Raw genomic sequence first — 72,089 nt, 5'->3', positions numbered from 1 at the left:
TTGTATATACACGTTGTGTGTGTGGGAGGAGATAGGGGATGTACTCCACGGTTTAGGGAAAGATAGGTGATAGACCTCTAAACCGGATGTTGTTTGGGAAGAGATAGGGGATGGACTCCACCGATATAGCTCATATGCTTGTCAGATAATGTGTTGATACGGCTCATATGCTTATCTTTGGAAGTGTTGATACGGCTCATATGCTTATCATTGGAAGTGTTGATATAGCTAATATGCATATCTGTTGAAATGTAGATACAGTTTGTATGCTTATTTGTTGAGATGTTGATACAACTAGTATGTTTATCTATTGTAAAATGGGAAATGTTTAATATGAGTCACTGTCTCATATAAGTGGTTGGCCAGGTTCTGAGCCGTTGATGTAAATTGTGAAATTGATAAGAAATGGAAATTGAAATGAAACATGAACATAGTGGTCATGAAATGGAAATGGGTTATGAATTGGTTTATGGAAATTGAACATTTATCAATTGCTAATGTCTTAGTCAGTGCTCATACTGTGTTTAGCATATCTCTACTGGACGTTGGCTCACCCTTTATGGGATATTATTTTCAGGTATAGGTAGTATGCCACCTCCAAGGACATAGCTTGGATAATGATGAGAGTTGAAGACTCTTTTTTTGTTTATTTTGTTTGTATTACATGTATATCAAGCCAAGGGCTATTTTGTATAGAGTTAGTACTCTTCTTTTGTGTAACCAGGTGTTGACTTGGAAAGCTGTAAGCCCTTTAGGCATTTGCTTTTGTTGTTAACATGTAATACAGTTGTAAGAATTACTCTGATGAATAGAAATGGTTGGTTTCTTTTATATCAATGCATGTCTAAAGTGATGGGTTTTATGTATTATTTTGAGGGCGTTACATCAGCTGTCCTTATGGATGCTGGGGGTGGCATAGAAACGACTGGGATGGGTGAGCCCAGAGTCTGGCATATGAAACGCTCACCCAAGAACTAGGCCCAGCAAAATGGGCCCTTCAATAAAATCCAGTACCGAGACGTGGCCCAAGCTCCAGCATTCTAGTCCCTCACTCCGACTGACATTATCGCCCAAAGCTGCCACGTGATCTGCAAATAGAGAATGTACAGAATGTTAGTTGCTGTCAGTTGTTGGAGTGTGAATTAGAACAGTAGCAATAGGAGTCAAGCAAAAATGACCATAAATTTCAGGTTACCTTGCCGGCTGCAACTATGTCAAAGTATTGGCGAAAGAAGGTGAAGGTAATATCATCACGGCTTCGATGCCGGCACCGGCCGTTATATCGTCATGAGTAAGGCACGGTTGGAGGGATCTCATTCACTGGCTCTGGAGCCAGAGCCGAGAAATAAGCATAAACCCATAACTGCAAGAAAAGGTCAGCAGTGTTATCAATAATGTGTCAACAGATATAAAATAGAAAATGCAAAGTAGAAAGCACAATGTGTCAACAGATATCAAATAGAAAGTGCCAAGCATAAAGCACAATGTGTCAACAGAAAGTGAAAAGTAGAAAGGTGTTGTGTATATCTCACAGGCTCTCCAGCAGCCTTCGACCCGCTCTCTCTTTATGCGAGAAGTGGAACTCATATAGCCGTAGAGTGTGGCGAGGTCAACTCCACCCCAGTTGTAAAACCAGGCCCGGGGTAGGGTCACAAGGGCGCTCAGTAAGTACAAACCCATGGTGTTCCACCTGCTCATGAACAAGGTGATACCAAGGAGGAACATCAAGAAGCCCCAGACGTACTGCTCTACCTCCTTCTGTGTCTCGGGCTGGCTCCCACGGAAGTGCTCAGAGAACCAGCTGTATCTAACCATCGCTGGCCTGTATAGAGGTGGGCTCACTCCAAGCAAGTAGATCCAAGCTGCCTCCCACCCACCCACATCCATATCAAAGGGGATCAGATCACCCCTACTCCTAAACCTGTGACCATCGAGAAGTTGTAGAGGGTCATTATCATCTCCCCAGCAGAAGAGAAGTGGAAAGAGTTGGTGGTATCCCACCACCTCTCCACCAATGCTCCGAGTAGGGCCTGGCTAGCCATATGTCGTGAGAGCCCGGTGCAAAATAAGCCAAAGCCAGCCTCATCAACAAGGTCGCAGACCTCGGGCGGGAGCTCATGATACCAATCTCTAGTCGTCACTGCCCCGTTACCCCTACAAGAACAGGAGTCCCTCTGTGGCAGAGAAAAAGTGAATCAGATGAAAGACAATGATAAAAGAGCAGTCAGATGAAAGGCAGTGCAAAAAATACAGTCAAATGAAAGGCAAGAAAGCATGAACCTAAAGTCCTTACCTCAGTAACGCTGTAAGAAAGGTGGGAGTCCGGCTCTCTCAGCAAGATATCCTCTGATACGCTATCAGCAAAATCGTCAAAGCGCATCATGCCTCTAGGCGCCATCATGTGCGTGCAAGGGTGATAAGTGACTAGATCAAAGGGACTTATCCTCAATGGTAGTGGCTCAGGCTCGAGCCCTGGAGCGAACTCTGCCTCGAAGTCAGCGGCAATGTCCTCTGCCGCCTCGCCGGTCTCAACGATCGCCGGCTCCTCGACCTCTATGGGTGAAAGTGTAGGTGGAACCTTGGGAGGACCATCATCATGAGGAATGTCCTCTGCCATTTGAAAAGTGGGTGAAGACTAGTGAAGAAAATGAAGAAAACGAGGGAAAACTTGGAAAAAGTCAATCCTATGAGAGAGAAAATGGGAGAAAAAGTCAAAACTCAGGAAAGTCCACAAAACCCAAGAGAAACTCTAGAGGAACAAGCCCAAAGTGTTGAAAACTTGAGAAAATTAACGAAAACAAAATCTGATCGATTCAAAGTGTAGAGGATCAAAGAGGGTTTACGAATAAAGTTTGCATGGGGCGTTGGAAAACGCGTACAAAGCACAAATCTAGAGAGAGAGGGAGAGTGATTTCAGCCTTGGGTGTGTGAGGAAATGAGGTGTGGTGATGTGTTTAAAAAGACCAGTGTCGAAATGACAAATCTATCCCCAAAATTGCATTAGTGGCCGGTCGCCCACTATTAGTGGTCGGCAGCCCTCTTTTGTGGCCTAGTACTGGTTTTGTTCCTCTTTTGTCCTAACCGTGTATGGGAAGCTTTCTTTTGGGTCTAGATTGATTTTTGAGGAGCTCGAAACTGTGTTCCGATTGCGCCGTTCCCAATACTCGTTGTGTTCTAGCACGCGAATGTGCTCCACTTGCCAATATGAACAAGGTGTATCCTTTTTGAGCATTTTGCAAAGTCCGTAAGTCAAAGGTTGTTGCCGAACATTATTTTTGTTCTTTTTGTCAAGTTACATATTTGTTACTTTCTTTTGCATAAAACATGTACTTCCGCATGCTTTTTCATCTTGCTTTCGAATCTTGCAAAGAGCATGCTTTCGTTTTGAACATGCTTTTGATTCATGTATAGAACATGCTTGCAATCTTGTAAAGAACATGCTTTCGATTCTTGCATGGAACATGCTTTTAATTAACGTCATATGTCGGTTGTCTATCTTGCATTAAACATGCGTTGTCACTGTATTGATTTTCAATTTTGTTTACTTTGTGCATCTATCGCACCCACTCACTTTTTGCATCTATAGAGTTATCTCAGGATGTGTGAAATGTGACCTTGAGCCATTTTTCTCCTCTTCTCACGATTTCAGTGTGATTAGAGTATCTCAGGATGCGTGAAATGCGATCCTGAGTGGTTTTTCTCCTCTTCTCACGATTTCAACGTGATTAAAGTATCTCAGGACGCATGAAACACGACCTTGAGCAGTTTTTATCTCAGGACACGTGAAACGCGACCCTGAGCGATTTTTATCTCAGGACACTGACCTTGAGCGGTTTCTCTCCTCTTCTCACGATTTCAACGTGGGTAGAGGTATCTCACGATGCGTGAAATGCGACCTTGAGTGGTTTCTCCCCTCTTCGCATGATTTCGGCGTGGTTAGAGTTTGTTTTTAGTTCTTTCCACGTGAAATGTGGTTGGACTTCTTGTTTTTGTTTAGTGCATTATTTTGTTATTGCTTATTGCATCTGTTATTACTTAGTGCATCATCTTGCATGATCATGAATTTTCAAAATAGCCGGCTTCGCGAAGCGTGTGAGTCCAGCTTTCAAAGTATATTTTTCGTGCATATCATTTGCATCATGCCCCTAAACTACGCTACTTTGATTCCTTGCAAAGGGATACGTAGGCAACTTGCGAGCTCAACCAATTTAATTTATGTCTTAATTGTTTGTCCAAATCTTATAGCCTTGTCAAAATAGGTCATCTTCGGGCTTTGACATTCACTCATATCATGTCATGACTCCGAGCTCTATCAAAGAGGGGCAACTGTAGACACCCCATCTTTTATCGCCCTTAAGACTTAGGGGCCACTAATTGACCACTCAATGATGAGTGTATAAACTTGTCAAATGCTTGATTTGCTCAGCAGAAAACCTCAGTTTTGAACCTACAAAACATGTGCCTTGTTTTGGACCAAAACAGTAGTTTTTCAGGCCTGTGCATCCAAGGATCTGCAGACCCACTATTGATGGCTTGTTGGCCACTTGTATAAATTTTTAAATCTTTTTGTCGACTGTGCCAACTGTCTCCACAAATGTATGCACTATACCAGCTGTGTTTGTATAGATATTTTTGAGGTGGTCTCATATATTTCTATATATAGATGACTCCTTCTCATTTTTTTAGGGTTAGAAAATTTTGGAGAGCAAAAGTTTTGGAAAATATTTCTCTCTCTACATTTATCTCTCTAACTTGCAACTTACATAACCTTTGCCTAGACAATCTAAACCAAACCTTGAAGGATCTTTGCTGAGGTGCTTAAGCTTGCATTTTAGCACTTGAGAGTGTGAAATTAGTGGTTTGGGAATTCAATGGATCATTTCTTTTCAAGAGATACACATTCTAGTTCTTTTGTACCATCTCTTTCTCATCTTTTCTTGCTGTTTTTAAGTTGTTTATCACCTGTATTTTTGGGCTGAAACTTGTAGTTTAAAGCCATTAAAGGTAGAGGGGTGGATCACCTTTCTTTGAACCTTGTTTCATAGGCTTTTACCCTTGTGTTTCCCACCTTTTTATTAACTTTTTTTGAACTTTTTACCACTAGTTTTCAGAGTTTTCTAAAGGCTAAAAATCATTTTTTGAAGTCCCAAAAATGAAGGGGGTAGCCTCCCCTCTTTGTGCTTGTTTATTAGCTTAATTACTCCATGTTTTTAGCTTACTCTTTTAGTTGTTTGTACTTTAATTCCAGGATTGTTTTGAGCTAATTTAGGACTGTTTTTATGTGTTAGTTTCATTTATACTTTTTATTGCATGCTTATAGTGTAATGGTCCCCATAGACTTGGTCGTTTAGGCCTTAGCCACCAGCCTATTTGAGTTGATAGCATTTATTTCTTACTTTCTATACTTGTGTTCACCTCTAAGCATCTCTACAATCTCCCTCCTTTCTTGGCCTTTTCTCTTTGTTTTGAGAGTTGCTCCAAAAGGAGTGTTGTTTAAGCTTTAAGGGTGATATTGTGCTTAATGGTTTAATCCCTTTGGGGGTTCATTACAAATGGCATGATCTCCCTCTCATGCCTAAAACAATATTTGGTTTGACACTTCTCACTAATAGTGGACTTAAAGCTCATTATTGGACCTAATTGACTAATGAATGGGATAATTAAAATAGAGTAATAAAATTGGAATTAAAATGAAGCAAGATAATAAAGTGGTTTGGGTTCAATCGGACGTCAATTGAATCTATTGAGTCTTGAGTCGTTTCATACTTGTTAATGATGAAAACATTTCAAGAGTCAATGTCAACCCCTTCCCTTGATCAATCCATGATAGGGAGGAGGTTTTGTTGGTCTTTCCTTACCATTTATTCAAATTGTATCCCTTGGTTTATAAGTCATCACGCAATCAAATTGCGTCGATTGATGGCTTATGAATCAAGCCTACCCCTCCTTTGAGCTGTTTGATAATAAGGAGAGACAAGGTAGACAAACATCTCCTGAGAATGCTCTGTTTGTTTTCTGTTGCAGTAGGAGAAATTCAACATTAGTGGCCGGTCGGCCACTACTTCTGGCCTGTCGGCCACTTTTTCTAACAAGACAGTGTACTGTTTCCTGCAGAACAAAGCAAAAACTGAGGTGAAAAGTCAATACAATCTCCTGACTGTGCAACAGAAGCATTCTGGTAGCAAAATGGAGAGCATTTTCAGGTGGAAATCCACATCCATGCATGAACCATCCCTCGATTCTCGGGATCCATTAAAATAATGTTGTAATAGTAATATGATGTACTTAAAGTAGCAGACTTGTAACTAATTAGTTAGTTTAGTTAGAATAACTAGTTAGTTTTGTTTTGTATTTAATTAATTAGATAAAGTAGTTAGTTAATTTGTGGTGTTGTAATAATTAGCTAGCATAGTTAATTTATTTCATTTGGGTTGTAATAGATTAGTTAATTCGTAGTAATTAGCTAGGGCGTTCATTCAGACCCTCTTGCGCGAGGGCAAAAATGTAATAATGTCTATGTCTTCCGACCCCACGTCTTTTTCCCTTTTATTTACTCACTTATGATGGGTAGCTTAGAACATCATGTTTCTTTTAACATTTCCCAAGTTTGCATCCATTTGTTTTGCATGCATAAGGTTTGGCTTATCATTCTAACTAAGCATCGTACTTTACATACTTCGTTGAAAACGTGTTGAAAACTACATGCTATCAAGTATTTCAAATGTCATACTAGTAGCCAAGCCTATTAATTACATCTTGTATGTGTTGCATTAGCCATATTTTGCATTAGTTAAGACCATGCATTTTTCTAACTAGTTTCTCTTTTGGCTCGCCTCGGGAATTGGGGTAAGCATGTATTGCTTTAGCATATTGCATGCGTGTGATTGTCGCCGTGATAAACATGAATACCATGAGACTAAGTACTTAAATGTTATATCTGCTTGAATGACTGTGGATGTAGGCTAATTGCTTGAATTGGAATAATTTGAGTAATGTGCATATGAGATCACTTTTTCAAGTGGTACATATTCGAAACAATTTTCAAAAAACAAACTTGAAATCAAATGTTATAATTTTTGCAAAATAGTCTATACTTGTGTGCAACACATAGTAAAGTTAGTCTAATAATCAGAACAAGAGTATATAATGTAAATAAGAATCACACCATGATTAGTAGATGCTGATCTTTGATCGGGCGAGTGGGGTGCTCAATTCATGACCTTCCCCTCTCGTACCTAAGTTCCCGAGCCGAGACACTTTGGTGATGACAGATAAGTGGCCTTTGGTAGGAGTCTCGGGTTTCCTAAATTTCCCAAAAACATTTAGGTGCAACTCTGCATCTGGCAAAGTAGTCCATTTTTGGCATTTTGATTCAAAATTGATTTTCCAAAAAGAATTACCAGATTTGGACTCATTTGTGTTTATCTATTTCACATTCACTTGTGAAATTAGATTCAGAACCACGAGAGTCCGAACTGTAGGGCTAGTCATATCTAAAAGGAACACGAAAAGTCAAGCTACACTGAGATCATGACTCGTCGATTTCATATAACCAGGACCCAGCTGTCCACTTTCCTGAGGATCAAGAACCAAGAATCCAGTTCTTTAAGCACCTCAGCCAAAATCACTCCTCTAGCCGAGGTTATGGCCTCGTTATTTCAAGAATTTCAAGAGTTCAACTGTGCATGAGCTGTCACACACACTCCACCGTTTTCTCCATGTGTCCCTTCTTCGTTGGTTCATACCTGACACGCGCTATCAGGTCGCGTCACTTCTGCCCACTGTGGACGCGCCCTCGAGGGCTTACTTTTCCACAGTTCGAACTCAAAATGTCACGGTTCTGAATCTAATCTCACAATGTGCGATGTGAGATTGATAAATCACCAAAGAGTCTAAATCCGGCAAATCGTTTTGAAAAATAGATTTTTAAGAAAGAAGTACCAAACATGGACTGCTTTGCCAGATATAGAGTCGCCACCTAAATATTTATTTTGGGGGAATTTAGAAAACCCTGACTCGTTGCCTAAGGCCACGTGTCCGTCATCACCAAAGTTACCTCGGCTCGGGAACTTGGGTACGATCGGGGAAGGTCATCTATGAGCACCCTCGCTCGCCCGATCCGAAGATCGGCCTGTACTAAGCATGATATCGAGTTTTGAAAACATATGTGTTCTTATTCTAGTTAATTAGCTAGAATTTACTATGTGATACGCACAACACACAAGTATAGACTAGATCGCCTAATTTGGAACAAAGCATCGCATATCCGTTTGTTTGGAAATGGTTTGAAGTTTACTACTCGCAAGTAGGCTAAAACACGAATTTCAATGAATTATTCCAATTCAAGCAACCCAACCTTCACCCACAGGTATTCAGGCAGTTATATCACATAAGCAAATAGCCTCATGGTAAGCATGCTGTCGTGTTAACACTCACATACATGCAAGATGCTAAAGCATAAATACTCACAGTGTACTCCGAGCCAAAACAAGGAATATGTTAGTAATCAAATGTATGATCCAAATCCATGTTAAGATGGCTAATCAATCGCAGGCAAAATGCAACTAGAATAGGCTCGGCTAATTTAAAATGGCATATGAGATGTGACAATTCAACACATGTATTCAAATTGGAATTAAAATACTATGCAGTTAGTATGATACGCCGAGTCCGGTGCATGCAATACTGATGAATGATGCATAAGGATGCTAATTGAAACGTGCCCTAGAACTAACCATTGTAAGCGGTTAAGTAAAATTGAGAAAGAATTAAATGTTGGAAGACATGCATCACACACACGCACGCTTATTACACAATTGTGCCCTCTCGATTGAGGGACCGAAAGAATAATACAAATTAATTAACTAACAAGCTAATTAAATATTACACAACGCTTAACTAATTAAACAGATTAATTAAGCTAAGAAAGCAGTAAAACAGCCTAGGGAAGAGGGACAGATGCATGAGTACTCGGCTTCGCTCGAAAATCCGTCGCCATGCTCATGCTGCCTCTGTTTACACTGATCTGTACTTCTGAAAACTTCACAAGTCCCAAGGAAGCTTCAGAATCACTCCCTGAGCACAGTGGGATGTCACCGACCAAGAGAAAACAACACTGGCCATGGATTTATGATCATCGACCAAAAATGGGATCACCGGCATTATTTTGGTAGTCGGCCGGCACTGAAAGTTGCCGACCGACTATTTCCTCCTACAGAACACTGGTTTGCTACAATAGAGGACAGACAGAACATGGCGATGCATTTTCAAAGCAATTTATGCACTACCACCCTTCTCAGCATGTTTGATCAAGAGGCAAGACTATAGCGATCCCGGTATTCCCTGTTGTTGTTTAACTGTAATCCGGACTCGGTTCCGTAGATTCGTTGTTGTCTTATCCTCATTTCTATCCCTTACTCTTTGTGTTAGAGTTTTGGGTTGTGTTGGGCAAGTTGGGAATAAGTTGGTTGTGTTTTAAAGCTTAGAAATTTTGCCCAGGCTTTGGTCTCTCCGCTCGAGCGGCGATTTGATGCTCGAGCGGGCTTTTGTTGTTGCCTCTCCGCTCGAGCGGCAGTTTTGACGCTCGAGCATGAATTTCCTTCTCTCAGCATTTTGGACGTCTGCAGAAAATTCTGGGAGAGTGCATCCGGCGCTCGAGCGGATCTTTGGACGCTCGAGCGTGAACCTGTGTCTGACGCTCGAGTGGGGTGTTGTACGCTCGAGCGGACCTGTTTTTATATCAGTCCGTGAAATCACTTTTTTTGTTCACTTTTTGATTTCCTTTCTCTCTCTTACTTTTTCAAAACCTCCATTGGAGAGCACCTCACTCTAAAACCTAACTTCTCTCTTAGGATTGATCTAGTTAGAGTATCTTCCTACCCTTTTGACTTTGTAAAAGTTGTGTTGATCATCGAGGGCTTCGTTTTGATCCAAGAAATTTGGGATTTGGAGCACTTCCGAGTTTTGCTCTTCTTCTCCTTGAGTTCTACATTTGAGGTAGGGATTTCCTTGTTCTTTTTCAATACTTCGTCTATAGATAGACATGTGGTAGTTTTGTATTGCATGAAAACCATACCTATGTTGGGTTTGTTTGAAAATCATGAGGAAACCTAGAGTTGGTTGATTAAAAATGGATTTATTGTCTTTGGTTGTTCATTTGACTATTTGTGGCATAAAATAGCATGTTGTTGTTGTTGAAATATAGAAAAGCCCTAATTTATATGTGTCATGATAAATTTAAAAGAGGGGTTTTGTTCTTTGGGCAAATACTTGTGTATTTTGTGTCTCAAATGAGGTCTTTGTTGTTTATTGTTGATGATCGAACCTTTTGGTCAATGTTGAGGAAGAGGGAGAAAAACCCTAACTTAATAATTATGACTTAATTTGCATAATTAATTTGGAAGGTTATGAAAGGAACGGAATTGATTTTGGGGAAATGAGAAAAGTGTTTTTGGAATAAGTGGTGGAACATGTTGCTTTTGAAAGTGAAGAATGAAACTTTAACTCTATGTGAGTCTTAGAAAATAAATATGGGAATTGGATTGTTGTATCATGCATGTCGAGTACGTATAGTTGGGGAAATTAATTTGTAGCTACTATGCTTGGGTTGTTGATGGGTTTGGGATCTCATGATAATTGAGTCTGTTAATAGATGTACAATATACATGCATCTAGAGGTTTTGTCCTTGGTCATCGGTGGAGGATGACGTGGTTGTGTTGAATTGTCGTGTATGCATTATCCCATTATTGATTGAATGTCGCATGTGATAAAGTGTTGAGATACATTATATGTGTATGCTTGCTCAGGAGGAGGTAGTTATGTGTTCATACATTTTAACACATTACTTGCATCATGATGGTTTGTGTATATGTGTTACACATGTTGGTTATGCCCTGTTGCACTTCGATTGGTGGTGTTATACCTTGCGCTAAGAATCAGAGGTACCGTGACCTTCCAACTAGCGCCTGGAGAACTGACTGCGCTGAGAATATAAGGCACCATACCCTTCCAGCTAGCGCCTGGTAAACTGGCATGTTGTTGTGAGAGGTGTATCTTTGGCTTACTACGCACATAGCTAGTAGGGCAAAGTTCTGTTGTTGATGTTCCAGTGTGTTTGGGAATATCATAGATTGTGTTGATTACGGTTTTGGAGGGCCGAGTTGCCTCATTGGTTTGTCTTATGCATGTTTGTGAGTTGTTATCTCCCCTTTTATAACGATGCATGTATAGGTTTGATTGTATCAGGAGGAAGCCAAAATGTCTTTTTTTTGTCTTTTGGAAAGTATGAAGGAGAATGGATATTTTTAAGAAATATATATATGTTTTGAAAAGGATATGTCTGTGTATGTTTGGAAAATGGAAGAGAGTAGTGGGCTTAGTGAATTTATTTCCTAAGGTATTGTTAACGTTATGAAAGTTTGGGAACGAGGATTAATGAGAAGATAAGAAAGTTGAATCGCCTATGGCGTTGATTGAAATGGTTGTTTTCAAGAAAAGTTCATACATATATATATTTTGTATAAACTATCACATTACTATTCTAGTATGAGAACGAGCATTCATGATCATAGCTATCTGTAAGTTGTTATTGTTGAAGGCCATGTTGAGATCCCTACTGGACTATATGTTCATCCCACGTTGTTGAATCTTTTTCAGGTGTTTAGCAGGATGAACTACAAGATTTGGGTCTTCTTGTTTGTTGGCCACGGGGCCTCTTTGTTGTAGGCGGAATACCCTATATGTAAAAGGGTTGTACCCTTCATTTGATTATTTAAATGTTGTAAGCCTGAGGGCAACTTATTCAGAATACTCATGTTGTATTTAATTAGCATTCGAAAGAGAGAGTTGCTGTTCACTCCTTTTAGTTGAACATTTGAGTTTATTTCCGCATGTTGCCTTTGAAATTGAATTAAGTTAATGAACTTGGTAATTGTGTGGGTGAAAATCTGACCACACTGCCTACTTAGTAACCAGCTGGAGAGCACAGGCAGAATAGATGGCTTCAGTAACCTGTAACAGAAAGAAAAGGCTCTGGCGGTGGTTCTTCCACCCGGGGGCACTCCGACGATCAAGTCAGTATATCTCTCAAAGATAATCAAGTGCAAAACTTAATACTCAAAACATAAATTGCATACCTTAGACCCACGGGGGTGCCTCTCTTTTATAATATACTCAATCCAAGTCCCACTAGAAGTATGACTTCTATGCACTCCAATTCTGTGCTTACTTTGGACTCCTCAAGAGATAAAGATAAACTCCCTAAGAGCTTTATCCTTATCTTGGTTAAGTCCCCTCTTCGTCTTAGGACTCTTGTCCCTTATTCGTTTATCTCGGATTCCGATATCTTCGGAGATAACCTCGGCAACACCGAGATCACCTCGGCCTAACTACCACGACACGTGGCACCTCGGCTGACACGTCGGCGTCACCATGCCACGTGTTGGTATTCAGAAAATATATCCCCACAGTAATGATTTCGAGTAATAAAAAGTGGGGCGTGACAAAGACAACGCACACACAATGCTATGCAACCTAAGCATGGAAACAAGCATGCAAACCACTCAAGCATGTGAACAAGCATGCAAACATGCAAGCATGTAATCAACATATCGAATACATGACAAGATGCAAGCTAACAAGGATGCAAAATGCAACTTAAGCATGCAACGACATGCGATGAGCAAAGTATTCAACAACATGCAAAGGATGGACTTACACTAAGAAGGACAGCTCTCTAATAGGTCCAAAACAGTGGCCAAAATGCTGAGAAATGGTGGACAAATATACGTACAAACATGCATGCTAAATGATCCAATACTTAAGCACAAAAGGACAACTTTTAAGAACACTTAAAAGAAGAGAAACATGGACAAATGGCATACATTGTAAGCTCTAAAATCATATTAGAAATGGTGCCAAACCAACTAAACAAATCAAGCAAAGCATGCAACCAAGCCCAAAATTTGGAAACTAGCTACGGGACTCGAACCAAGACTATATGAAGCAAACCCCAAAGGGCCATGGGGACCTAAAACAGTCCCAAGGCAGGTCTAATCAAGACCAAAAACCCACTTAGATAGCATCTAAATAGCCTACACATGATGGCATACACAATGGTCCAAACATGGAGCATAAAACAACAACTCTTTCAAGCATTAAAGGGGCATCAAATGTAAGTAAACAAGCATGCCATATGGACTGAAATGAAATGGTAAGTGACTCCAAATCACTTAAATAAGCCAAGTAATGCATGCTATGGGGTTCAAAATTCAAAGCCTTCAAGCTAGATTGCATGGTAGCTACACAAAGCAAGTCATGGATGACTCAAACAACCAAAATCAGACCTTAAGCATACCAAAACATGGATAAAAACTCATTGAAGCCAGGCCAAAATCATGCTAAAAACACATGTTACAACATGACGCATGTTTAAGGCCAAAACATAGGATTACAAGACAAGTGTATGGAGCATACATGGCATGTCTAAACCAACTTAAAACAGTGCTATATCATGGCAAAACAAAGCCTAATGTATACTGAAATGGAGCTAAAACAAGCTAGGTAAACATGCTATAACACAAGCCATTTATGCAAGCATCAAAGACAACATGGAGAGGGGATAACCCTCTCCTATTTGGGACCTCAAAACTACCTCTCCACCACTGAAAATCCTCTAGATTTCAGTGGTAGAGAGGTCATGCAAAGACCAAAACAATGGCCAAAATTGATGGCCTAAAACAAGGCCTAAAAAGGCCTTGGAGGGGGGAAACAATCCCAAACCTCAAAGTGACCTTAAACAAAGTTCTAAAGCACACAAAATCAGAACTTTTATTAGTTTATAGCTAAGCTTAAAAACAGATGCAAGATAGGTTAAAATCTTGTGCAAAAATGGGGAATAAAAGAGATAGTTCTCACCCTTGAAGAACATCTTCAAGAACAGCAACTCCAGCAGGTTCCTTGGATCAAAACCAGCCCAAGAACCCTAACAACAACTCCTTAGAGCCTCAGCAACCAAGGATGGTGTAACACTAGGTGTCTTAGTGTAAAACTAAGAACAAAAACACCTTTAGGGCACAAAACACACACACAAATATAAAAAGAGGGAACTATAGAGATAGATAGATACAAAATCTTCTAACCTAAATTCCAGAACCTGGAGGAAGGAGGAGGGGCTCCCTCTTTATAGAGGTTCAAATCCTCAAGCTTCCAAGAGAAGCTAAACAAGAGGCAAATCCCTCCATACACGTGTATGGAAGGGGGCTAAAGTGGATGCCAGTTGTGACAGCTGGCATAAAATATCTGCCAAAAGCAGATGGAAAGGGGTCGGCTGAAAAATATGGTCGATTGACCAACAAAAATGGCCGGCCGACCAAAAACATTGCCGACCGACCAAAATATTTGTTCGGTAGCAAGAAAACAGAGCCGGTGGCCTCAAGCCAAGGCCAGTGAGGTGTGGGGATGGCCAACAAGCCATTCCTTGTCCTCAGAAGCAAAAACGAAAGTGTTTGGTGTACAACCAAGCACAAAATAAACAAGTCAAGAGGTCTTGAGGCAAGGCACGCGACCGAAACCTCCGAGAACTCAAGACGAACACAAACATGGATGATCATCTAATGTTCAAACGGTGACGTCCAAGTCTTGAGGACGGTCAAAAATGGGGTGTCTACACCCACGCCGCCTGACAAGCACGTCGTCCAAGGCATCTCATTATGTTTTGCCGCCTTCTCGTATTTTTGACAAAACTCCTCTTCTTCCTCTCTCAATCTCTTCACTTTTCAATCACAAAACCCTTCTTGTGCCTCAAATTTTCTCTCCAACGTTTCTCTCCCAAACCTCCATTTTCATGTTTTCAAGTTCCTGCCAGTGCTCCGTCCACCGCTTCCGGCGAAACATTCATTGCTTTGCTTTCACGATTGTCACTGTCTGACTCCGACAGCATCGCTCTGGCGTTGTTTCCTCGACCTTACTTGGTAAGTTCTCTAATTTGTTCTTTCAATTTTTCACTGTTCTTGAACATGATACTGTTATGAATCTATTTGTATCTCTCTCACTGCTCAAATTCCTTATTCATTCTCTGATTCCGATTGCCATACTTAAACATTGCACCTCAATTCTTGTTCTTGAATCTGCTTTACTGTTCTTCGTCATACTGGCCGTATACTATATCTATTAAATGCTCATGTGTTGCCATTAAATCTGTACTCCATTTTCTTTCATTATTTTCTAAACATTGCTTTGGATTTATCTGTCAAATGTCGTGAATTGATGCTTAACAGTTTGCCATTGCTCTTGATTATTGCACATTTGCACACACCTACTCAATGTTCATGAATTTGTAACTTTCCACATTTCTTGAATGTTGCTTTCTTGATTCTGAATCATGTTCCTTTCTGTTTTCTTGGCCTATTTTCCAGATTTTTGCCTTTGCACGTTTGTTTGCGTGCTTAGTTTTAGGCTTGGGATTTGCCTAGAAACCATATGTTTCAGGAAAAACTGAAACAAATTTCCCCTCAAATCTTCAAAATCTTTTCCCTAGTGTCTGTTTAGGGTCTAGCCGAGGTTCTCAAACCCATACCAGTGTCTTTTTTCTGAAATCTAGCACAAAGCACTTTAAGCCGACCTCAGGGGAATATTCAGGTAGAGGGTAGATACCCCGACCAAACTAGAGTACTTCCGTCAAGAGTTCTCCATCGCAGCTGACGTTCAAATTAGGTTGGCTAGGAAAGAGGACTCTATCATGCGTGATGGAGACTCCATGCCCTTCCTAGTAGTTACGTTCATTGAATGTGGACTTCGATTTCCCTTAGACATTCTTTTCTGAGAAGTCCTCCACTACTGCAAACTTAACCCCATGCAATTAGCTATCAACTCATATAAGGTTATCAATGGCATAATCGAACTGGCACGCCGAGAAAAAACTAGGATTATCCTAGCCAATATCCAGTTTTATTACACCATGTATGGCCTTAAGTCTTACAAAGGTTACACATATTACCTCAAGCCCAGATCTACTACCTTCAAACTTATAGCCGACCTCCCAGACTCCAACAAGGGCGCTAGAGATGACTACTTGATCATCTCGAGCAACTTGGAGCTTGCGCCTGATGAGAATCTTCACCTCTTTCCTCTACGCCGAGCAGAGTTTAGAGAGGATAAGGGTAAGAATTGCATCCAAGTGAAAATCTTATGTTTCTATCAAGACTTGTCAATTTATTTCTTTAGTTTGCGCTAATGTTTGCTATTCACTTTTACAATTCTTCCTCTACCAGCAAAGGAATTTCGGCAATCCTACGTCTCAAGCCAAGATCTAAAGAAGCTCCTGGATCTCCCAGCTCAAAAACGCAAAGCCCCCCTCCTACTGAATTACATCCCCGCATACAAGTCTCCCTTGCTAGATGTCCCCAAACGAAACAAGACTCCTCCATCCGCATCAACTCCACTAACTACCTCTTCCCCGAGACAAGACTAGGCCTCCTCATTTGATCCCGTTGAGCAGCTCTCAACTTCTGCAGCTACCTAACTCATTCCACCAGCTCAGCGCCAATGCCGACATCGCGTTTCAAGCGCCCCACTAGTCATACCCGAAGTTGCAAGTGCTGAGATTCAAACGCATCAATCGGCTTATGACCCAACTAATCCGCCCACAGCCCTTCCTGCAATCCACATTTGGTACCAGAGTTACCATCGCTGCAACCGCCGACGAGATGGGTTGAAAACCAGCCGTCACTAAGAACCTCCTAGTTGACATCCCAGGGTTTATGACTGTCTAATCCTCCCCTTCTCCATCCTAGTCCAAGCCAAAGCTGAAGGGAATGAAGAAGGCCAAGGCTAAGGCTACAGTGACTCAGGTTCCTTCTGAATCCGAGAAGGATCCTAAGGATTCTATGTTGATATCGAAACTAGCTGACACCGAAAAGAGGCCAACCGAAGCCGCATCATCTGACGCCCCACCATCCAAGAAGCCAAGGTCTAATTGTCCAAAGGAAGGGAGCAGTTTTCCTTGTGATCAGACCTGGGCCCCGAGGTCATGGTCGGTGACCGACCTCTAAGAGCTAGAGATTGTGCAATAAAAAGCATGGAGGTCGGAGCTGCACTTTCTACGGTTGTGTTACTTCCAACCGATATGAACCAAATAGCCGAGCTCCATGAATACGAGAACTTTGCGCTTATAATGCAGCACTCAGTTTTGGTAAATTGCTTAACTTCCTTTCACCTATTTCCGCTTTGGTTTTTCTGTACTTAGACAAAGTTTCTTAACTTGTTCTTTTTTTTGTAAGCTATCCAGCATGCGCATTCTTATGCAGTCAAGGCCAAGTTGATGAAGAATAACTTGGTAAAAAAGACTCAAGAAGCTGCCAATCTCTTCTCTTCTCTCAATCAGGCCGAGGCGAGCAACCGAAATCTGATGGATAAGGCCAAGGCTTCTAGGACTGCTCAAGGCAAGGCCAAGGCTAAAGCCAAAGAAGCTGAATTTGCTGAATCAGCCAAGGCCAAGGCTAAGGTTGCCGAGGTTAAAGCTGCTGAAGCTGAAGAAAAGCTCAAGGAGACTCTAGATAGTAAAGAGGCTGAGATCAAGGCAGCAGATGAAAAGGCCTATGCTGAAGGTCAAACCAATGTACGTGACGCCTACAAAACCTAAGTTAACCAAGCCTGCAACAGAGGCTATTACCTCTGCTGGATGGCAACCCTGAACAAGCTGTCTATCCCTGTTGATTCTCCTCTCCGAGATATCACCCAACTACAAGTCCCCTTTCCCCCTACTCCTGATACTTCTGAGGCCGAGGCCGAAGACGAGGTCGAGACAGAAGTTAAAGCCATAACTGAGGCCGAGGTCGATGTAATGGCCAAGTACCCCACCCTCAATGATCAAATCCTAGACTTGACCGGAGAGGACGAGGACGAGGACGAGGTCCCCAAGAATGCCTCTCCCACAAAGACAGCTTTTGAGGCCGAGGTCTAGGCCGCTGAGAAGAGCCTTGACGAGACCTTACTAGAGATTGACGCCGAGATTCAGGCCGACAAATCTGCCCAGCTGACTGCCGAGGCTAAAACACTGCCAATTGTTAAGGCAAGACAGTCTGAGGAAAACATTACCTAAGATCCCAATACTTAAAAACTTTTCTTTCTTTTTTGAATTTTTGCTTCTCAGTAGTTGTAATAGTTTTTGTTGGGCCAAAGTGCTAGCTTTGTAATTGGACAAGTAATCTTTCATGCCAGGCCGATGTGCCTTTTGCCTTGTATCTGAACAAGTTTCCTTTTGTTGAATGCAGATCTTTCTTTTTGTTATGCCTTGAATGTTTTTCCATACTTAGATTTTTTTTTGTTTCTAATCTCTCCAAGTCTAAAAATTTGGCTCTTTATCTCGGGTCCCCAGAACTGGATGAATGCACGCCTTGGAGTAAAACATTCAAATCACCTTGGATAAAAACCTTTAATGTTTATCTCGGCCAAACAACACTCAAAAATATTTTATCAAACATTTTCACAAGTGCCATTTCTTCACTTGGCAAGAATTGACCCTTCCAAGTCTAGCACCTTGCCTGGGTGTCTCAGGTACGTAGCAGTACTCTCATCCCCGATTAACTCATCTCGGATGGTTCCGCCTATCGACGCTCTTGGGTGAAATTTTAGAACATTGCTCAAGTGTTATGCATAACTTCTACTTGAAATTTTAGGAATATTTCACAAGTGTTATCCTACCCCCTAATGTGAACCTAAGTACCGCTTATGTTCACATTAAGCATACATCTCCAATTTTTACCAAAGTCTAAGTCAAACAAATCTTAGTCGAGGTTTTCTACCTCGGTGTCTCTGTTAATCCAACTAGATCAAACTTAGCTCAACTGTACCCTATAGCAAGTGTTAATTCAACTCTACCATATGGCAAGTCTAAGTTATTCGTCATGTTTCATTAAGAAACATCACAAATTTAGTTCAACTCTACCATAGGAAAGTTGAATTCAACTCTACCATATGGCAAGTCTAAGTTATTCATCATGTTTCATTCGGAAACATCACAAACTTAGTTCAACTCTATCATAGGCAAGTTGAATTCAACTCTACTATATAACAAGTCTAAGTTATTCGTCATGTTTCATTAGGAAACATCGCAAACTTAGTTCAACTCTACGATAGGCAAGTTGAATTCAACTCTACCATATGGCAAGTCTAAGTTATTCGTCATGTTTCATTTGGAAACATCGTCATAAGACTGTTCAATCCTATCGCATAAATTTCAACAATAAAAACAAAATCAAACTAGTGTTTTATTAAAACATCGGCTAATAAAATAATTACATAAATCTCAAAAGACAAAAACTAATGGTAGAAAAACTTCAAATTGCAAGTGTTCCAGGGTCTTGGCAATTCCTTGCCATCACTGTCTTCTAGCCGATATGCCCCTTCGTCGGCAACCGAGATAATGCGATATGGTCCCTCTCAATTTGGGCCAAGCTTCCCCTCCTTAGGATCCTTTTTATTGCCAACGAATTTTCTAAGGACAAGGTCCCTAACCTTGAACTCCATTGGGTTGACCTTCTTATTATAAACCCTAGCAAGCTGCTGCTAGTATGCCCCCAACCGAATTGTTGCTCTCTTCCTTCTTTCTTCCATCTGATCTAGATCTCGGGCAAGGAATGCCTCATTGGTTCTATTCTCCAGTCCCTAGGTTCTGATTCCAGGGATGCCGACTTCCAGTGGGATGACTGCTTCAGTGCCATATGCCATGGCAAAAAGAGACTCCCCAGTTGATCTTCTCGGTGGAGTCCGATATGCCCACAATACATTAGGCAATTCTTCCACCCACTTTCTCTTGGCTGCTTCTAGCCTCTTCTTGATTCCATCCAAGATGGTCTTGTTGGACGCTTCTGCCTGACCATTATTATGGGAAAAACTGGAAATAGAGTAATAGTTCTTAATCTTGTACTTTGCACAAAAGCACTTGATCAATTTACTATCAAATTGGGTGTCATTATCTGCTATGATGGCCCTTGGGATCCCAAGCCTGGTGATTATGTTCTTCTAGATGAAGTTCTTCACATCAATATCTCAAATCTTCGCAAGGGGTTCAGCCTCTACGCACTTTGCAAAATAGTCTGTGGCTACAAGCAGGAACTTTCTCTGTCCAGTTGCTTGGGGCAATTATCCTACTAGGTCCATGCCCCACTGTGCAAACGGCCAAGGACTGGACACTGGATTCAGATTTGCTACTGGCTATTGTATCAAAGGTGCAAACCTTTGACACTTCTCACACTTCTTAACAAAGGCTTCGACATCCTTCTGCATGTATAGCCACCAATATCCGTAGGATATAGCTCTATTGACAAGTGACATGCCCCCTGCATGGCTCCCACAAACTCCTTCATGGATCTCATATAAAAAGTCCTCTACTTGAGAGGGGTGCACACATCGCAATAAAGGTCTAGTGAAGGATCTCATGTACAGGTAACCTGACCGACTTCAACTTGGTTTTGTGCGCCTCTTTTTGTTCATCTGGCAGTCTTCCCTCTCTGAGAAACACAACTATGGCGTCCATCTAACTAGGACCCATCTCTACACACATTGCCTCGTACTCCGTTATCAGAGGCTCTACACTTGGTTCTGTCAAATAATTAACCATGATTGTCCTTGGTTCCCCTGACTTTATTGCACTAGCCAAGTTTGCCAAGGCATTGGCATGACTGTTATCATCTCGGCTAACCTACTGTAATCGGCAGTTCTCAAAAAGTGCTAACAGCTTCACTATTTCCTTGACATAGGCTACTATCCTTTCATCTCGAACAGCATACTCGTCCGTTGTTTGATTCAAGATAAGTTGGGAGTCACAAAAGACTACCACATTATTGGCTTCCATTGTTGTTGCTAGCCTTAGTCCAACAATCAGTGCCTCGTACTCTGCTTCATTGTTTGAGGCCTTGAATCCTAAATGGATTAATTGCTCTATCATTCGCCCATCTGGTGATTCCAAAACCACTCTTGCCTCTGCTCTTTGACGGTTTGAGCTTCCATTAACAAACAGGCGAAAGGAATTGCTGATGTAGATATCGCAGGGTTTTGGTTTTTCTGCCTTCTTCTGCGTTGCTGGTGTGGGGTTCTTTGGCCCTAGTTGGGTTTCTTCTTACTCCCCTGGACATCCTAAGCCTCAGCTCACCGGACCCTGCCTTAGGATGGCACCAAGAGTGAACTCAGCCACAAAGTCGGCCAAAACCTAGCCCTTGATTGCTGTTCTAGGCCTGAATTCCAAGTCGTATTGGCCTAGCACCACTACCCATCTAGCTACTCTAATTGTCAGATCTCCATGCTACAATAGGGATTTTAGCGAATGCTCCGTCAGTACCACAATCTTGTGGCTTGGAAGTAGTGATTCAATTTTTTGGAAATCGTCACCAGGGCTAGTGTCAACTTTTTCAGGGGCAAGTATCTGGTTTCGACACTTGTCAGTGTTTTGCTCATGTAATATACCGCCTTTTGTTCCCCCTCATCTTCGCGGATTACCACCGCGCTAACATCGTGGTCTAATACTGCCAAGTACAAGAATAATTCTTCTCCAGGTATTAGAGTTGACAGAACTAAAGTTGTTGTCAGGTATCTTTTCATGTCGGCCAAGGCGACTTCGCATTCTTCTATCCATAAAAAATCGGTGGCCTTCTTTAATAATTGAAAAAATGGCTTGCATTTATCAAAACTTTGGCTGATAAATCGATTCGAGGCTGCTGCCTTGCCAGTCAGAATCTGGACCTGCTTGGCTGATGTCAGGCTTTTCAAGTCAAGGATGGCCCTGATCTGATCTGGGCTTGCTTCAATGCCCCTCTTGGTCACCAAGTATCCTAGGAACTTACTGGATCCAACTCCAAATGCACATTTGGAGTCATTGAGCCAAAGCTGATATATTTTCAGAATATCAAAAACTACCTGTAAGTCGGGCAGATGGTTCCCAGGTTTTTTGGTCTTCACGACCATGTCATCGATATAGACCTCTACTGTTCTCCTGATCAGATGCTTGAACATATTGGTTACTAACCTTTGGTAGGTTACCCCTGCATTCTTTAACCCAAAAGGCATTACTCTGTAACAATAGAGTCCTTTCGAGGTGATGAATGTCGTCTTTTCTTCATCTGGGGCATATATTGCTATCTGGTGGTAGCCTTTGTAAGAAACTCATCCTTTCATGCCCTAAAGTGGCTTCTACTAATTGATTAATCGTAGGCAGTGGGAAACTGTCCTTAGGGCAAGCCTTATTCAAGCTGGTGAAGTCCACACAAACCCTCCACTTGTCGTTCTTCTTTTTCACTATCCCTGTGTTGGACAGCCAAGTAGGGTAGTTCACTTCCCGAATGGCCTGAGCTTCCAACAGCTTATCCACCTCTTTCTTGACTGCCTCCACATGTAACAAGGTCGGCCTCCTTGCTCGCTAAATGACAAGTTTAGCTAACTTGTCCACATTGAGCCTATGGCAAGTGACCTCGGGGTCAATACCAAGCATCTCATAAGGCGTCCATGCAAACACTTCAATGTTTGCTCATAGGAAAGCCTCTAACTTCTTTTCCTCCTCATCGGCTAAGCTTGAGCCAAGAAGGAAGAAGCGTTCTTCATCACCTTCTTTGACCAAAATCTTATTCAAAGCTTCTTCACTCTTATTGGCTGGTTCTTTGCCTACATCATCGAGGACCTCCCTATCCTCGTCTTCAATTTCTACTGTCTCTACTTCTCACACGTTGCAGGTGGACTTCATTGCTACCATAAAGCAATTTTTTGCCTGCACCTGATCCTCTCTGACCTCCTCAATCCCCTGTTCAGTTGGGAATCACAACAACTGGTGCAGTGTTGAGGGAATAGCCCTCATTGCGTGCAACCACGATCTTCCCAAAATAATATTGTAAGAGAAAGGGGTGTCAATCACTGTAAACTCCGTGCTTACCTTCTTAGTGTCTGCCTGAACCTCCAAATTCGTGGCTCTGAGAGGCCACATTGGCGTCCTATTGAATCTAACCATCGGGATATCAGATTGTTCTAGATCATCTGGGTAAAGTCCAAGCTCTTTGTAACATCTAACATACAGGCTGTCACACGAACTGTCTTGATCAACCAGTATGCGCCTCACCTGGTATTCTCCAATCTTCAGTGTTATCACCAGGGCATCATTGTGTGGATGCTGCACCATATCCAGGTCTACTTCAATAAAAGAAACATCGGTCCTTGGAACTCATTTGTCATAGGCTTCTTTTGCTGGACTTAATACACGTGCTGCAGGTGCCTTACTCTCTAAGTTTCCCCTCGTACATCATTCTCATTGACCTTCAAGTGAATCACATTGATCACCCAAGGTCCATCTGCTTGCTACGATGGTGATGGCAAATGTGGTGCTGCCGATGTCTAGGGTAGCCTTGTATACTCTTCCCTCGTCCTGGCCTCATCTACTAGGTCTCTCAAGTGACCCTGTCTAATCAGATCCTCCAAGTGTATCTTCAGATCCTTGTACCCTTGAGTCAAGTGCCCATCTTCATTATGGTAAGCACAATGCTTCCAAAGGCTCCTTCCCATAAACTCGCTAGAGATCTTCTCCGGCGCTCCGTAATACGGTTGGTTCCTGATCCTTTCCAGAACTTTGTAGACCAGGATCTTGAATACAGTGGTGACTGCTTGTATAGCCCTCAATCCTGTCTCCTGCCTGTTTGCATGGAAATTACCTCGGCCTCACTTCGGCGAGCCGTTTTTCTTCTCTTGCTTTGGTGTCTTCGTTCATTACGTATCCTCTTCTGCTCTGGCGTATTTCTCAATTCGTGCCATGAGCTCCTCCATACTTTTTGGTAGGATTTTTGTCAGTGATTTCTGAATAAGGCATTCATCATCCAAGCCGTTCTTAAAAGACACAACTGCCAACTCCTGGTTGCAGGCTGGAATTCGGTTGAACATCTCATAATATCTCTTGGCGTAAGCCCTGAGGCTTTCACCCTCGCTAATGTTCAAAGCCAGCAGGGAGTCTACCCTTAGTGGTTGCAACTTGTTCGTAACAAACCTGGCCACAAACATCTCAGCTAGGCCTTCCCAACTTTTCACAGTTTCTTTCAGCAACTTGTGGAACCAATCCGACGCAATCTCTCCAAAGGATGAGGGGAATACCTTGCACAACAACTGCTCGTTCCCACTCCACAAAGCCATCAAATTCAAATATAAACCAACATGAAAGTTCGGATCAGACTTCTAACGCCCCAACCCTTCACATGTCATTGATATTCTCCGCTTTGGGCCACGCCCGCACGGATTTGTTCTTTCTAGTAGGTCACCCATCCCAGAACTACTCCAACCTAAGCAAGCTTAACTAGGAAGTTCTGTTAAGGATTTCACCACTCAGGAAAAGGCCTCGATACTATATAAGGGTCCAAGTTTTTACTTTTATAATCTAGGAACTCCCCTTCCATTCCTGATCTTGGACACCGGGACCTTACAATCCACCCCTCTTAAGGTTGCACATCCCCGTGCAATAGTCTGCCAGATCACAAGCCCGCCCACATGCACCGAGAGACGCCAAGGGCCCACACTCGGTACTCTGGTGAGTCGGCTCTAATACCATTTGTAACGCCCCAACCCTTCACATGTCATCGATATTGTCCGCTTTGGGCCACACCTACACGGATTTGTTCTTCCCAGTGGGTCACCCATCCTAGAACTATTCCAGCCTAAGCACTCTTAACTAGGGAGTTCTGCTAGGGATCACCACTCGGTAAAAGGTCTCGATACTATATAAGGGTCCAGATTTTTACTTTTATAGTCTAGGAACTCCTCCTCCATTCCCAATGTAAGACGCTGGGACCTTACAAGACTTACCGTCATAAATCTGGAACCTTAGCATGTGGAACCTCTTTAGGGCCTAAAATGTATCCAACTCCACTGAGAATGGCATTCTCAGCTTGATGGGGGATGTGATCTCAGCATTGTACCGCTTCCTCTGGAGATAGTCTCTCAAGTCCTCTTTCGTTCAGTCAGGAGTTTGGCAATCGACAAATTTCAGCCTTTTTGGCGCGCTCCTACCGGTGTCATTATGCGTCCTCTTGGACTTCTCATTATTCACTCTATCAAACCAAAACCTCTTCCCCTGGATATGCCGAGGTTCTTTGACATAGGTCCCTTTTGTTCGCGACGTCTTCTGCGACTCACCTCTTACTAACTCTGCTCGCCAGACATCCCGTGAAGCCCGATGTGAGCCCTCCTTTTCTTTGCCATGCTGCGGGACTACTGGGATTGTTTTCTGCCCTTCTTTCTAGGCATCAGTCTTGGCTGCTAGTACCGACATGTCCTGCAACGGGAACGGTGGTTGCATCACGTTGTTTTGCATCATGAAGTTGACAATCGACTGTAGGTCTACCAACTTGTTCACCATTCTTTTCATCTCGTCGTCCCTCCTCAGGCATCTATCCTTCCATACCTGGAGGTCACTTTCGCTGTAATACTCATCTCGGCCAGTTTTTTTCGGGGCGTTACCCTTTTTGCTGACATCTTTCTCCCTAGGATTCGGATCCTGTGCTCCTTCATTATGGTTTTCCTCCCAGACGTTAGGATCTGCATGTTCGCAACTCTCACTACGGACATCGTCCCCGATCTTTTCTTCCTGGAGAGCACTGGCAGAATAGATTAAGCCTAACAACCTGTAACAAGAAGATGAGAAGTCTGCGGTGGTTCGTCCACTTGGGAGCACTCCGATGACCAAGTCAGTAAACAATATCTCTCACAGATAACAAATAGTGCTTAAACTTACAAGAAAGAACTTACCTCAGACCCACGAGGGTACCTTGCTTTTATGGCAGTGACTTGATCTCTTTAGAAGCCTTACTTCAATGGACTCAAGCTCAATGTTCATCCTGGACCCTCATCTAAATAGAAATAAAACTCTTCTGGAACCTTATCTTTATCCAGATTGAGATCCTCCTCTGTTCTAAGACTCTTGTCTCTTATCCGCTTATCTCGGAATCCGACATCTCCGCAGATGACCTCGACCTAGTCAGCATCATCTTGGCAGTGTAACCAGGCCACATGACACCTCGGCTGACACTTCGGCGTCATCTTGACCACGTGCCGTTATTCGCAAAATACTTCCCCACAGTACTTATATTTAAAATATTTTTCACTTCAAACTTGTTAACAATTGCAAAGAAAAAAAAATCATGTGAATATACACAAGAATGTGTGAATTGCTTTGTCTTATTCTGTTCATGGATGTGTTAGAAACTTACAAAAAGGACACAATTTGATTTCATCGGCCAACAAAATGATACCAAATACAACATTAGACAAGAACAAATCTTGTCAACACTCCCACATCCGGAGCAACCCAAGACTAGATGCTCTTTTGCCACCTCAAAAATCCTCTGCATCCTAAAACAAAACGAAGCTTCCTATGTAGTAAACTAAGAACCAATGTAGTTAACTAAGAACCAGAGTCCTAAGAAATTGCCAATGCAATTATTATAAATATATATAACTTTAATCAATCAATCAGAATGAGAAAATTAAAACATCATAATGTTCATATTATACCCATCTCTAACTTCAATTATTGCCGGACTAGTTGTTGTAATTTGTGTAGTGATCGCCGGAGGAGCTAATGGGGAACACTTGATCGGAGTGGGAAGCTACGACATGACCGGTCCGGCAGAGGGAGTGAACATGATGGGTTATGCTAATTTGGAGCAGAAAACAGCAGGTATACATTTCAGGTTAAGAGCAAGGACCTTTATTGTTGCTGATGAGAACCCAAAAGGAGAAAGGTTTGCTTTTGTCAACCTTGATGCTGGTATGGCTTCCCAGCTTGTCACTATTAAAGTTCTTGAGAAGCTCAAATCAAGGTACATAAATCCAGAGCTCAGCCCAAAAAAACCAAAGAAAATTTTAAAAAATCAAAAATACTTTTATGGTCTTGTTACTTTATGTTTCAGAGTCAATTGATCCCTCAATCGAGTCCTAACTAAAAATATCTTAAGAGAAGAAATAACTACATTCAAACTTATCGTTTAAATCATATTTAATTATAAAAATACTACATCATTCTGGTGAGAAATTTTAAACAACAAATGCTATACGGAATAAATATTTGTACAAAATTATATACAAAATGATATAACTTTTGTTTCCCTATTATTTCAAACCTTTACCCATTATTGTGGCTTAAAATTATAACAAAAAAAAATAAAAAATACTATTATCACAGTTTTATTCTATGCATAAAATTTCAGTTAGTAAATCATTTTTGTAAGTCTCAATCCAATTACATCATTCTATATAAAAATTCGATATATATATGTATGTATTTGTTTGTTTATGATTAATCAACAAAATTGCATACAAAGTGTTTGATTTAAATGATGGGGTGTGAAATTATGTGTGTCTTGAAGGTATGGGGATTTGTATAACGAAGACAACATAGCAATCAGTGGGACACATACTCATGCTGGACCAGGGGGGTATTTGCAATACATTATATACTCAGTTACTTCTTTTGGCTTTGTCCCACAATCATTTGATGCCATTGTTACTGCTATTGTAATGAGCATAGCTCAGGCTCATGATAATCTCAAACCTGGTTCCATTTTCATCAACCAAGGTAAGCATTAACAGTTTCACGAAATTCAGTCAATTGTCTTGATCTAAAAATAAAAATTAAAGAATAAGAGGGAAAAGAAGATTGATTTTGAATTATGGTTTTTTTGTAGGAGATGTAGAGAATGCAGGAATAAATAGAAGCCCCAGTGCATACTTGTTCAACCCGCCGGAGGAGAGAGCCAGATACCAGAGGGATGTTGATCCGGATATGACACTGTTGAAGTTTGTGGATGGAAAGAGTGGGAAGAGTATTGGAGCGTTCAGTTGGTTCGCGACACACGGGACTTCAATGAGCAGAGACAACAAGCTCATCAGCGGAGACAACAAGGGTGCAGCCGCTAGGTTCTTCGAAGACTGGTTCACTTCCACCACCACTAATTCCACCCTACTACCACCATCCGCCTCCTCTACCACATCCACCAGTAAGCCACATCACATCCATCTTTGAGTTTTATCTACCACATTGACTAATTGATTTTTTACAACAATGCTACCATCTCACAATAAAAAAATTCCAGAAAAGTCCCAAGAATTTCATATCTATAGTCAAGATTATGTTAGAATGTAATCCTACAATACTAGTTTCAATATACACTATTGATCCAAAATTAGTGATAACTTTTTGAATAATTTCTCAGACTATAGCTTTTCTATGTTTTTATTTATTTTCATTTTTTTTGGTATTTCTCACGAGTAAGGGTTTATATGGGCCTGACGGTTGCCAAGTCAATCCAATCCTATCCATGATTTATAGCCACCCACTGAGCAATATAAAAATATAATATAAGGACTCGAATCATTTAAGTTCCTATAATTTTATTTTAAATATGATAAAAAAAAAATTATATTAAATAATATCTAAGTCAGATAAACAGAATTGGAGTTTTTTGTTTTGATTTTAGACGAATTTGAGAGTATAGTTGGGCTTAAACCCGGCCGATGTATCAGCAAGAATTGATTAGGACCCATATTAGATCCACCACAGCCCAATGATAATGAATATTTAGGAGTTTTTTGTGTTCTATTTTTCTATGTCGGTATCATATTTCTTACATTAATGAAAGTATATTTTGGTATGGCACATTATTTTATTATTAGAGAGAGGATTGAGAATCAAGAGCACGGGAGGACAACCTTGCACCAAAACAACAAGCCAAGGGTTCAAGGTGAGGAAGAATGACGGCTCTTTATTTGTTGGAGCATTTTGCCAATCAAACGTTGGAGATGTCACCCCCAATGTTCTTGGAGCCTTTTGCACTGACACCGGAAAACCATGTGATTTCAACAGTTCAACCTGTCATGGTGATGACACTCTCTGTGTTGGTCGTGGGCCTGGGTATCCAAACTTCCTTTAAAATTTTAATTTATTCGTCAAATTCATATCTTTTTGAATTGTAAATGAGAGAAAAATTCAATATAACAGAATATTTTGTATCGTTATAAGTGACATTATTTTTTAATAATGAATTATTATATAGGTATTCAGATGAAATATTGAGCACAAAGATCATAGGAGAGAGACAGTTTAAAAAGGCAGTTGATCTATTTACAACAGCTAAAGATGAAATAAGAGGGAAGATAGATTATCGACATGTTTATCTGAATTTCACAAATCTAGAGGTGGAATTAGAGGGGAAGGTAGTGAGAACATGTCCTGCAGCCCTAGGCCCAAGTTTTGCTGCTGGAACTACTGATGGACCTGGCATTTTTGGTTTCAAACAAGGTGACACTGAGGTATATTTATCTATCTTCTATCTATCAAGTTGGCCTAGTGGGCCTAACTTGAGATTTGGAGGTGTGTTCGCTCTAGGTTTCAAGTTCAGCACTCACTAGTTATAACAAGTTCCCTGAGACTAGTCTATACAGGGCATTTACTCTAGCTTTAAATGAGGTTCCTGCAAGTAGGTGATGAGATTGGTCTCTTGAAATTAGTTGAGGTGCACGTTTTATCAAGAAAAAAATAAATAAGAACCGTTATTTTCACTCTACTTTGCTCTAAATATATTTCATTTTTTTGTCTTTCTTATATATAGAAGAAAGTGTACTTGGAGTAAAGTGGAGTAGGAATAGTATCTATGTATAATAAGAGCAAAGAAACAAGTTTATTTGGAGTAAAATAGAGTGGAAATAGCGGCTCCAATATATATATATATATATTTATCTACCCTATGTATAAAGTAAACACTCCCTATAATATTGTAAAGCCTTGGCTTCTATTAGAGAGATGTGAAGAGTAGTACTCAAATCTTAGACTTTGGATCAAATAAACAAGACTCTTAGCACTTAAGTGGTACACAATATATAATAAATATTTTATTTTATTTTATTTATTTGAATTACACACGCGTGTGCTAACCGCCAGTATATATATTCCCATCATCAAATCCTTTCTATATCTCAATATTGGGCTGCACAATTCACTTTGTACAAGCCCAAATAAGATTTGCCCCCAACACTCATGGCTCATTCCATGGCCTAGATTTCTGTCATTGCTTTTGAGTAACTTTGAAATGGGACGGTTTGTCTGAATGTGGATGCAGATCAACGAGTTTTGGAAAAGGGTAAGAGATTTCCTAAAGGAACCAAGTCAACTTCAGCTGGACTGCCAAGAGCCCAAGCCCGTTCTTCTTGACATTGGGGAAATGTTTGAACCCTATGCTTGGGCTGTAAGCCTCACTCATTTTTTGTATCTCTCATCCTTTAAAAAAAAAAATCTTACTTTTTTTCTATTGATTTTTAAAAAAAAAAATTATGTCAAAAAAGCTTGTACTTTTCAAATCTGTCTAATTTAGACTAATCTTTAAAAAATTCAAAAATAGTTCAAGAGGTAAGTGTAAAACTTTTTTAAAAAAAAATCACTAAAAAAAAAAAAAGAGAGAAGAATCAACCAAAAAATACTTAACAAAAACCAATTGCCAAACCATTAGTTGAAGTTCATGATTTCCAATTCGGCCGCCGCCCCCCCCCCCCCCCCCCCCCCCCTCTCACAGGAGGCGATAGTCTCACATCTATATCCCATTCTATAAAAATTTTCAATGCAGTTAGGATTTTTCTCTTTTCTAATTTGCTTCTATGGATCTAAATGCAGCCTGCAATTCTCCCAATTCAAATGCTCAGGTTGGGCAAACTCATCATACTATCTGTTCCAGGAGGTATGTTTTCCTTCAATTTTAGTAATTCATTAAATTTGATTTTTTCCTCCTAAAAACCTTTTAAAGAAACATATTAGGGAAAACGTTAGATTGAATAGTTTTGGATTGCAAAATTCATTATTTTGGAATAAAAATACACCACATTTCAAAACATAAATAGCTAGGGTATGAGCATGTTTTGGTAACACTGAGTTAGACCTATGAGCTACTTCAAACTGCAGTCACCAAGCACTAGACATAGCCTGAATTGCATTGTTTCAATATAATAGGGAAAACAAAGCAAAGTGTAAGACAACTCTCTAACATTTACAGAGTTCACAACAATGGCTGGCCGGCGACTTAGGGAGGCAGTTAAAGAGAGACTGATAAGTGAAGGGAACGGTGAATTCAACAATGAAACCCACATTATAATAGCAGGCCTTACAAATACTTACTCACAATATGTTGCAACTTTTGAGGAATACAAGCAACAACGATATGAGGTATGCACTAAGTCCCTTGCTTTATAAATATGAACTATAAAAGCAAATATAGGTTTAATTGGGAGGTTATTAAATCTAAAAATGCACCATGTCATTAAAGTGCAGCAAATGTTGGCAATAGTTCCTATCCAAATTGAAAAATAAAGTTGGTTTTCTATTTCCTCCAACCACTGTGCTTTTCCAATTAATCCAAGATAAACAGTAATAAATCCCCCTGACTTCAACAAACAGGACTCCATTTTTACGGTTCATGGGGTTTTGGCACTAGGTTTCTATGAAGAAATGCTATGGGGTGTTGTTTTTTAATTTGTCGCTTGTTAGTTGTAACGTAAACTAGAATTGACCTGACAACATAAAATGAACTGTGCAGGCTGCTTCAACACTCTATGGTCCGCACACTTTATCAGCATATATCCAAGAGTTCAACAAATTAGCAAAAGCTATGGCAAAAGGAGAAAAGATTGTCAAGAAATGCCCATCACCCCCAGACCTAACCTCTTCTCAGCTCAGCTTCACACTTGGCCCATTTGGCAACTCACCTCCCCCTGACAAAAATTTAGGCGACTTGAAAGAAGACGTAACTTTACCCAAAAGTGGCTCATTCAAAAAGGGAGATAGACCAAGTGCCACATTTTGGAGCGCCAACCCTAGATATGACCTATTGACAGAAGGCACATTTGCTGTCGTAGAGATGCTTCAAGGGAAAAGATGGGTTCCAGCTTATGATGACGATGATTTCAGCTTATATTTTAAGTGGAACTTTGATAACGTTAGCTTTTTTGGCTTAGGGACCGTTGAATGGGAAGTGCCTACAGAGGCTAGCTCTGGGACTTATCGGCTAAGGCACTTTGGTTCAGCAAATGAAACAGAGAAATCACCCACCAAATACTTTACCGGGACGTCTAGTTCATTTACAGTATCTTAATAAAACAATGTAGCAGTGCATCAAGCAAAAATAAGAGCAGGTTAATTTATTGTAAGCACTCGTGTAAATTTTATTGTAATCAACACCAAAAGCCATAGATCTTATGAAGCATACAATAAGATAAGAGATGTCCCAAGGGAAGACACAGAATAACATCAGAGGGACATACTCATTTGTTCATCCAAATCACACATCGGAGACATTTTCCTTCAAGAAGTAAATCAAAAGCTTTGTTGATGTCTTCAAAGCTCATCTCATGTGTGACAAATTCATCCAGCTGTAATTCCTGAAAGCACAAAAACATAAGAGATGATTAACAAGGTGAAATCATAAAAAATTGAACTCTTGATTTACAAATTTAATCAAGCCAGATTTCTCTTAATTGTCCAGGAAAACAGTTGTAAGAAGGAAGGAAAAATTAAATAAATAAAAATAAAAATAAATATAAAGCTAAAATATTAAATTACCTTGTCCATGTAACGTTTAGCAAGGATGGGAATATCATATTTAGCTTTGAGACCTCCAAAAAGGGATCCTGTGAGTATCTTCCCACTGTGAAGGACTTCAAAAGAATTCAAGCTCAAATGCGCTCCTGGCTTGTCCACGCCCAATACAATTGTCTTTCCCCAACCCTGAATTTGTAAGTTTTCTGAATGAAACTGTATATTCACTTAAACACTGCCATTATGTTACACGGACTCTTCAAAATAAATCAAATACCCGTGTCGGACACCCGACACTCAGACAAGGGTATGAGATATGTGTCGGATACTTTTCAACGGATACTTCTTATATAATTGTATATAACACTATTATTTTTTTGATCAGCAACAAACAAAGATTTATTAAGGCTCAAGGCCAAGAAAAAAAAAAGAGGATAAGATATCCTCTTACAGCAGAAATAGAAAAACCAAAAATAGGAAAAGAAAATACAACAAAACAAAATTACCAAACTCAAAAACTTCTACATAAAACAAACTAACACCCAATCCGAAGCAAGCAAAAAAAGCAGAATCTCCCAAAATACTGAGCTCGTCGAGAGCCAAAAAGACGCCAAGTATCTCACCCTATCCCATAAGTAATCTATATCCCGGGCCACTCCTTCGAAAATTCGAGCATTTCTTTCCAACCAAACAACCCAAAAAATTGCAAAGACTATACCACCCCACGGTACTTTAGCTCTCTTTGATCTTACGAAAACTTGAAAATCAAATAATAACATTTGAGCACATCCTTTTGGGGCCAACCACATCACACTACTCAAACCAAACACCCTAATCCATAAACACTTAGCCACCGAGCAATGCAAAAAGAGAAGATCCAAAGATTCTCCACTTCTACAACACATGATGCACCATTGAGGATTAAGATACCGCGAAGGTCTCCTCTTTTCCAATGAATCATTGGTCAGAGTGCCCCCATGAACCAAAATCCACATGAAAAACTGAGGGACATGAGAATTATCAATAATTTTATCAAGAAAGGACTTACAAGTGAAAGACTCCGACGAATGAATATTCCAAACCAACCTATTCTTCAACATTGGAGACAAAGAAACATTTTCGAACCTTGACAAAAGAAAAATCAATTCCGAAACTTCTCTGTCATGAAGATTCTGACGGAAATTAAAATTCCAAGATAAAGGAACCACCAAAGAACCCGCCACAGGCGCAACAGAACAATTATGAGATTGAGAAACACCATATAGAAGTGGATATGACCCAGCCAAGGACATCGAACCCACCCAAACATCCTCTCAAAATTTGATCATTTCCCCATTACCCACCCTCATAGAAATGAATTGGGACCAAGCTGGATAAATCTGAGAAATGAACTTCCAAGGAGCACGACCGCTACCCCTCGAGACACTTGAGAGTCCCTACTATTAACCTGAATCCATATTTACTTTTAATAACCACATGCCATAATGAACGACACTCATTGGGAAATCACCATAACCACTTGCCCAGCAGAGCCATGTTTCCAGCCACTAGATTACCAATAGCCAAACCCCCTTTCTCCTTAGATTAGGACACCGTTTCCCAATTCACCAAATGATCCCTCCTACCCTCATCTTTCCCTTCCCATAGGAAATCCCTCATTAATTTCTCAATAGATTTTGCTACCTTGACTAGAACCTTAAACACAGACATGAAATAAATTGGAATTTGTTAAAATATATCATCACCTACCACCTCCACTCACCTCCACTACCACACACTCCACCTACCACCTCCACTTCACTCCTACACCTACTACCACATTTTCTTCTATATATAGGAATTTGTAACTAACACAATATATCAGAAATCAATCAAACATCAATCAATAATACAAGAGTTTTAACATGGTATCAGAGCAGGTTTAGAACCTGATTTTTTCGCTTCCCCGGCGGGCGGCAATCTCACCTTAGCTGCCCGCCGGACCTCCACCTAGTCTGCTAAATTTTTTCTATACATACCTTCTCTCTCACATCTAAGCTAGGTTTTTTTCACGATGATGCAACCAGCAACGAGCGTAGTTCAGCCACACCAGCAGAACCACCTTCAATACCAACAACAACAACAGTCATGGATGATTAAGCAGCAGATGTATGGTGGACCCCACTCTTCGGCTGGTCCTCCGAACCCGACTACATTGCTCCGCCAACAGCACCAACGCCGATCTTTCGGCAAAGTCGGAGAGCAAGTCGGCCTCCGATCTGGACCAGACGTCGGCCAGATCTCGGTTCTCGCCGGGCTGCTTCACAGGAGAGAAGGCCAGGAAGCTCCGGCTGATGACCAAGGAAACGTCGTCGTTCCACGACGTCATGTACCACGCCGCGATCGCCTCCCGGCTCGCTTCCGACTTCCCGAACTCGTCAGATCGGTGATAGCAGATCGTTTCTTTCCCAACGAAATGCCTGATTTCATCCCAGAAACCCCCAAATCATCAGCCTCCGAAAGATCCGAAGATTCACTCACCAAGCTTCTCTCTCTTCCTTACAAGACATGGGGGAGCAGTGGGAGACGCGTACATGACGACTGTATTCTCTACACTGGGGTTCTTGGAACTGCTTACTTGCTCTTCAAAGCTTACCAAATTAGTAACAACAAAGATGATCTTAATCTCTGCTCTCAGATTGTTAAGGTAAAACTGCTTCAGATTTGGGCAACCTTTACCCACTGCTTCAAGCCCTATATCAGTCACTCCTTGACAAGAGATAATTGTAAAGGATCTCAACTTCTGCAGACCCAGACCGTTGCCCACCTTTCAATGCCAAAGCAAAAGCAAAAGTTTTAAAGTTCTCTCATCACGTTCTTTCCATTTTACTTTTATTTTAATATATATATATTTATTAAAATAATGAATCATCAAACCAACACCATGTGCTGGTTCCACCCACATTATTTGTCACTTTTCTTTTATTATATATATATATATCTCTTTTATATATTAAAAAAAAAAAAAAAAAAAAAAAAAAACATAATCATCTCTCCTCTGTTTGATTTTACACTCCATTATTTTTTATTTTCTCCAACCCACTTTCCTTATTTCCCCCATCTTTCATTTTTTGATTTCACATATATTTTTATTATTTCTTTTTCTTTATTTTTCTTTCCCATTATTTTTAATCTCTTTCCAATTCCATTCATCCCATATAGCTTTGCATACCAACCATATTTTATTCATCTCCGGGATCAACCCCGATCACAATTTTACACCAAAAAAAAAAAAAAAAAAAAAAAAAAACAACAACAACAACAACAACAACAAAAAACCCAAACAACCACATCCACAGGCGGGATTTTTTTTCTCTACTCTGCCGCCGGTCTCTTCTTCTTGCCTCCGTCCTGAGCGACCCTTGACGGTGTTGCCTCCGTGTTTCCCACTCCACTAGGCATGATCACTACTCCCTGCTCCTCCACTGCAGCATACGGCGGCCTTCCAAATCGGAACATCACGGTGGCCTTCCGCTTCAGCTCCTTGTTTTCTGCCCTTAGCACGCTTATCTCTGCTCGCGCATCCTTATACATACGTTGGAGCAGAGCCAGCTGGGAGTTTAAATGCTGCACCTCATTTGTCCTACTCTGCAGCCGGTTCGACAAATTTGTGACCGCCGTCATGCTTTCCACACATGCCTTCAAAGTATACTGATTGGCCTCCACATCCGACTGCACTGCCATTCTTTGCTCCACAGACCGCATCGGAAAGTTCAACGGAGCAAACTCCGGGGCGCTTGGTTGAGATTCCAGTGTCACCGCACCAGTTCTCTCTCTTGTTGACTCGTTAAGGTCTGGAAAGAGAGTGAGCAGACCACGGGAAGACGAAGCCATTTTCTGGGCAACAAAGTGTTACAGACTATTTTCTGGGCAACAGAGTATTACAGACTCTCTCTCAGCAAACGGAACTATCTTTCTCAGCAACACGAAGGATTTTTCAGAGGTTTCTCTCAGTTTTTTCTCTGCCTCAGCCTCTGCCTTCGTCTTGGTTATATAGCCAAGGCAGACACGCGCATCGCGCGACGCCAGCCGACAAACGGGCACGCAAGCCAAGGCGCCCACGTGCCTCGCCATCATGTCCGGCACACCTTTTGATGAATTGGGCACGCCTTTTGAAAAATTGGGCACACCTTTTAAGGGTGCAACTTTTACAAGGGTCCGACAAGACTCTGTAAACTGTCCCGACATAGATTCCGGTTAGTTTCTACAAGGGTCCGACAAGACTCTGTAAACTGTCCCGACGTTGATTCCGGTTAGTTTCTACAAGGGTCCGACAAGACTCTGTAAACTGTCCCGACATTGATTCCGGTTAGTTTCTACAAGGGTCCGACAAGACTCTGTAAACTGTCCCGACATTGATTCCGGTTAGCTCCTTCATGGGTCCGACAAGACTTTGTAAACTGTCCCGACATTGATTCCGGTTAGTTTTTACAAGGGTCCAGCAAGACTCCGTAAACTGTCACAACATTGTCTGCTACAACGGTCCGACATGACCCCATAAACTGTTTTCTACAACGGTCCGACATGACCCCATAAACTGTCTTCTACATCGGTCTGACACCGCCATCCAGTGTTCTCTACACCGTTATGACATCACCATACAGTGTCCTCTACAACGTTATGACACCCCCATACAGTGTCCTCTACAACGTTATGACACCACCATACAGTGTCCTCTACAACGTTATGACACCACCATCCAGTGTCTTCACCAATGGTCTGACACGACCATACAGTGTCACCTATCCTTTTTTTATTTTTATGTATTTTCTTGTTTTGTTCCTTTCTCCAAACTCAAGTTGGTTAGTTCCTATCCTCCTTGAGTTTGCGGGGGGCTGTTAAAATATATCATCACCTACCACCTCCACTCACCTCCACTACCACACACTCCACCTACCACCTCCACTTCACTCCTACACCTACTACCACATTTTCTTCTATATATAGGAATTTGTAACTAACACAATATATCAGAAATCAATCAAACATCAATCAATAATACAAGAGTTTTAACAGAATTCCACTTAGCACTGTCTTAACCAGGGTGTACCTACCCCCACGGGATAGTAAAGCCCTACTCCATCCTTCTAACCTTTTGCCTATCTTTTCCACAACCGGATTCCAAAACACTTCACTCCTTGGGTTACCTCCCAGCGGAAGCTCCAAATATTTCATCGGAAATGTCTCTATACCACACCTAAGTAACTCAGCCACTCTCTGAATCAAACTTGAATCAATATTAATTCCCGCAACCCTACTCTTCTCTAAATTTACCCTGAGACCAGAGAGCACCCCAAAAAGCCTAACCACCGAAAAAAGATTCACCATTTGGCTCTCATCCCCTTCAGAGAAGAAAATAATGTCATCCACAAACTGCAAATGTGTCACTAATTTTATCTCTACTAACCTGTAAGCCTTCAAACAGACCAACCTCTTTAGCCCTGTAGAAATTTAATGTATAAAGAGAAATGATTGTATTATTGATTATTGTATTGATATATTACAATGATTCCTATATATAGAAGAGAGGATGTGGGAAGAGAATAGGTGAGTGTGTAGTAGGTATGGAGTAGGTGAGGAGTAGGTGGAGAGTAGGTGAAGTAGGTGAGTGTGTAGTAGGTGGTAGTGGTAGGTGTGTAGTAGGTGAATTTTAACAGCCCCCCGCAAACTCAAGGGGGATAGGAACTAACCAACTTGAGTTTGGAGAGAGTAACAAAACAAGAAAATACAGAAAAATAAAAGAGGATAGGAGACACTGTATGGTCGTGTCAGACCATTGGTGAAGACACTGGATGGTGGTGTCATAACGTTGTAGAGGACACTGTATGGGGGTGTCATAACGTTGTAGAGGACACTGTATGGTGGTGTCATAACGGTGTAGAATACAGTTTATGGGGTCATATCGGACCGTTGTAGCAGACAATGTTGATGTGACAGTTTACAGAGTCTTGTCGGACCCATGAAGGAGCTAACCAGAATCAATGTCGGGACAGTTTACAGAGTCTTGTCGGACCCCTAAAAAGTCGCACCCTCAAAAGGTGTTGTGACAGTTGTTGTGACAGTTTACGGAGTCTTACTGGACCCTTGTAGAAACTAACCGGAATCAATGTCGGGACAGTTTACAGAGTCTTGTCGGACCCTTGAAGGAGCTAACCGGAATCAATGTCGGGACAGTTTATAGTCTTGTCGGACCCTTAAAAAGTCGCACCCTCAAAAGGTGTGCCCAATCTGTCAAAAAAGGCATGTCATCAAAAGGCGTGCCCAATCCATAAAAAGGCGTGCCATCAAAAGGCGTGCCATCAAAAGACGGGCGATCAAAAGGCGCGCCCATGTTGTCGTCGAGCGCCGAGCAGCGCATGATGCGCGTGTCTGCCTCTTCGTCAGGGTCTTTATAAACTGAGGCAGAGGCTGTGCTTGAGGCAGAAGCGAAGACAAAAAAACCTTGTGAAAAAACTTCTGAAAAACTCTTCATTTTCTGAGAGAGATATTCGTTTTCTGAGAGATTGTCTCTAAGAGCTGCAAATCTTGAAACACTCTGTAACACTCGGTTGCCCAGAAAATGGCCTCTTCGTCCCGTAGTCTGCTCACTCTCTTTCCAGACCTCAACGAGTCAACAAGAGAGATAACTGGTGCGATGGCCCGTGAACCTCAACCAAACACCTCTGATTTTGCTCCGTTGAACTTTCCTATGCGGTCTGTGGAGCAAAAAATGGCGGTGCAAACTGATATTGAGGCCAATCAGTATACTTTGAAGTCTTGTGTGGAGACCATGACGGCAGTCACAAACTTGTCGCACCGGCTGCAAAGTAGAACAAATGAGGTGCAGCAGCTAAACGCCCAACTGGCTCTGCTCCAACGCATGTATAAGGATGCGCGAGCAGAGATAAGTGTGCTAAAGGCGGAAAATAAGGAGCTGAAGCAGAAGGCCACCGTGATGTTCTGATTCGGAGGTCCGCCATATGCTGCGGTGGAGGAGTAGGGAATAGTGATCGTGCCCAGTGGAGTGGGAAACACGGAGGCAACACCGTCAAGGGCCGCCCAGGACGGAGGCAAGAAGAAGAGACCGGCGGCAGAGTAGAGAAGAAAAATCCCACTGTGGATGTGGTTGTTTTGTTTGTTTGTTTTTTTTTTTTTTTTTTTTTTTTTTTTGTGTGTGTAAAAGGGTGATCGGGGTTGTTCCCTGAGATGAATAAAATATGGTTGGTTGTGCAAATTTGTAAATTGTTTGTAATGGTGTTTTTTTTTTTTTTTTTTTTTGATAAAATAAAATAAATAAAGGTAAAGTGGGTAAAGTAGGGTTTGTATAAAATAATAATAAAATAAATGAGTGGAGAAGGTTGGATTGTTGTTCAGATACATTGAATTTGGATCAATGAAGTCATCGGAGTGCAGGGACAAGCAAATCATGGAACTTTCTGGATCCAAAGACAAAGCCTCCTTCAACTTCTTTAACCCCGACGAAGAAAGCGATGAAGAATTTGATCCCCATCCCAGCTATGGTTTTCGTCCTGTTCCTCCCCTGGCTGCTTCTCACTCTTGCCCTTCCCTTGTCAGAAATTCCAGTTCTATGAACTACATTGATTCTGTTACATGTGGTGGATGGGCTCAGTGCAAGCCTCTCTCAACTAGAGAGTAAAACACACCAGCTTGAGAATGCTGTTGACGATCTGAGGCGATTTAAGGCAGAAGAGACAACTTCAGCGACTCCGACGACTAGCCGTTGTTGATTCGCGTGACAGCGGAGTCATAGTGGTTAAACTCAGATCCGAGGTCGGAGATCAAAGACTACAGATCTAAGATTGAGAACAAGCACTCGTCGATCTGTGATGGCATTCTCAAGCTCCATAGATTTGAGAGAGCTACGATCAGTAGGAATGGAGCTCCGATGTGTTTGGGTCTGTGAGGAGCTGCTCGTTACACTGAAGAGAAGCACCGAAGGTGAGTGGCAGCTTGGGCCGCGACGCCTACGACTGTCGAAGCTGCAACAAGTTGATGGTTGGGTCATCGGCGGTGTTGCTTGAAGCCGCGATGGAGGTCTATGCAAACGGCGGCAGTGCTGGCTTGTTGAAGAAGAAGGATGGCCTCTCGATCTAGAGAGAGAGTAGGCTGAGAAATGGGTGTGGCGGCTGTGTAAGAGGTTCTGGCGGAGAGAGAGCTTCCTGAGGTTGGAAAGGTGGGCAATCCGGAGGTCCAAGGTGGAGAGTCGATTGGCGGTGAGGTCCAACTCGGTCAGACTCGGTGGAAGCTCGACTGAGTTGAGATCGTGTAGCTGGAAGCTTGTGAGATCGAGGACTGTAGCCGATGATGATTCATTGTCCTCGTCCACCATTGTTGCAAAAGGTGTCTTCCAAGGTTTTTTAGCTATGAAGATTCGGAGGGTTGCATCAATCCATTCTCTTTGACAGAGGATAGGAACTTGTGTAAATTGAACTGACCGAGCAAAGTTGCAAACCAGTATTCAGCAGCAGGAGGAGGAAGGACATGCAGAGTGATCAAGGTATGTGTAGAAAATTCAAGCGGAATAGGTTGAGGTCTGGCGGGCGGCTAAGATGATGTTGCCGCCCGTCGGGGAAGCGAAAATAGTAGGTTCTAAACCTGCTCTAATACCATGTAGAAATTTAATGTATAAAGAGAAATGATTGTATTATTGATTATTGTATTAATATATTACAATGATTCCTATATATAGAAGAGAGGATGTGGGAAGAGAATAGGTGAGTGTGTAGTAGGTATGGAGTAGGTGAGGAGTAGGTGGAGAGTAGGTGAAGTAGGTGAGTGTGTAGTAGGTGGTAGTGGTAGGTGTGTAGTAGGTGAATTTTAACATATCCACCATCCTTCCTAATACATCCGCTACCATGATGAAGAGAAAAGGAGATAAAGGATCTCCCTGTCTCAACCCTCGAGATGCCTTAAAAGTCTACCCCGGTTTACCATTGACTATCACCGACATATTGCAAGACGCTAAACATCCCCTTATCCAGGACCTCCATCTCTCACCATACCCTTTCCTAGCCATCACAAAATCCAAAAAATGCCAATCTACATGATCATATGCTTTCTCAAAATCTGCCTTAAATACAAGACCTCTCTTTCCAGACTTTCTACACTCCTCAACCACCTCATTCGCCACCAGCACCACATCTAGAATCTGTCTACCTTGCACGAAAGCCCCTTGTGTCGAAGAGATTGTATCTCCTAAAGAAGCCCTCAACCTTTTTGACAAAACCTTCCCTAATATCTTGTAGAGTGATGTTACCAAACTAATTGGTCTAAAATCACCAATTCGGATGGCTCCATCCCTCTTGGGAATCAAACAAATAAATGTGGCATTAACACATAAATTAACAACCCCTGACTCATAAAATTCCATGAAAACCTTCACCAAATCCCCCTTTACCACCTCCCAACAATCTTGGAAAACTGCCAAAGAAAACCCGTCGGGACCTGGAGCCTTGTACCTCTCACACTCAAAAACTGCATCCTTAATCTCCATTTCCTCAAAAGGCCTCTCTAACCAGATGGCACTTTCCTAATCAATAGGCCTCCACTCAATCCTTTCTAACCCAGGCCTGACTATCACATCCTTCAAAAACAATTTTGAGTAAAAATCCAAAATCCCTTCGACTATTTGCTCCTCTGAATCTACCACTACCCCTGGCCTTACTTCCAGCCTCTTAATGAACTTTTTCTTCCTTTTCCCGTCAACAACCCTATGAAAGAATTTTGAACTAACATCCCCCTCCTTTAACCACCTCACCTTTGCTTTTTGTGCCCAAAAAATCTGCTCTGTAAGAGTCAACTCTTCCAACTTCACGCCTAGCTCCCTCCTCTCTTCTCAAATCCTCGACCTCATTCCCCTGCATTTCCAAAGAATCTATCTCCTCCATCTTACCCATAACTTGAAGTTTAGATAATTCCAAATTTCCAAACACCTCCCTATCCCAAAGCTTCACTTGCTCTTTAGTGACCTTCAACTTTCTCATGAATTTAAAACCCTCCCACCCATGACATCTAGCATTATTCCACCACCCCGCAAAGTTCTCCTTAAATAAATGATGATCCATCCGCATATTCTCAAACCTAAATGGGGCCAGACCCCACCTAAAAGGGCAACTCTCGATCATAATGGGACAATGATCGAACAGCAATCTTGGAAACGCCTCCTGTCTCACATTGGGGAAAACCCCCTCCCAACCCAAAGAAAATAAAAATCTATCCAATCTAGAACATACCCTAGTTTCCCTTAGATTAGACCATGTGAATCTTGCATTAAATAAAGGAGAATCCACCAACTCACAACCTCTAATGAACCCATCAAAATCTCTCATACTCCTATTGATTCTACCCCCAGTAAGCTTCTCTAAAATCTTCCTAACCACGTTGAAATCCCCCCCTAAACACCAATTGGGGTAGCATAATCCATATAACCCACCTAACTTCTCCCACAAAGCCTGTCTATATACACCCCGACAACCACCACTCACTATTATCTAGATTCCTGAACTTAACAGATAATGAGAGCTCTCCAACTAATGAGTCAAACTCAAAAACCACCCTCTCATCCCAAATACATAAAAGACCTCCAGACCTTCCCACTGATGGTACAAAAACCCACTTTTTATACCTAACTCCTTAAACACTTTTAATGAAATTCCTATCACAAGCTTCCACTTTAGTTTCCTGAAAAATGATTATATCAGGTTGATGCTTCTTCAAAAAATCCCTAATGACCCCCCTCTTCTTCCGGGAGCCCAAACCCCTCACATTTCAACTAACAATCTTCATTGAGAAATATTGCCACCCCTAAACTCCTCATGTCTCCTATCATAATTAATTGTACTCACCAAGTTCCTTAACTCCCTAGCCCCTTTCTAACTGAAGCCCCTCCCCTTCTAACACGTTACCCCCTGGATACACCAAGCTCCTCTCCACTAACCCCCTCCCTCCCATTTAACCTTACTAACGAAAATCCCATAACTTGAAGCAAATGCCTAAAAAGAGATACTTCATTTTCCTCAAGAGGACACAACGCATACTTGCTTAACTCCATCAACCAATGCTCAGTTTCAACCTCACTATCCCTCACTCCACTAAAAACACCGCTTCTCCTGGGCATATGATTAACTGATTCTCCCACTTGAGCATCATTTACTTGGCCTACAGGAATGTTAGCACTATAGGACACAAGATTAAAAGTAGAGCCAGACATCATGGCTCTGAAAATATCCGGCAAGACTCTTTGATCATCCATTCCCCTAACAGAACCATCAAGAACCTGACTCTGAGATCCTCCTACCCCATTCCCAAGAGAAGACAAAATTTGACTAGCAATGTTACCCGTCTTAGATGCTGGAGCTGTGAGATCTTGGATAATAGTGTCACTGACATGATCCATTGCTTCAGAGGCAACCTCGGCCTCTCCATTCTCAACAGTGCCTTGTTCTTTAAAGAGATTACACAACTGAAAATCATCCTCTTTTTGATCACCTCTATCGCCTTCTGAATCAGAAACAAACTCTGAGCTCGTCTCAGACCCATACACTTCCAAAGCTTGCAACACTTCGTTAGGCTCGAAACACCCATCATCAACCTTGCGACTCAACAAATCAGCATCGTTCATCTCCTCTATCCTCTCATCGACCCACTCCTCCACATTCCTCTCTGTTTTCTGTAGGTCCTCGACAGATCCATTCACGACATCGACTAATCCAAGCTAAATCTCGTCCCTCGTTAGTCGAAACTAATTAATCCTTGAAGAATTCATCTCACGATCCACATCATCAGCCTCTCGCACCCCAGACGACTCCTAATGCTGAGCCTCATCCTCCTCCATTGATCATTTCTCCTCTACAAGCAAATCGGGTCGAACTGCATCACTAATCCTCTCTTCCAACCCATAACCCCTTTCAATTGACCCACTGGACCCAAATCAGTTACATAGACCACATCCACACTTTGAGGCCCAACATTACAACCCACTTGCTTCTTACAGAATAGCCCAACTCTTGGAGAATCCAACCTGGGCCGTTGATTCATAACACTCTGGCCTTCTCATAAAAATCACTTGGGCCCAAAATAATTGTTGGCCCACTATGCCCCACCGGCCCAGTTGAAACCTCCCAAAGCCTATTATCCCTTGATCTATCCTCCATTTCAGCCATCGTACGGGAACTAACTCCAGCCCCTTCAACTCCTATACCCCTTCGATTTTTCCCTTCAAAGCCGCTACATGTCCCTCTTGGCTGTTCTTCCCCTTCGTCTTCCTCGTTGCCGGCAAAAGATGCACCAGCAGACTGATGCCAAAAGATCGTTGGCCAAACTTCCCCCTTCTGTCGCACTGACTTGGACAGAGACTTGAGATGCACCATAGAATATCGATCTCCCTCCTTGATCTCCATACAAGCTAGCAGAAAACCAGAATCAAAACCTCTGATTTTCCATCTTACTTCAAATAGATTTTCCAAAGAGACCGTTCTTCTATCCACTTCCAACAAACCACCACACCTTTGACCGATGTACTGAAATACCTTTTCATTCCAAAGGGTAAATGGCAAGTCACACACTGCTATCCACCCTCCATAAGAGATAATCACCTCTGGTTTAACATGCCTCACCTCTGACCACTTCTCCAAACTGATCGCCACACCTCTGTTGAAGAACCTCAATCCCATGTTTTCAATAAAATTTGCTTCCTCTCTATTACTTACCCATAATAGAGCTCTATTGACTTGAAATGGCCGAAGCGCAATAGACTTCTTTAAGTATTTGCTCAACTCTTTTTCAATTTGCGCCCAGCTGCTTAAGAAATCACATCTTACACAAACTACCGCCCGCTCCATATCAACCCCTAAATTACCCATTCGATTTTCAATGAACAAATCAACAAACTTTCTCCCTCTATTCAGCCCTGTATTCCTTTCCCAAGTCTTCTCCTTTGTCCCCTTGTTCTGAACTCCTTCTGTAACTCTAACCCTGTCACCCATACCTATAGTTTTCCTCTTGGGTTCATTGCAAATGATTTTACGAAGCATGGTAGCTGTATCCATCCACCCATTACCATTATTCCCCGCCGGAATGATAATATTGCTCTTCTTGACGCCTCCCTCCCATTTCGACAACTCAACAAAAGCACCCTTACCATTGGTATACTTCTGTAAACAAAACACAGCGGAGCTGCTATGATATTTGCTAAAGAAAGTGTCTCCTTTGTAAAGATTCCCCACTTGCTGTAAAGCCTGCACGACCCAACTTACACCTCCCAAATCTATTTTCGGAGAGAAGCTTTGTAGTCAATTCCTCTCTATAATCTCCACTAGACTCCCTCTAGATCTCTCGTCAACCTGGATAATGATTACCTTCTGTTCAATTCTCAATTCTGAGGATAACTTCCAATACTCTCTCATTTTCAATGCTAACTTACTATAATCTGGCAAATTTAAGATATATGAAGCATGTTCTACAAAGCCATGCAAGATATACATGCAACATAAATGGAGGATAACTAATACCTATAACACTATTATTATATGTACATATTGTTGTATAATTGCTATAAATGTCATTTTGACACTGTAAGTTACATATAGTACCATTTTATCTCATATATTAGATTAAAAATATAAAAATATGACATTTTTTTGCCGAATTTCCGTACCCTTAAATTTATGATTTAATGAGTCCGACCTCTAGATACATACCCGTACCCGACACTCATATCCGAGTCCATGTAACATAGCACTGCCATATATATACACATATACAATCTCTCATAAAAAAAAACACTGCCTAACCTAATATTTTCACAGAATTTACATTAAAAGATAAATTAATTTGGAAAAATTTCATGTAGTGCACCAATAATGTTGCACGATATTAGTTTGCTCTAATAACATATTAGATTGTTAACCACGGACTTTTTTAAAAGTTTAATCTTGTAAAGAGAAGTGTAACTTAATTGTTTAGAGCTTAGCAAACACATATAGCTTACATGGTATTGCTTTTCTTCTTTTTTTTGAAGGGAAAAAGATACATGATACACCAAAAATGTGTAACCAATAACCTATGTGTTAGCCATTGCATCTAGAAGTGTGTGGTTGATCATGTGTACGTGCACATGCACACATGTGGTCTCTATGTGTGAGTGAGAGAGAGGGAGAGACCTTTCGGCAGCAAGCATATGCTTCATGCACCAAAGATGCCAAACCAACACATTCAAAGCAATAGTCAGCACCTCCACCAGACATCTCATTTATCACCTGCTTAATGGCAAAGAAGAATAAATAAATAAATAAAATTTGGTGACACAGAGAAAGCTATACGCCATTTTTTTTCACCCGAATCATATAGTTTTGTAACTTTTTTGAGGATGAATCCCACGCTGCACATTGCCATAGCTAAATAACAAATGTCTTTCCAATTTTCATACAACTAAACCTATCCACCCACAAAAAACCTTTGTAATGACTGGTCACAGCAGGTAAATTAGTTATTAGTTGCTATCAAATTAGTTATTAGTTGCTATCAAACAAATTTTTTTTTTTTTTTTTTTTTTTAGCCAGATAGTTCAAGGTTGACCCAACACCTCTCTCTCTCTCTCTCTAAAAACCTCCACCCCCGAGCCTCACTTTTGGCCGGCCGACCGCCGCCTTTGGCTATGGCGGTCGGCTGGCCCAGCTCTCTTGTGTGTTTGTGTGTTGGTTTTTGTTTCTAATAAACTTGATTCCCACAATTTCTTTCCACTTTAGTGTCCTTTCTTTTGTTTCATCAGGGGGTGCCTCTGTTTGTTTGTTGTGTATCAACAAGAGTGTTTATATTATATCAACAGGGGGTTGTTTTGTATCAACAGGGTGCTTGGTTTAAGGGTCAAAACAGAGTAGAAGGAGGTCGGTTTTGGACCGGAATAGAGGTTGGTCAGATCTGGTTGAATCTTCATTCGAGCGCGCTTTTGCAAGTGGGAGTTTGAGGGATGAGCTCGAGTTTGGATCTATGGAGTCTGCTTCGGTGCTTTGTTTGGGGGGAACTAGGGTGTTGAAGTTGATCTAGATCTGTCTAAGATTTCATTCGAGCGCTCCTTTTCGAGTGGGAGTTTGAGGGGTGAACTTCATCCAGATGTATGGTGGTGTCTCGGCGGTTGTTCGTTGTTTTGGAGTGGAGCTGGGTGTGGAGTTTTATCCAACCATGGAGCTGTTGGCTATGGAATTTTTCCGGCCAAGGAACTGTCTCGGTAGAGTGTTGTCAGGAGTGGGTGAGCTTGCGGATAAAGTGGCAGAGGTGGGTTTGGAAATCCAATGGTTGGAGGTGTTTCCAGCCATAGTTTCAGTCAAGGAAGATTGACAGTCTGCTTTTGCTGGGGTTGGGGCTTGTTAAAACCTATCACCTCTTCACCCACTTAAACCTACTCCACTAAACCTAACCCACTACACCACTACCACCTCACCTACTCCACTAAACCAAACCCACTACACCACTACCACCTCCACTTCACCTACTCCTTACCTACTACACACTCACCCTCTTCTATATATAGGAATCATGAATCATTGTAATAAAAATAACACAAATCAATCAATAATACAATTTATTGTCTTTCTCTCTCTATCAATATTTCTTACATGGTATCAGAGCTATAAGATTTAGGCCTATATTCCTTTCTTTCCGGCGGGCAGCCGGCCGGCAACCATGCCTTCGCTGCCCGCTGGAGTTTTTCAACACCAGCAAAACCATTCTTTTCTATTAGAAGATTCTCTGTACTGTGAAGAAGTTGTTGTAGGAATAGAGAGCTTAGGAGAGGAGAGAGAAAGTGATAATAATCTCTCTCTTTTCCATCTGCTGGTATTGGAACATGACCTGTTTTGGGAAGATGAAGAGCTTCTCTCTCTCTTTCCCAGCATTATTTCAATCTTTGCTTTTGGAACAGGTCGTGCTTCAGGTTCATCCCTCATATCAACAGTCAATGTCCGGATCTCTGAATCTCACAAGAGGAACCGCATCCAGGTCTCCAACACCAAGAAACCCCTCTTCTTCTATGTCAACCTCGCTAAGAGGTACATGCAGCAATATAATGAGGTTGAGCTGTCTGCTCTTGGAATGGCAATTGCAACAGTGGTCACTGTGGCTGAAATTCTGAAGAATAATGGATTTGCACTCAACCTTGATGACAACAATGGCACCACAGACTCTGCAATCTCTGTGGCTCGCATGGAGGCTATGGAATGGATGTTGAAAGTCAATGCTCATTATGGGTTCACAGCTCTCACTGCAATTCTTGCCATTAATTATCTAGATAGGTTTCTTTCTAGCCTCCATTTTCAAAGAGATAAGCCATGGATGATCCAACTTGCAGCTGCCACCTGTCTCTCTTTGGCTGCAAATGTTGAAGAAACCCAAGTCCCTCTCCTCTTGGACCTCCAAGTGGAGGACACAAAGTACGTGTTTGAGGCCAAAACTATACAGAGAATGGAGCTATTGGTGTTGTCAACACTACAATGGAGGATGAACCCAGTGACACCACTCTCATTCCTTGATCACATCATAAGGAGGCTTGGACTGAAAACCCATCTCCACTGGGAGTTTTTCTATCCACTAAACCCACTCTCTCTCCTCACTTTGCATCCACCGTCCAAACTTTTTTTTTTTTATTCTAAAGCTTAATTGGTGCACTCTTTGTTCCCCACTTTCTTTATTTTATATATATATCTATATATCTCTTTTTATTATATATTAAAAAAAAAAAAAAAAAAAAAAACATCATCCTCTCTCCTCCCTTTGATTTCAAACTCCATTATTTTTATTTATTTTCTCCATTTCAAATATATTTTTATTATTTCTTTCTTTATTTTTCTTTCACATTATTTTTAATCTTTTTCCAATTCCATTCATACCATCTAACTTTGCACACCAAACCATATTTTATTCATCTCAGGGATCAACCCCGATCACAATTTTACACCAAAAAAAAAAAAAAATACAAACAAACAACCACATTCACAGGTGGGCTTTTTTTCTTCTCTACTCTGCCGCCGGTCTTTTCTTCTTGCCTCCGTCCTGGGCGGCCCTTGCAGGTGTTGCCTCCATGTTTCCCACTCCACTGGGCATGATCACTACTCCCTGCTCCTCCACTGGAGCATATGGCGGCCCTCCAAATCGGAACATAACGGTGGCCTTCCGCTTCAGCTCCTTGTTTTCCGCCTTTAGCACACTTATCTCTGCTCGCGCATCCTTATACATGCGTTGGAGCAGAGCCAGTTGGGCGTTTAACTGCTGCACCTCATTTGTCCTACTCTGCAGCCGGTTCGACAAATTTGTAACCGCAGTCATGGTTTCCACACATGACTTCAATGTATACTGATTGGCCTCCACATCCGACTGCACTGCCATTCTTTGCTCCACAGACCGCATAGGAAAGTTCAACGGAGCAAACTCCGGGGCGCTTGGTTGAGTTTCCAGTGCCACCGCACCAGTTATTTCTCTTGTGGACTCGTTCAGGTCTGGAAAGAGCGTGAGCAGACCACGGGAAGAGGATGCCATATTCTGGGTAGCTGAACGGGAAGAAGAGGCCATGTTTTTTGGGTTGCTGAGTGTTTCAGCGAAATAGCAATTTCAGACTGATAATGTTCGGAAGGGAAGTGTTTCAAGATTTGCAGCTCTTCGAGGCAATCTCTCAGAAAATGAAGAGTTTTTCAGAAGTTTTTTCCCAGGTTTTTTTTGTCTTCGCTTCTGCCTCAAGCACAGCCTCCTCATTGGTTTATATCGACACTGACGACGCGGCCGACACGCCACTCTGTCGCTCACGTGCCTCGCCGCGTCTCCGGCTCACCTTTTGATGGCTCGACGCTTTCTGTCGGGCACGCCTTTTGATGAAGTGGGCGCGCCTTTTGAGGGCGCGACTTTTGAGGGCTCACTATATATATCCATATATATATATATATATTTGGGCAACCTATATACACCATCATACAGTGTATTTTTTATGGGTCCGACAAGACTCTGTAAACTGTCCCGACATTAATTCCGGTTAGCTCCTTTATGGGTCCGACAAGACTCTGTAAACTGTCCCGACATTGATTCCGGTTAGTTTCTACAAGGGTCCAGCAAGACTCCGTAAACTGTCACAACATTGTCTGCTACAACGGTCCGACATGACCCCATAAACTGTCTTCTACATCAGTTTGACACCGCCATCCAGTGTCCTCTACAACGTTATGACACCACCATACAGTGTCTTCACCAACGGTCTGACACCACCATACAGTGTCCTCTACAACGTTATGACACCCCCATACAGTGTCCTCTACACCGTTATGACACCACCATACAGTGTCTTCACCAACGGTCTGACACGACCATACAGTGTCTCCTATCCTCTTTTATTTTATGTATTAATCTATTTTCTTGTTTTGTTACTCTCTCCAAACTCAAGTTGGCTAGTTCCTATCCCCCTTGAGTTTGCGGGGGGCTGTTAAAACCTATCACCTCTTCACCCACTTAAACCTACTCCACTAAACCTAACCCACTACACCACTACCACCTCACCTACTCCACTAAACCAAACCCACTACACCACTACCACCTCCACTTCACCTACTCCTTACCTACTACACACTCACCCTCTTCTATATATAGGAATCATGAATCATTGTAATAAAAATAACACAAATCAATCAATAATACAATTTATTGTCTTTCTCTCTCTATCAATATTTCTTACAGTGTGGGTATGGAGGCTATGAAGTTTTTCCGGTCAAGGGAGTCTTTCCAGCCATGGAGATGTCCTCGGCAGGAGCAGAGGAGCGTGCACAGAAGCGTGCAGGAGCAGAGGAGCGTGTAGCAGGTGGGCGTTGTAGGAAGTGGGCATTGGAAGTTGGAGCAACATAGGTGATAAGTTTTAGTTTCAAAAATAGCAGGTGGGTGGTTGGCTTTGGGAATGCAATACCATAGGCGTGGCTGTGTGCAGCATAGGCGTGGGCAGCAAAGGCGTGGAGTGCAGTAGCATTGGGAGTGCAGTAGGTGTTTAAAATTATTGGGTTACCACCTTGGGTGTTAGAATAGGTTTTTAGCAGTTTGGGTGTTTTGGTGGGTTGATTTTGTGGGAATCTTGTATTTTATTTTCTGTTAAGTCCTTCTTAACGTTTTTTTGTTTTAAAAAAAAAAAAAAAAAAAAAATCGTGAGGCCAAGGGGTTGGTTGTATGGTTGCGAGTAGCAGTAGTAGGGGTATTTTATACTTCCGAATCTCTCTCAGTGCATTTCATCTTCCTGTACTTTTAATTTCATGTTGATCAAAAAAAAAAAACAATTTTTTAGCCAATATGTCCGCTGAAATACTAATCCACTTGAGGCACAATCTCATACCACGAAAAGCGCATCTCTTCTTCAACAATTGGTATTCTATCTCAATAATCGACATGTTCTCAACATTAGTGCTAGGGTTAACAAATGTACCTCACTCAAACGTTTGTCGGTGCAAGTTGCAGAGTTCACAAAATCAGTTACTCCAAATGTTTTGCCTGAGAAGAAAAAAAGGGGAGGACAACATTATTCAAATCTGTGCCAAGCAAACTCGTGAATCACTTGATAATATTATGTTAAAATTATTATCCAAACCATAGCAACAAAAAAATTTATTAACCTGTTTCAAATTTGTCAGGATTCACATCCACACCAATAATTCTAGTTGCTCCACACATTCTTGCACCCTCTGCAACCTACAACACCAGATCATAATCATTATGGTCTCTTAACAACCTTGCTTTTTCCTCATTTTTTGGTTAGGAAAAAAACTTATGTTAGTTGTAAAATCATACTGCTAATCCGATTGCTCCCAGCCCAAATATAGCAACAGTGGACCCCGCTTCTACATCTGCTGTTCTCCAAGCAGCACCTACCCCTGAAAACCCAAATTGTGCTTAATATTGTAATTCGATTATTTCTGGCTCCAGGGCAATATTTTAATCAAGTGCAAATGCTTTAAAAATAGCTTGGCTGCAAAGTTGACTCAAGAGTGAAAAGTTTGGAGTCATCTCAATATATGCAAGTCAGTCTATAATTTTTCAGTACAACTATTAGGGCAAACAAACAAAAAAAGCTAAGGATGCAATATCTCAAAAGGTTAGCCATATATACAATATGAGTTTAGCCATATAAACATTCGATGACAATTATGATGTTGAAAATAATATTTAGTAAAAGAAATGAAATCTAAAGGTTTTGTCATAAATTTGACTGAAACAAGTAACAAAATCCAAACATATTACCTGTTGACACTCCACAACTGAGGAGGCATGCCCTATTTGGTGGGATAGCAGGGTCAATTTTGGTTACATGAGCAACATCTACGACTGTGTACTCGCTAAAACTTGACACATATAAGAAATGGTATAAAGTCTCCCCTTTAAGATCCGTGAATCGACTTGTCTTGTCTCTATGCATCCAAGGAGAGACCTCAAATGGGAATTTTGAGCATAAGTTGCTCTTCTTGGATTTGCAATCAATGCAATCTCCACAATCTGCCAAGAAGCTTGGGATGACAATGTCTCCTTCCATCACCTCATCTACATTCTCCCCAATGCTCTCCACAGCCCTTACAGAACATAAATGTGAAGTAGTTAAGCCACTTGTCAACAAGAAAGCATGAATGGTCATTGAGCTCAAACTTGAAATAGAAGATGTGGAGAAGGATGAAATCTTAATGGTAGCACAAACAAGACAAGAAGTTAAGACAGTCACCAAAGTCATCATGCACAAAACAGACCAATGCAAGGCCACAATTCAAATCCTATTTCCATCCTAGAGCAAACCTCTACTTTCTTCTTATTTTATTTGTAATTTATTAGTATAACTTATTTCTCCTTTTGTGGTTTATTTATTTTGATCAGAGAAAATCTTTAAAAGTTTCTAAGAGAAAACTTGCACCTTATAACAGAAAACTTTTATCATCTTTCAAGATGCTCAAGAGGAGGATGCCTTACTACAAAATTCCTTAAGCCTTCAACAGGGCATTAGTATGAAGGATCGGAACTAAAAGAAAATAATTCAAGTTATATTGCTGTCGTCACTCTTTGTTTTGGAAGAGACTATTTTAGTAACTTTTTAGCTTTTTATGAAAAGATGTGTAGAAAAGTAGAGAAAGTGATGTGACAACTTTTTTTTTTGATTGGCAAGTGATGTGACAACTTATAGTGACTTTTTCAGCTTTTTAGCTAAAATGTTTAGTCCCCAAATAAATAGTAAAATCAGCAAGATTGTATGGCAATTGATTCATGGTGCAAATACATTAGTCCAATAAGGTAAGTGACCCTGCACTTTGTCTTGGATCACAAAAAGGATGCACTCTTCCATTCATCAAAGTTAATTTCTCTTTTGTTTGCATAAGTAAATTCATCAAAATTAATATCTTAAAATTAGAAAACAAGTATTGTGATAACGCACACCAAATGAACTGTTAAAAATTTAATATAAGTATAAGATAATACAACAAAAAGAAAAAAAATAAATTGGAGTGTTTCTATAAATTATTGCTATGAACCTTAAAAAATTGACGCAAGCATTCGACAATTCATGAATTCATCATGATTAATTTTTGAAGAATCAAGATTGCCACCAAATTTCAGTTTCCGGTTTTTTTTTTTTTTTTTTTAAACAGCCAAAACAATCATTAAAAAATTACAAGAGAAAAAAAAAAATCAAAGAAACCCAATGGCAGCACATGATCTACAGCCACAAAACTTTATCATCAAGAATAGAAAATCAGGCTTCCACATGATCATGACAGTCATGAGCAAAATGGAAAATATTCACATTTGTAAGAAAATTTCATGGGAAAAGCAAGGGTAAGTGGACTCTGTAGATATCATTCACAGAAAGTCTTCATACTAGGATAATATAATATTTCACAAGATTAGGTGTATATCATGCCGGCCAAAAAAAGTAATTGTTAGTTTATTCATTTATATTATACTTTATATATTAGATTAGAGAATTCAACCAGCCAGCCATCTATGGGAATTATTTATGTTGTTTATAGTCATGTGTATTTTACTGTAAAAATACTCCAATAGCTTCCCTAGCAAACCCGAACAGTGCATCATAGGCTTCAACCGGCCAGCCATCTATGGAATTGATGTAGGCTTCAGCTCTCCTAATGATTAACACCCCTACAAAACACAATCCCATAACTCCCAAAATGATCTAAACCATTAATGTCACTACTGTCACAGATAGAAAAAAAAAATTCAAACACATCAATAATCAATACATCAGGATCGTGAGGTACTCCTTTTATAGGGGTCTCAAACAATTTCTCCCAAAAATTTTTACAGCTAAGGGAGATGTCAATTTTGATTCTTTTCATTATTTTTAAATGGTCTATTTCAAAATTTGGACTTAAACTTGTTACTTTTGTCCTCTATTTTAAAGTTAAAAACTTGTTTAAATAATAAAATAATAAATATCAAGTTGTGACTTTAATTTGAGTGGAGATTCTCTATTATTAACCTGTCATCTTCTCTATGCACCACAATAAAAAATAAAAATAAAAATTAATAAATAACTTATGACCAAAAGGCCACAAATTTTGAAAAGTCAACTAAAATGAAGAAAAAAATTACACAAAAAATAAGTAAATTAAAACAGGCGTTGGATGATGAAGGAATACTGGAAATTATAGTTACCCAACAGATTCGTGGCCGAATATTCTTGGAAAATATCCAGGAGGATCCTTCAAAAACAGGAATGAAAACGAATTGCTAAGTTTATATACTACACAATTCTTGGAATTATAATAAAATAAAACAAGTTTACCTTGAGTTTCCAGAAAGTGATGTCGCTGTGACAGAGAGAAGTGCAGATGATTCGAATGCGAACTTCGTAAGGGTTTGGAGGAGCCACGATCACCTCCTCTATCACCAATGGCTCCCCTGCTTTCCGCCCAACCGCAGCTGCAATTTTTTATTATTATTATTGTTATTTTAAGCTCGCGTTAGAAATTGACGATTCAGTTTCAGAGATTTGTAACAAAAACTCAAAATCGTATGAGAAAAAACAAAAAAGCTTTGGATGCTGAGCTACCTCTGCATCGGATGGGCTTCCCTGCCGTGTTGGAGCTCAGTGATTCTTCTTTCTCCGCCATCGCAGAAACCAGTACTAGTATTTGTATACACAGCTCTCTCTCTCTCTCTCTCTGCCTATATGTGAGAGTCAACTGTGTCCCAAATGCCAAGCTACGCATCTGTATATATGAAGTGAGGAGTACTTGGTGTTGGGTCTGCTTCAAACAAAACGTAGTTTATGTATTTTTTGGCAAACGACTCTCGTAATCAAACAAGAGAAAAGATATGTATCATGAAAAAATTTGATGAAACTGATCATGAAAAATTTATGGTTCTTGGATTATCTTGATTAATGTGTGGTGTTTTATTTTAAGTATAATTTAATGGTCATAAATCTTTCATGATTATTTTCATGAAATTTTTTTCATGATACCCAACATTGCTCATCAAACAAAACGGATCAGGTTGTTTGTTTTGGAATTTCACAACTTATTTTTCATTTTTTTTTATTGAATTTTTTTAATATTTTAAATAATTTTTTTAATTTTAAGATATACCTAACATAAATATAATAAGATATACCTAACATAAATATAATTAAAAAATATAATATTTATAAAAAAATTAAAAATTCATCAAATATCAATAATATAAAAAATACAAGAATTTAATATATTTTTTGTATTCTCGTGTATTTATTAATTTTTTTAAAATATTTTATTTTTTAGATAGATCTAAATAAGGTGTATTTAAAAAAATAAAAAAATTATTTAAAATTTTAAAAATATCTACTAAAAATTAAAAATATATATATGAAAAAAATTCAATTTTTATAAAATTAAATCTAGAAAATCAAAACTAAACCCACTGACTAATATTTCTTTTCAATGCTAATAAAAGGTACTTTTTTTTTTTTAACAAATAAAGGGTAGTTGTATGGTGTTTTTTTTTTTTTTTTTTGTTTTTTAAGGGCTAGAGTTACTAACAAAATTACGAAGAAATTTATCAAACAAAAATAATCCGGTCCCCTCCAAATGTGACCCCACAACCCCTTAACCTGTGATTGGCTAATTTTTTTTATTTTTTTTTTTTTTTTCTTTCTCCAATCACCAACCCCCACGTGTGTGTAGGGGGTGGTAGAGGTTAGTGATTGATGGGGTCTCAATCACTTCTCTTTATCAAATTACTAATACTAATAAAAGGGACCTTCTTTTTAAACGAATAAAAAGGTAGTTGTATTTTTTTTTTTTTTTTCAAAAAGGGCTATAGTTACTAACAAAATTACGAAGAAATTTATCAAATTACTAGGGCTAATAAAAGGTGCCTTCTTTTTTCACGAATAAAAGGTAGTTGTATGGTTGTTGTTGTTGTTTTTTTTTTTTTTTTAAAGTGCTTACTAACAAAATTACGAAGAAATTTATCAAATTAATCGCATGAGTATGAAACCTGTATTTATGCGAGTATTGGGTAACTTTTTTGATAATAAATTTGGTGTCTCCAATATATATATATATATATATATATTTGTGACTGGTTTTCTCTCTGATTCATAATTAGATTGGAAAGGTATTGTTTAGCCAAGTGGCCTCACTTTTGATTCCCGGTTTGATGATCATAATCGTTTATATTTTATGATTCATCGAGTACATTACTTCTGCAAAAAAAAAAAAAAAAAAAATCAAGTTGATCAGATAACAAAAATCACTTATTCGGATCAGTTTTGAATACAAAAATAAACGGTTCATACCAAACTAATGAACGTGTGATTACCTTTATCCGATCAACTTAAATTTTTTACATGTATGATACGCTCGATGAACCCTAAAATATAGACGATTCAAATCATTAAAACGAGATCCAAAAGTAAATTCATTGGGTCAAACAACACCTCTCCAATCCATAAGTTCAATTATGGAAGGGAGAGAAGCTTATTTTTTTTAAAAGATTGATAGGCACTTGTTTGTTTTTTTCGTCAAGTATATAATGTTAGTATGTTATTGAAGTTATGTTACAACTTAAAGAGATTGTTGCTGATCTATCAGCTTGAATTCTAGACTTTTCACTCACCTCATTCTAAAGTGCGGTTACATGTCACTCAGGTAGAGTAATTTTAGAATAATGTTTTTAAATAGTTGGGTTTAATTTTATAAAAGTTAAGAATATGATAGTATTAAGTTGAAGGTATAATAGTATTAATAATATTTTGAAAAAAAACTCACCAATCTAGAAGATCTAGATTGGTACTCTCACACCATTTTGATTCTTGGGACAAGACAATGAGAAAGTAATTTTTCTTAAATTTTATAGTGTTCTCGTTTAACATATGGATTGGGTTAAATTAATTTATTAAAAGATAAAATAGATTAATTTAATTAATAAAATAAAATGTCACATTTAAATTATAATAATTTTATTTTTTCTCTTACAACTATCAAATCAATTATAAAAAAAGACACAAGTTTTTTTTTGGGGGGAGTCAGTATAAAAAATATATAAAAAATGGCCTAAAGTTTATTACAAACAAAAAAAATTTAGTCATGATAAAATAGTCAAAAAGTCAAATAATTAGGCTAAAAAAACTTATCTAAAACAAAACATTGCCTTTATCCCAATCGGAGAAAGGGATTAATCGAATGACACGTAAAAAAAATACCGAACAAAATAATAATAATAATAATAAGGTATTAGGTTAAAACTTACTTAAACTATGTATAATAATTTTTTTATTTTAGTATAGAGAAAGTTGTCACGTGATATGAGGAGAATAATGTTTTACTAAATCAATTTAAATTTTCACTTAATAATAGTATATAGATAATTAAAAGGCCGGGTGGATGCAATGGGTCAGAAACACACATGATAATGTATATACACACCTTGAAAGGGGGTATACTATTATAATTATATCATTTTTTTTTAGTTTTGATTTATGAGATCTTTAATTATGTCTTGTAGTGTTTGGTTATGAATTTTTTATATAGTTTTGACTCAAAAATATAAAATTATGATATTTTTTTTTAAGTTATAAAGGACATATATGATAGTCTTTCCGTAAGGCTCATCTTGTTTAAAATGAAATAAGTGGAAAGTGAAATAAATTTTAAAAAATTAATTTCTATAAGTTTGTTTAGCTTGAAAGTGGTAGAAAGTATGAGAAAACTAATTTTATTGTACAATTCATATTAGCATCGTAATTAATTTTTTATTTATTGCAAAAAATACAAGAAAACACAAGAAAAATTGAATGTGTGAGTTATTCATAACTAAACTTTTGAATTTTTCTATATTTTTTTTACAAAATTTTCATCTTAATTAAATACTTACAAGAAAATATAATTATTTTATTTTATTTCATTTTCTTTTAATTTCACTTTCTATCAAAAAAAAAATTTCTAATGAAACGAAGCCTAAAAGGTAAGCTTTCTTACAAAAAAAAATATAAAAAAATATAAAAAAAAATGGTATTAGGTGAGACAGAAACACCAGTGTGATTGGGTACCTGTCTAATTACAAATGTTTAATTATATATTTTATTTTATTTTATATTTTTTAAATTGTGTCGTGTTACTGGCTTAAAGGCTAAAGTCTCCTTGAAAATAAATTATTTTAATAATATTTTAACATTTTATAAAAAAATATGTAAAAAATAAAAAATAATAAGATAATTTATAATAATTTTTTAATTTGTTAACTAAAATAATTACTTCTCAAGCCAGACCCAAGCATATGGCCAGGGATAATCCATCCAGAAACACCGGATGAGTTCTCCATGATGCCGTCCAAAAACTGTTGATCACTCACCTACTCCCCGCGAAACAATATTCTCGTCAATATTTTTTTTTAATATTTATTATAAATTTTGAGTTTTTTTAGTTTTATTTTATGCAATTGCTCTTCGTTTTGATATTAAAAAAATGTTAAGACTTTTGATGTGTTTTGTGTTTGTATTGATAATGATATTAATAACTTTATTAAAGTAACAAATTGCTAGAGTATTTTGATTTTTGTTTATTAGTTTTATTTATTTATATTTATTTTTATTAAAATATGATATGATAGATATAAATAGTTAAATTATATATATTTTAAATATTTACCATCGTCAATTTATCTTTAAAAGTTAGAGTAGGACTTTTAACAAATAGATCAAGTGCACATAATCGATTCATAATTGTCTCAATTTTTTGAGATTTACAACTAATCCTATTGATCATACTTGTTTATTTATAAGTCATACTATTTTTCATTTATTAATATTCTCAAACAATGTTGAGATAAAATAAACATTTTGTTAATATATTAAAATATATATAATTTTTAAAATTTCAAACCCATCAAATAAGGCTGACTTATAAATTACCATGAATTTTTTGTTGTTAATTTTTATATCATTTGTAATATTTTCTGTTTAGAAATTTACTAATTTAATTAAATTTTTAACTTTTTATAAAAACATGTGTAAAAAAATGAAAATAATATAATAATTTATCGTGATTTTTTATTATAAACTAAATTTTTTAAACTAATTATTAGAGTAACCACCAGCAGTGGTGGTAGGGTACAAATATGCTTTCCTTTTACACAGTTGATTAGGACTTCACTCTTGAGGATGTCCATTTTTCAAACGATATCATAATTATGCCTTTTGCGTTGAGAATTGATATATATATATATTTTTTTTTTTTCTAATAAAGATTTTTTTTTTTTATGTTGAGTTAAATCTGATCGATAATTAATTATTTTAAAATTCAAGACTTACAACTATCATAGTCTCTGTTTGGGAAGTGGGTTGACTTTTTGACTTTTTGACTTTTTTAGCTATTTTAGCCTGGGGTTAAAAGCTTGGTTTGGGAAGGGCTTTTTGACTTTTTGGCTTTTTTGAGTTTTTTTGTGAGAGAAGAATGTAATGATTATGGGTTGGATGTGATGTTTTGTTTGTTATGGCTAAAATAGCCTATTTTATATTTTGTGGCTAAAATAATCAAAAAAGCCCAAGAACCAACTTGCCAAACAGAGGCATAATATCCCACGAAGCGTCTTGTTTTTAACCGTCAAAACTAATTACTAGAGTCAAACTGATTTTTGTTTCATGGGAATTTGTTTGATTAATGAAAATTTCTAAAAATGGACGAGTTTTGTCAGCAGAAAATATGCATGCGTCACTTGTATGTGATTTGCCAATTAGGCATTGGAGAATGCACACTAGTCAAGTCATTACCAAGAGGCACGCATTGTTTTGTCAATTTTGGGACATTTGGGAGGAAATTAAAAAAGGTCAATTTTTTGATTTTTTAATTTTTTGTCGTTAAAAAAGACAGTTTTTTTAGTTAAGGAAATCAACTTCTTTGTCAAAAAAATCACTAAAAAAATTTAAAAAATAATTTTTTAGCAACTTTTTAAACTATCACTTTATTTTTAAATATCCTATGGCAATACAAACAAAATGATTATAACAGAAGAAGATTGGCCTCATTTGCAAAAGATAAACTCTGATTTAACGGGTGGGCTGTGATGGGCCCAACCTGCCATCGTGATGATCCAGGTCATATAGGCTTTGTTTGTCATAATTTAAAATAGTTAAAAAGTCAAAACGTCACTATTCTATTTAAAACATATCATCTTATTTAAGTCACATCACTTCTTTATCACATCACTTTAAACACAATTCATATCCAATCCATATTTTATAAAAAAAGTCAAAAAATACACTTATTTAGAACATTCAAAACAACCCCTAATATATATTCATTGATTATATTATTTTATAACGATTCAGATCATTTAATATGTAGTGCTTGTTTGACATATATTAAAAAAATATACTTTTTGGGACAATTTAGAAATTTGGTAAAAAGTAAATTTTTTGACTTTTTAACATTAATCAACATCTATCAATATCTGTTCTCTATTTTTATACCAATTTTCTCTACTTTTCTACACATTTTTTTTTATAAAAAGTCAAAAAGTATACTTATTTAAAACATTTCAAACTATCCCATAATATTCATTGATTATATTATTTTATTAAAAAATATATTAGTCAGATATTGATAGTCACTTAATTAAACTATATTTATTTCAATGACAATTATGATTTTAAAAATAAATCACAAGCATAAATGTAATCTGATCAAGTGACTATCGATATTCGATAAATTTAATTTTTTTATAGAAATTATATATTCAATAAACTCTACGTATTAAATGATTTTGATCATTGACATAAACCCAAAATTTGGCCCACAGAGCCCGGCAGTACTGTTCAATCCATTTTGGCATTATAGGAAGAGGCTACTCCATTGAAAAAAAAGAAAAAAAAAGAAAAAAAAAAAGACTTTTAAACTATATTTTTAAAGAATACATGTTTATTGAAAAATAAAATAAAATATGAGTTCTCATTCTATAACTTGTTTAAATGCTTATGGTGTATCTATAATGCTTATGGTGTATATATAACTTGTTTAAATGCTTATGGCGCACATAGATTATGAATTTTGGTACAAATTTTTAAAGCAAAATACAAAAAAAAAAATATAAAAAAAATGAGTGAATTGGGAATAAAATATAAATAGAAAAATTACAAAAACAGTTCAAAAGATTTGACACTTGTAACAAAATAAACCCGAGTTGTTAATTTTGTCAATTTAAATCATAAACTTTTGATTTGTTTTTAATCTTAACCATTTACCTATTTTCGCTAAATAAATTTGACAGGAAAAATTGATTTTTTAGTCATTAAATTCAATAAAAATAGATATTTTAGATATTTTAAATAAATCTACATTGAGTTTAATGACTCAAATATTATTTTTCGTTGATTTTAGTTAACGAAAATAGACAAATAATTTAGATTGAAAATATATGAGAAGATTAATGTTTAAATTGATAAAATTAAAAACTCATGGTTTATTTTGTTATAAGGGTCAAACTCTGTGACTTTTTTTTTAATGTCCCAATATAAATTAATTTTTGTTCATCATTTCACTTTTTCTTTTAAAATTTTTATTGTAATTTATAATCTAAGCACAATGTTAGAAAATTTTAAAAAAATATAAAATTATGAAAATCATTCATAATATTTAGGAGAGTTGAAAGCTAAACAGTGATAGAATATGGACTGGATAAATTTGAAATTCACTCATAATATTTAGGAGAGTTGAAAGCTAAACAGTGATAGAATATGGACTGGATAAATTTGAAATTCACTCACTTGATGGAAAATATGGTGATAAATCCAAAATATTTACAAAATTAAAGAATTTTGTTACCATGGAGTATGAATGCACCATTTGTTCAGTAATTCCATTTTGGCATTGGAGGATGCAACTTATCAATCAATCTACAAAAAGCACAAGTTGTTGGGATAAGTACAATTTTCTTTTTAAAGTAAGGCTGTGATTTCTTTTTAAAGTCAGGCTGTGATGTCTCAATAACACAAATTGATCAATAATTATCACGTATTAGTTTTTAGGAGGATGATCCACTGTAGTGCTCCGCCTTGTGGTGATTTTGTTGTGGTGTATCATATTCATGGCACACGACAGCTCAACAATTTTGATTTAATGGTATAAATTTATTTTAAGGTAATTATATCTTCCCTCTTTTATATTTGATTATTTTATTATTTTGACTCTTAAAATTTATTTTTTTCATCTTGACCTTTCATATTTTAAGTTTTTCTTAATTTATTCTCAAAGTTAACTTACGTACAAAATTAGATAAAAAATAACATATTAATAATCACGTAGTATAAAAATATTTTAGTGTTTACACTGGTTCTAATTTATTTTGCATAAATAAACATTTTCAATGTTGTTAATCAAATATTACATTTAGGTCTTTTTTGGGAATATGAAAAAAAGTCAGCTTATTAATTTATTAATTTATTTGGTTCACATAACTTACTTTTTTGTATATTTTATCAAAGAAAAAACTAATAAACTAGATTTTTTCCTACTTCCCAAAACTATCAACGATGTCATAGAGAATATTGAATATTGAATGAATTAGTAATGCTGATACTAAAAAAATGATAAGATAAACAGTGTTATTTCATGCAGCAATTAGTATACCAATTAGTGTCTCAACATATGTTATGATATTATTACTTCAAAATTATGATCGTACCTATTGGCTGTATAATTTGTATAAGTCAATCAGAATTCAACACGTGGCATGAAAATGACAATTTGAGGAGGTAATACAAAGTGCCAACCATAGTCAGACACGTGTCAACCCATATTGGTAATAATGGGTCTGCGTAGCACTGGAATGATCGATGGATATAAGGTGATGTGGCCTAACGGCTACTCATAAGGTTCAAATTCAAAATCAGGAGCAAAGCCTAACTGTAAACATGGCATAGTGGGACTGACTGTGAGAGAGCGTGTTCAGCGATCATGGAGGGACATTTTGACAGTTAGGAGCCCACTTCGACAGTTATCATTGAGAAGTATAAATAGCAAAGAAGGCCCCAGAAAGGGGGATTCAGACTAAGATCAAAAAACCAGTTTTATCTATTTTAATTTCCTTTCCAGCTTTTACAGTTTTTTACTTATGTACTTCAAATTTTCGTATTGCACTTCATTCATAGGAGTAGTTTCATATAACTTGTTGCTGTAAACCTCTACGAGGCTGGGTCAGATCATTGTAAGTTTTTCATTTTACTTAATAAAATTCTGCAATTATTTTTCACTTAATTGTTATTTACTAAATTTTTCTAAACAAGCCACCAGTAAAAGTCCTCTTCATTGAGGCTGAAAGAACTAAAACACAATCGTCTGATAATTGGTTGGCAATTAATCTTCTGTAAGGACTGATTGATCATTGCTGGCACGCTTAAAATTACAATACTAACCTTTAAAAGTAAAAAAAAACCAACATGTATTTTTGGCATGCCTAATGGGACTAATTGAAATGGCTAGACGTAGGAGACAATGAGAAAATGAACGCCTAGAAGAAGGTGTAGAAGGAGAGGTAGAGGTATCTGACCCAGAGGATAATGTAATAGCACATCCTATGGAAGTACCTATCTCATCAGAACCTATGGTCGAACAGACCAGCAATGCAAAACATGCACCACATGTCCAGAATATTGGACGAGGCCATGGAATTAGACCATCCACTGTTCCATCTGCTCGGCCAATGAATCCATAGGAAGGCATAGCAGATGCCATGGGATAACAGTTAATGAACACAACGGAAAGATGGGCAATATCCTTTATGGATCAAATGAATGCCCATCAACCAACTAATATAAGGTATATGGAGGAAAATTCAAATGTCCCTCAGTAAAGATTGGCTAAAGATAAACAGCCTATGCGAAGTAATGGACATACTATGGTCAGACTAGTAATCAAAATTATGAAAGACCATCACCTCAGTCTTGGTATGAGCCTCTTTCGAGGCCTATGGTAAATCAAAATGCCTCATTACTTAACAGTGAAACCACACAAATTGGTGGATCTAGGCCAACACAAGAAAATGGCATGAGAATGTTTCCAAATCCCATGTTCGAAGCCATACCTGGCACAAGGGGGTTCACTAATCCTTTGTTTGAATTCACACCTAGGGGGTTGGAAGGGTTTCCTGCGGCTGGAAGAGAAACAACACCTGTTCCTCCTATTACAGCACCTTTCGGAAGTCCTTTCGTAGGACAGACTCAGAGAAGTCAACCATACCCTCAATAGCAACCAGTACCACAGGGACAACCAGTCCCAAATATACCTCCCTATAGACCAAGAGGACCTCATGTATAAGGTTTTCCACCAAATCCTGTGTCTATTCCTCCAGTGGTAGTCCAACAAGCACAAAATATGGTTCCTAGGGACCAAATTGCTGATATTGTCAGAAAAATGTGTGGACCTATGGCTCGAGGGGTTCAAACTCCTGTGTATAGGAAACCATACCCAGAATTGATGGATAGGGTACATAAATGCCCAAGGGGGTTTAGAATACCAAACTTTGCTCTTTTTTATGGGAATAGAAACTAGTCAACAGTAGAACACATTGCTAGGTTCGTTGCCCAATGTGGTGAATTTACCAATAATGGTTACATGAAGTTAAGACTTTTTCCAAATTCTCTAACAGGGTCAACTTTTGTATGGTATATTAACCTGACACCTGGCTCTATCCAAACTTGGCAGCAAATGGAGGAAGCATTTCGTGCCAATTCTTTCAAACGGAGTCAGAAGTTTCCATGGCAGACTTGACAAGGTTAAGTCAAAGGCATGATGAGAAGGCTGTTCAATTTATTGCCAGATTTAAAAGAGCACGAAACAAGTGTAGGGTCATTCCACCAAAGCCTGAATTTGTGAGATTGGCTCAAAATGGTTTAGAGTTTAAGCTTCGAAAGAAGTTTGACTCAACTTGAGTTCGAGACTTAGTGGAATTAACCTATAAGGTGTCTAGATATGAATCATTACTTGAGGAAGAACAAGACCGAAGTAATGCATCATACAAGACTTATTATAGAGATCCTAATTATGAGATTGATGTAGCAAAGATCGTAGGGAAAGAGCCTGTGAGGCGTTAATTCATAAAAACACTATAATAGACAACCAATTTAAATAGAAAGACCTTCATAGGAAATACTCTTTCGATTTAACAAAGGCATATGACATTTTTGATCATTTGCTTGCAGCGAATTTCCTAACGTTACCAAAATGAGTTAAAATTCTTTCTCCAGAAAAACTTAAAGGAAAAATGTATTGTAAATGGCACAATTCTTGGTCTTACTCAACTAAAAACTGTATTATTTTTTGGGACAGTATCCAAGAACAGATTTGAAATGGGAGTTCAAAATTCCCAGCTAAAGCAGAGAAAGCTATGGCAATTGACACTAATCCATTCCCAGAAATTGGAGAAGTTACAGCCAATGTTATTGTGCCAGACTTCCAGAACTTATCCTTGAAGGAATTGGAAGAGGTTAATGTGCAGATGCATGTTGCTAGCCATACTACTGTCAAGAAAGATACCAGAAGTTCACCAGCCAATGGCAGGGCTTTGCAGACCAAAGTAAGGACTCTAGTGAGGAAGCACTGGATTATGACTCTTTAGAGGTAATTGTCAGGCAAAAGATGTGTCCCAGATGCAGGTTAAGTTACAAATGGTTGAAAGTGCTCTCAATTGATGGGAAGCAGTATTACAAGGATGTGCAAAGACATCCTAAACCAACCAGTATCTACAATAAAAGGCCATACCCAACTGGTCCCAAACAGCAGCCATTCTTGGCTGGACCAACAGCCACTAGAGTGCATTCCAAGGGCAAAAGACATTTACATAAGTTCAAACCACCCAACTACTACAGGATGAAGGGCAATCATCCTGAGAGGAGGCCTGAAGTGGGCTCAAGTTATGGGATCAGGGCTCAAGTTATGGGATCAGAGCAAGAGATTGTCCTTCTAGACCAGCCTCACACAAGATGGAAGGCCTGAATTAGGCTCAAGACAGGGGATTAGGGCCAAGCAATGGCCTTCACAAGCAGCTTCGAAGCTAGCTTCAAAGGCAGAAAGAGCTAGTTCAACAACTGAGCTAGTAAGTTCATCGGTACCTGGGGTTCTAGATTGGTTTGTCATGCAGAACAAGCCTAAGAAAATGCCTACCCAGAGAAGTGTTATTAGAGACCAGGGTAGGATGGTTAAACCTCCCTTGGTGGCTCCAAATAATTGGGTGTTACTGAAGCATCCAAAAACAAAGGAACCAACTACAGTTCCAGTAATTTCTAGGTCCCAAAGGAGGAAGATCGAGCGAAGGTACACTCAGTACCAAAAAGATTTGAAGGAAAGTAGGGAGAGTTCTTCATTAGCCCAGCTAAAAGACCAGACAGAAGAAAAAGAAAGTCCAAAATTGGACCATACTCCAAAATCGACTCCTCAGAACAGAAGAAGTTTTAGCAAAGAGCAGTTGGCTACAATTCACTCTGAACTGAAAGCCAAGAAAAGATCCATCTTAGCAGGTCTTGAAAAGGCTTTGATGGAAAGCGACAGTGAGACAGAATGAGAAGCTAACCTAGGCCAAAGGAAATAGGTGGTTGAGGAGGAGATGTTTAAAGCCTTTATGGCTGAACAGACATTTTTAGTGAAAAAACCAGCAAGAACAGATCATTTGAAGGAAGTCACTAGTACTAAAGTGCCAGAATGTAGCATGGAAGATGCTTCTGAAATAACTGAACAAGTTAGCCTGGAAAAAAAGTAAGTACAGCCAGTAGTTCAATTTGGCTCATTTCTTCCAGTGTTAGTGAATATGGTGCATATACTACCATAGGAATTCCAAGCTGAAAATGGAAACCAAAAAGGTCAGGAGATTGACCTTTTTCCAGTTTCTAGTGAAGATTCACAGGTTAGTATGGTTCAAGATGAATCCGAAGTGGCCACAACGATAGAAACTGAGGACGAGAATAAGAAAGAAGTGAGTATTAATCTCTCATATCCTTTTGAGTATCCTATAACATCCATGACACATCATGTTAAGCCCTTGTATATCAAGACTTTTTTCGATGGGATACAGATGAATAGGGTATTGGTAGATAATGGAGCAGCAGTGAACCTGCTTTCGAAATCCTCTTTGAAGAAATTAGGCAAAAGGAACCCCAGATTAATCCCAACCAGCACAACCATTGCTGGTTTTGCTGGAGATAAACAGATGGCTCAGGGTATTTTGCCCATCAACCTGAGTATAGGAACCAGAGATTGCATGACGACATTCTTTATTATTGACAGCAATGCTAAGTATAATGCTTTACTTGACAGGGATTGAATTCACACCAACAAATGTGTGCCTTCCTCTCTACATCAGAAGATAATGATAGCCTTGTGCAATGGAGAGACAGAGGAGATCAATGCAGACCCTCAACTCTTTGTCGCTTATGCTGACTTTACAGAGACCAAGTTGTATACTGAAAGAGTAACACCACTCAGTATATTGAGAAAACCTAATGGTTCAGCTGAAGTGACGACTGATGAGGAAGTAGCACAAGCACTTGGTACAGGAGAGTGCTGATGAAGAATTCGTCATCAAAGATAATAATGATGCATGGTTGTAGGCAAGAAGATGAAACCCAAGAAGCTAGACCCTTGACTTTAGTCAAGTTTTCAGCATTGGACTTAAAAGTAATAGTCCAAAAAGTTCAGGAACAAGAGAAGGAAGCCATAGTAGTTGGCTGTAAACATAAACAACAACAGGTCAAACCTTTGACCTTTGATAAATACTGTGCATTGGACATCGAAACAAAAGTCCAGAAAATATAGGAAGAAGAGGCCTTATGGACAGGCTTTGTCTAAGAGGAAGAGGGCAAAGATATTGAATCAGAGAAAATGGGAGCAGAACAAAGTAAAGAAATTGCTTCGAAGATAGAAGAAATCAAAAAAGAAGCATTAGTGAGTTCTTAAATACAAGACCCTTTGGAAGAAGTTAATTTAGGGGAAGGTTCTACATAGCAACCCTCTTACATTAGTGCCTGGTTAAGTGCTCTTGACAAGGACCAGTTATTGATGGTCTTAAAGAGATATAAAGATTGTTTTGCATGGTCTTATAATGAACTGCCATGATTAGATAGGTCATTAGTGGAATATAGGCTCCCTATTAAGCCTAATTTCAAGCCATACAAACAGAAGCCAAGAAGGATGAGCCCTGAAGTGATTCAGAAGGTCAAGAAGGAAATTCTTAGGCTCCTTAAGGTAAGCTTTATTAGAACACCTAGATATGTTGAATAGTTATCCAATATTGTGCTTGTGGTTAAAAAGAATAGTAAAATAAGGGTATGCATCGATTTTAGAAACCTAAATTTAGCAACTCCAAAAGATGAGTACCCCATGCCTATAGTAGATTTATTGGTGGATAGTTCAGCAAGGCACAAGATTTTATCTATGATGGATGGGCATTCTGGTTATAACCAAATCTGCATTGCAGAGGAGGATGTCCATAAGACAGCATTCAGATGTCCTAGGAACATTACCACCTTCGAATGGGTTAAAATGTCATTTGGCTTAAAGAATACTGGGGCTACATATCTATAGACACCCTATTTTTGACCGACCTTAAGACTCAGACGTCATCGATTGAGTGCTCGGTGATAGTGCATGTTGTGCTCGTTTAGGATTTTCAGAGTTTTGGCTGAGAGCCTTGCCTCCGGGCCTCTGAACTCTTTGTGCTTTGGCTCGGTTTGTGGACCAAGCCTTGTTTCTCTTCCCTGGAGGGAGGCAGAGGTCTGGTAGACCATCCTTTTGTGGTCGTAGACCACTTTTCGCAGTCGTAGACCACTTTTCTCGTTTTGAGACCAGTTTCTGGTTTTCGGAGCCTTCGGCTGCGCACCTTGACTCGGGACCGCTCAACGTTCTCCATTTGGCGTGGTTTTTGAACCACACCTTGTTGCCTCTTCCTAGAGGGACACTGTGGTCTGGGAGACCACTTTTGTGGTCGTAAACCACTTTTGGTGCTCGTAGACTAGTTTTCGAGGCTTTCGGCTGCGCGCTTTGTCTTCCGAACTTTCGTCTTACATCCTTTTTGGTTTGTTTTTGGTACAAACCTTGTTTTCTTTGTTTGGAAGGTGGTACAAGGGTGGGAGACCAGTTCTTCCCCTTAGAGACCACTTTTTTTCCTGCCAGCCAGTTTTCTAGTCTGCCAACTGGTCTCCTTGGTCTCTGGGCCACTTTCTAGTCAGCCAGTTTTCATCTTGGGAGACCACTTGTGGTACCCTAAGCTTGTCCAACAAGCTTGAGCCTTGTTCTCTATAAAAGAAAACCTCCTCCTCCGTCCTTTAGGTTTAGAATTTTGTGGCTGGAGTGATAGATACACACCTGTCTCTATATTTCCTTGTTTGCTTTTGTTTTGTGCCTTAAAGTGTAATTTCATCATACTTTAACACACAAACACACACTCAAACACCATACTCTTGGAGCTGAGGTCCCTTGAAGTTGTCTTTGAAGTTTTTGGACTGGTTTTGGTTCAAAAAGAGTGCTGGAGTTGCAGCCTTGAAGGTATTCATCAAGGGTGAGTTTCTACCCTCTTGAACCTTGCTTTTGCTTAAGCTTTTAGCCCTATTTGCATGCTGATTTAAGCTTAACTCTTAACTACAAAAAGTTCTTTTTTTCAGTCCTTAAAATGTTTATTTAAGGTCACATTTTTGTTGGGAGTGGTCTACCCCCACTTAGGCCTTGTTAGGCCTTGTTTTGAGCCATCCCTTTTGGCTCTTGTTCTAGCCTTTGCATGACCTTTCTACCACTGAAATTCAGAGGATTTTCAGTGGTGGAAAGGTGGTTTTGGGGTCCCAAATAGGAGAAGGTCATCCCCTCTCCTTGTGTCTTGTATGCTTGCTTTGAATGCCTCATGTTTGAGAATGTTTATTAAGCTTGTGTTGGCTTGCTATTAGCATGTATTTGGGGTTATTTTGAGATGGCATGCCACTATTTTTGGTTGCCTTGATCACCTCACGCATGCTTAATACACTTGTAGTGTAAATTTCATAAACTAGTCTTGTATGCTTCATAAAGTAGCATGTCTTTCTAGCTTATGTTGACTCCATTTCAATAGGTTTTTGGTGTTTTTTTAGCATGACATGACTCTGTTTTGGGTGGGTTTGATGGCCCCTTGCATGCTCCATGCACTTGTAGTATAATTCCATGAAGTAGCCTCATATGTACCATACTTTAGACTATCATTCTAGCATGTTTTTGGCTTAACTCTAAGAAGTTTTGTCCATGTTTTAGCATACTCTAGCTCTGATTTGTATTTTTTTGGTCATGCATGCCATGCTCTGTATAGCTATAATGCATTCTAGCTTGTTAGCTTTATGTATTGAGTTCACTAGCATGCATTGCTTGGCCAATTTCCATGATTTGGCATCATTTGAAATGTGATTTTAGTCCATGTAGTGTGGCCACACACTTTAATCTTTCAATTATTTAATGCGTTGGAGGGTTTGCCCTTTTATGCCTTAAACATGAGCCATTGCGTATGCCTTCATGCCTAAGCTTGCGAGCTATTATTTCAATGTGTTTTTTGAGTTATTTTGCCATGATATAACTCTGATTTTTGTTGGTGAAGCCATCTCATGCTTGGTCTTAATAGGTGTAGTGTAATCTACCTTATTTGCCTTGCATTCATCCATGCTTTATGCCCTTCATGCTAGCTTATTTTGGCTTCCTTCCATACATGTTTTAGACTCATTTTAACATGTTCTAGGACTGTTTTGGGTTGCCTTGGCCATATGCTTCATGTTTTTCATAGTTGTAGTACAAATGCATGTGCTAGCTTTGAGTTTTGAGTACCATAGCATGCGTCATTTGTGTTGTGTACATGGTTTAGCATCACTTAACATAACATTTTAGAGCATATAGACTTGCCATGTTCCCACTTCTTTCACCCTTTGAGTGCCTCTAAGAGTTGTACATTGTTGCCTTGCTTATGGCCTAGTGT

The 72,089-nt window shown here is 39.2% G+C and overlaps 3 protein-coding genes across 4 annotated transcripts; 2 read left to right on the top strand and 1 right to left on the bottom strand.

The window, feature by feature from the left end:
* Positions 1–26,414: 26,414 nt before the first annotated feature.
* LOC114315237 (neutral ceramidase 2) lies at positions 26,415–32,151 on the top strand. The gene is made up of 9 exons (XM_028261821.2): positions 26,415–26,838; positions 27,385–27,593; positions 27,703–28,014; positions 28,691–28,928; positions 29,071–29,326; positions 30,133–30,258; positions 30,681–30,744; positions 31,057–31,226; positions 31,597–32,151. Exons 1-9 carry the CDS (start codon positions 26,516–26,518, stop codon positions 32,149–32,151), a joined length of 2,253 nt encoding a protein of 750 aa, XP_028117622.2. The 5' UTR covers positions 26,415–26,515.
* A 45-nt stretch (positions 32,152–32,196) lies between these two features.
* LOC114315238 (alcohol dehydrogenase-like 7) lies at positions 32,197–55,993 on the bottom strand. 2 transcript variants are annotated; one of them, XM_028261823.2, is made up of 10 exons: positions 55,696–55,993; positions 55,429–55,565; positions 55,299–55,345; positions 52,884–53,209; positions 52,434–52,516; positions 52,259–52,334; positions 52,072–52,136; positions 46,793–46,888; positions 32,619–32,783; positions 32,197–32,437 (listed from the first exon to the last, which is right to left on the bottom strand). In XM_028261823.2, the coding sequence occupies exons 1-10, from the start codon at positions 55,853–55,855 to the stop codon at positions 32,321–32,323; spliced, it is 1,272 nt and encodes a 423-aa protein (XP_028117624.2). In that variant the 5' UTR covers positions 55,856–55,993; the 3' UTR covers positions 32,197–32,320. The 2 variants fall into 2 exon arrangements, with proteins under 2 accessions (XP_028117624.2, XP_028117623.2); XM_028261822.2 differs by lacking the exon at positions 46,793–46,888 and having other exon boundaries at positions 55,696–55,970.
* Positions 47,169–49,603, top strand: LOC114278610 (uncharacterized). Its single transcript, XM_028220686.2, has one exon. The coding sequence runs from the start codon at positions 48,312–48,314 to the stop codon at positions 49,281–49,283; it is 972 nt and encodes a 323-aa protein (XP_028076487.2). The 5' UTR covers positions 47,169–48,311; the 3' UTR covers positions 49,284–49,603.
* Positions 55,994–72,089: the final 16,096 nt, after the last annotated feature.

The sequence above is a fragment of the Camellia sinensis genome, chromosome 3 (assembly GCF_055761805.1).
Source record: "Camellia sinensis isolate YWXY chromosome 3, ASM5576180v1, whole genome shotgun sequence".
NCBI classification, from domain to species: Eukaryota; Viridiplantae; Streptophyta; class Magnoliopsida; order Ericales; family Theaceae; genus Camellia; species Camellia sinensis.
This window is presented reverse-complemented; position numbering and strand designations above follow the sequence as displayed.

Excerpts from the sequence above, each read along its gene's own strand:
- LOC114315237 (XM_028261821.2), top strand. The coding sequence starts at position 26,516 with ATGTTCATATTATACCCATCTCTAACTTCAATTATTGCCGGACTAGTT. Across the intron at positions 27,594-27,702 it reads TTCCATTTTCATCAACCAAG|GAGATGTAGAGAATGCAGGA; the intron begins GTAAGCATTAAC and ends GTTTTTTTGTAG. Across the intron at positions 29,327-30,132 it reads TCAAACAAGGTGACACTGAG|ATCAACGAGTTTTGGAAAAG; the intron begins GTATATTTATCT and ends ATGTGGATGCAG.
- LOC114278610 (XM_028220686.2), top strand. The coding sequence starts at position 48,312 with ATGCCTTCGCTGCCCGCTGGAGTTTTTCAACACCAGCAAAACCATTCT.
- LOC114315238 (XM_028261823.2), bottom strand. The coding sequence starts at position 55,855 with ATGCGTAGCTTGGCATTTGGGACACAGTTGACTCTCACATATAGGCAG. Across the intron at positions 52,517-52,883 it reads CAGTTGTGGAGTGTCAACAG|GGGTAGGTGCTGCTTGGAGA; the intron begins GTAATATGTTTG and ends TTGGGTTTTCAG. Across the intron at positions 32,784-46,792 it reads CATATGCTTGCTGCCGAAAG|GGTTGGGGAAAGACAATTGT; the intron begins GTCTCTCCCTCT and ends TTACAAATTCAG.